Source organism: Vanessa cardui, chromosome 10 (genome assembly GCF_905220365.1).
Source record: "Vanessa cardui chromosome 10, ilVanCard2.1, whole genome shotgun sequence".
Lineage (NCBI taxonomy): Eukaryota > Metazoa > Arthropoda > Insecta > Lepidoptera > Nymphalidae > Vanessa > Vanessa cardui.
The window spans coordinates 4,505,039-4,577,127 of NC_061132.1; the positions used below are offsets into that span (position 1 = coordinate 4,505,039).

At 34.8% G+C, this 72,089-nt stretch overlaps 3 protein-coding genes across 4 annotated transcripts; 1 reads left to right on the top strand and 2 right to left on the bottom strand.

Moving 5' to 3' along the window:
- The first annotated feature begins 26,629 nt into the window (after positions 1–26,629).
- On the top strand, positions 26,630–27,403 carry LOC124533089. The gene has a single exon (XM_047108254.1). It carries the CDS (start codon positions 26,630–26,632, stop codon positions 27,401–27,403), a length of 774 nt encoding a protein of 257 aa, XP_046964210.1.
- Positions 27,404–31,230: 3,827 nt separating this feature from the next.
- On the bottom strand, positions 31,231–37,743 carry LOC124533090. Its single transcript, XM_047108255.1, has 6 exons — positions 37,602–37,743; positions 37,209–37,396; positions 36,366–36,565; positions 35,383–35,959; positions 34,682–34,899; positions 31,231–31,384 (listed from the first exon to the last, which is right to left on the bottom strand). Exons 1-6 carry the CDS (start codon positions 37,741–37,743, stop codon positions 31,231–31,233), a joined length of 1,479 nt encoding a protein of 492 aa, XP_046964211.1.
- A 31,500-nt stretch (positions 37,744–69,243) lies between these two features.
- On the bottom strand, positions 69,244–70,358 carry LOC124532691. Of its 2 annotated transcripts, XM_047107718.1 has the most exons (3): positions 70,300–70,358; positions 69,498–69,656; positions 69,244–69,329 (listed from the first exon to the last, which is right to left on the bottom strand). In XM_047107718.1, exons 1-3 carry the CDS (start codon positions 70,330–70,332, stop codon positions 69,255–69,257), a joined length of 267 nt encoding a protein of 88 aa, XP_046963674.1. In that variant the 5' UTR covers positions 70,333–70,358; the 3' UTR covers positions 69,244–69,254. The 2 variants fall into 2 exon arrangements, with proteins under 2 accessions (XP_046963674.1, XP_046963673.1); XM_047107717.1 differs by lacking the exon at positions 70,300–70,358 and having other exon boundaries at positions 69,498–69,760.
- Between the last annotated feature and the right edge of the window lie 1,731 nt (positions 70,359–72,089).

A 72,089-nucleotide genomic window follows, 5' to 3' on the forward strand; every position in this document is an offset into this window, starting at 1 on the left:
AGTAATGTATTATTTTTGTAAATGGTAATACCAAAGACAAACTTCCTGTTTCTTTATTAGCTATAACATATTCCCGCCACAGTCTGAACTGATTAAAGTGGGCCCCCATAGTTCAATGTTATTTCAATATTAAATGATGTAGTTTTAGTCCACAAGACTTCACTAATTTATCAGTTCAAATACGCATCAGTCGAAGTACAGATGAAGATAATTTAAGCGATTTTTCAAAACAAATATTTTTACTTTTAAATTTGCAGTTTTATTTACACATATTTCAAACTTTAAATATTGAAAAATGTTAATGTTTACAACTCATATTCATAATCTAAGCAAGATTATATTCTAGTTATATTGATTTTATTTAATTATTACAACATTAATGGATATGCTTATTAATGTAAAATATAAGATGAGGGTAGTTTCACAAACATTAATTTCCGGCATTCTCAATGGGTTACACCGATATTATCTGCATAACGAATCATTAGTAGCTATTTCTGATAAAAAGTCTGATGTTCAATCCATGCTAAGCTGATTATAAAAGGCTCCTTAAATAGGTATCCCTTAGTTCTGTCACTCCTACATCAAAAAAGGTCTAAGAATCAAACTGCACTCTCGTACTTCAAGCAACTTGCTGGGTTTTAGCTGATAATGTGTATTCAAAATTCTCTCCTTTGATATCGTTCAGAATTTCCAGAATATAGAACTTTCGTAAGGTATGTAAATTTAGCAAAATCTCCAAGTCGATATTTCAATGGACTAAATTATTTACCTATTAGTTCACGAGAGCACTCTATTTTCAATAGTAATTGATCACTTCTCCCATCTGTTTTGCACAGACTGTACTATTATAACAAAGTACGTAGTTATAAAGCTTATCGTCTGTAAAAAAACGTTATTAAAATAGAAAACAATTAAATATCATAGTCCGTCATTAAAAGTGGCTTCACTTGGTTCAGACAAATAAGCAAACCTATTTTGACATTTATGATGTTACAGGCTGTGGTTATTACGGGGTTAAATAAACAAGGTATTCTATTATAACAACCTTTGTGAGAAGTGATCTCTGAATGGTGACCAGGTCCAGCGGAGACATCGTCGGCTGGTTGAGAAGAAGCTGTTTGAACATCAGGTCCAGTTCTAAAGGGATCGTCTTGCCAACTGGCGTCACATTAAAATTCAGCTTAGTCAAAAGTACTCGTATCTCATTGACCTACAAAAAATATTTACCAAAAATTATATTCATATCATATCATTTAGGTACGTTTATTACTTATTATACTGGAATACGATGATTTCATCTTGATCAAATAACCTGTACTTTTGAATCATCATTCAACATATTACATTAAGCGAAGCCACGACCAGGGCGATAGTTAACCTATACGAGGCCCTAGGCATATTAGGCCTGATTCATTTTGACAGAACAATATTTTATTGGAGAAGACAAAGCAACTTTCATAGTTCTGTTTAATTTTGAAAATGTGCAGATGTTTTAATGATTTTAACATGACACTTGTTGACAAAGGTCTCGGGAATCTTGGAAAATAAATCTTTTAAAAAACCATTCACCTCCGAACTTATTTGATGCCATGGTTCAATGAATAAAACAGCCATAGAAAAATGATAAACACACCATAAGACCTGAACACATATGACTGCGGTGTGATTACTTCGTCCTGCTTTAGATAGGAGAAAAGAAGAATTAATATAATTTAATAATGAAGGGCAATAAAACCATTTTCAGTAATTATACATACAAGTCACAGGTAAAAAGTCAATAAAGTTGAACAAAGCCGTCGTAAATAACAGAGAGTTCGCTGAAAATAAAATAAACATGATAACGCCGCGGGTGGCGTTCAGTCTCTTCACCGCAACGCAAATGGATACATAAGCCTTCGTTAGGTCACGGAAACGCTTCAACGATAAATGGCATGCCGTCCCAGGAATATTGTCTGAAACAAAATTACAAAGTTAGTAATCCATTTTTGGAACCAAGTCAAAATTTAATCCGTGCAAAACTCAAGCGAGTTCAGCGCCAAGAGATTGACTTTCCGAAATATATCTGTACCCAACAGTATTGCGCTTCTTGAATTTAGATGTTAAAGAGTTACTTTAACATCCAAATTCAACTTTGGACACTGCACTGAATCAAAAGCTAATACTCCTGTAACCAATAAGGTAAAACTGTACGTCACAACGGAATAGCTTCTCAACTAATATCAAGCCCAAATTAGATCGTCCATTGAGTACTGCAGTCATTTATTTTGCCAGCTTTATGCTTTGGATTCTGTGTATCGTCGTACTAGAAGGGTCATTGGCAACTAGTCATTGGTAATTAAGAAACTCCAGAGCTTGTCACACCATCGTAAGGTTACCTGTCTGTCGGTAAGTGAGCTCAAGAACTATTGTATTTGGTTCCATCTTTACAATCTTATCACAGAACAGCTAGGCATCGGTAAGCATCTGTACCTAGTTGACGTACTTAAAACACATACGAAATGATTTGCTTCCTCATAGGAGTTTCACACTCTTCAGTTAGGGTCTGGAGCCCCCTTCCTATCTCCGTAGTTTCCACCACCAACAATATACGTACCAAAAGGATCCACGGAGAGTGGCTGACTTGTTCAAAATCGGTGGGAAGGACATCATCATTGATACTCACTTGAATTAGTCTTATTTACCCATTCTCCGAGCTTCAGACGCATTGTGTGCAGTATATAACAAACATCGAAATTTATAAACGCATTCTCCATATGCAGTAGACATATTTTATAATTCTCAATAAAAATTACGATTTCGAAAACTTCCATTGCCCCTAAAAATAGTCTCTCATGAGTTGGTAATCCTGACAACAAAATCAATAATAACAGTCATCGCGGGGCATAGACGTGTTGTCGAATACCAGTACTAATACGGAATGATGATGATTGCCAAATTTATCCGAAATATCCGACATAAAGCATGATGATTTATCAAGTAGCTTTGTCAGATTGATAAATGGGCCACCTGATTGTAAATAGTTAAAACCAAGATATTGACATTGTAAGAAATATCAACCATCACTTACAACGTCGTTGAACTTGGCAAATATGACGCTACTCTAAGCTAAGCTTGCTGGGTTAGAGACGCCTGCAGTTACACTTCTAACTGTAATACGCACGCTTTTGTCTGGAATGGACTGGATTAGGAAGATGAACTTTAGTTTAAATGCAGGTGTGACACTGAGCGACGACTCTCGGGAAATTGCATATGTGCCGATTGACGAACTTACATCTTGCTTTTTTAAAAGTGACGTATTTATAAGTCGCAGGTAATACTATCAATAAAAATGTAAGTAGAGTATTAATTATAAAAAATAGACTTTTGTTTCGTGTAACATCCTTTTTGCCATTTAAATCGTAGTTTATCTGAAATATATAATGATTAGTAGAAAAATATTCCCAAATTATTATTATTCAGTCATACAACTTGCAGTGAAAAAGAATCTCAACCCCATAGTCTTACTAAAAACAACTTTGCTTTTAATTTGAAATTAAAGATATTTTCTCTGATTTACTCTTATTTTATGATACACGACGCTGCTTTAGTTTATCGGGAATTTATAACATACAACAAAATAAATAAATAACTTCACAGTTATTATATTATAAATAAAATATTTATAGACTGTGTCGTTTCGGAAAAATATAATATTGTATACTTTATTTAGTAAATTCAAATGTTTCGCTATATTTTTCATGCGGTTGACGCTCCCATAGGATCCCACTCCGGTTACAAACAGTTTTGTGAACATCTTGAAAAAGCCTCCGAGAGGAAACGTCGAAGAGTCCGTGTTTAACTGAACAATATTTTTGTACATCCATATTGCTTCAGAAACATCTAAAATTAAGAATAGATCGAATGTAGTATATTTTATTAAATTTATAATTTTGTTGATTTTACAAGAATAAGTCTAATATATGAAAAATCACTGAACAGTCACAGAAACACTTATTTCCTGATAATACACATCTAGATAGATCAACTCTGAGAAAAAAACTTACGAGTGCAAAACGCAAGAATGTAACCGTATACAGCTGCTTGTCGGGAAACTGTCGCTATGTAGACTCCACGACTGCGAGCGAAGCGTAGAGGAGCAAGCCCCAGGGCTCGCGACAGGCGCAACACGGCTGCCAGCGAGCCCTGAACTTCACAGGCTTCGTCCTGCATCTGCACACTCGTCGCCGCGCCGGGACGGCGTTGTGCATTCGACGCCAAGTTCTTTATTCTTCTTTATTCCAACTGAAATATTTCTCATTCGAGATTCAAACTTCTCCCAAACCAAATGTTATCAAAATCGGTTCTTGTTTAGCGTATGACTCGTGTGATCCGTTGCTTATTGACGTCTGTTATTTTGTCATTATAAACTGACACGCTTCCAAAGGGTGATAAGAATCGAATCGATTGTATCAGAGTTAATGTTTCGTTACAATCAATATAAAAGTTATACTTTACGTTCTATTTCCACAAATAGGGTCTGTAACAGGATCAGACGAGGAGGTCCAGGGAGATCTAACGAGCGACTTGCGGTCGTTGCTGTAGTATGCAGTTCAGATGCCATACACGTGTTTGGGGTGCCAGGATATATCACGCTATTGGACGGATCGATTCGTCCGGCGGGACTCATTATTTGTTGTACTGGTACTGGTTATGCGTTAGTGGTGTTCCATGTGGCTAGGTCGTGGTAGAACAGCTGACCACAATAAAATATAAATAATCATGGAATGAGCTATTAAGTCGTAGATCTTTCTAATTTAAATGAAATTTATATTCCTAGAATGGTTGTTTCTCATTCATACGAGGAGTTGGAACTCTGTATATTTACCGATGCGTCTGAGCGCGCATATGGTGCGTGTTATGCCCGTAGCGTTAATGATGCAGGTGAGTGCAGTGTGCGGTTACTCATATATATACCCAAAAGTCGTGTTGCGCCTCTCAAGCCTACTTCCATTCCAAGGCTGGAATTAATGGGTGCTGTAGTTGGGATTCGTTTGTATGAGAAGGCGTTAAACTCACTTCGGTTTAAGTTTTCGCGTGTTTTTTGTTGGAATGATTCGACAATCGTGTAGAGGTGGCTTAAAATATTGCACTCGAAGCTTCAGACATTTGTACGCAATCACGTTGCTGAAATTTTAGATCATGGTGCATGTACCTAGAGGCATATCCCAACCCAATATATATATAGATATATATTGTCGCATTTATAATATACCATGTTCAACCGAGATCATATAATCTAAGAATGCACAAGCAAGTTACTGTACCAACAAAGAAATCAGAGCGTATTAATGAAAAACAACTATTCAACGATTTTTTTAATTCTCAAGAAACACATTTTTATTGTATTTTAAAAATTAAAACTTGTGGCCGCTCGTTATTACATTACAACAGATATCGCAACCTGTCGCTGTCTAAGAGGTGAAATTGTAGAACAATTGCTAAAAGGGTTGCGATGCCGCCAATTATCTGAAAGGAAATATTGTTTTAATTACTTTCATATTTTTACGTCAATTAATATAAGAATGTGAATTCTTCATAAATACAATGTTATCTGTATTTGACTACTGGAACCAAAAAAGTATTTAGAAATATTTTTTCCATTGAAAGAATTTATTACCCCGGCTAAGAGCTGCCTCGTGAGAACACATATCCCCAGTGGTGAGAATGCAGGTGTTTTGACGACGACCTGGTTGTAGAAGCGCCTCAGTTCATCCCGAAATTCCCTGTCTGCTGATGCACACATCAAGTGACTTACGTGGATTTGCGCAGTTTGAAACTGTGTGAAAAAATAAAGCATAAAGAACACAAATGCAAACCCTGTATCATATCACGGTGCACTTGCCCCAACAATCAAAAGAAAGAAGCGATACGAGCCCCTTGATTGATCCAGTATATTATTGTGTAAAAGGTAATTTGTAAAAAAACATATTTGTTAAAGTATTCTCGTATTGTTTTTTGATAGATATACTGTAGGGTTTTATTGGCTGACACCGACTCCAAATATAACAATAATTATAACTACATGATATAATCGTTAATCGACTTTTAAGTAGTCTAATATTTTTCATTTCATTTAACTTAGGAAGACTCCAAAAAATATGTTGAATACGCAATTATTTTTGTTACTTTTTCGTGCATATTCATTTGTTTTAAAATAGTGTTTTGTTTGAAGTCGGTTTTTCTTTTTCAACCGACTTCCAAAAGGAGGAGGTTATCAATTCGTCTGTATTTTTCAACCGACTTCCAAAAGGAGGAGGTTATCAATTCGTCTGTATTTTTTTTTTTTTTTTTTTTTTTATGTTTGTTACCTCATAACTTTTCACTGGGTGGACCGATTTTGATAATTTTTTTTTTGTTTGAAAGGTAGTGCTTCCCGTGGGGTCCCATTTTTTTTTTATTTTTTTCCGATCATGGTATCCATATGAAAACGACATAAGTCTTAAATTTGCATTATGTATATGCGCGACAAATAGGTGAATAACTGAAAATCACGTTAACCAATTTTGATAATTCTTTTTTTATTATAAAATATATACTTAAAGGGTAATTTGGTGAAAGTTTGGTAAGGTTCTGAGCACAGGATCAATGACAAAGTAACGGAACGGAAGGGAATGGAACAATTCTGAGGAGCACGTTAGCGATACTCGGTCGAATCTTTTATTTATAGGTTATTTGGATATTTGAGTCACCTTCCGTAATGTGGTTATGTTTATGTAATTATCATAGTCGAATATTATAATCAACTAGCTACCCACCCCGGCTTCGCACGGGTGCAATACTAATACTAAATATACTACAGAAATTGTGTATTTACGACATCACATCGCAAACTTCTAAAATTATCAGTGTTTCTTTACTATATTGTTCATGTATTATACACACAAACCTTCCCCTTGAATCACACTATCTTTTAAACAGTCAAAGAGTCAGAAACTACTTCGAGGACAATTGCAAAGGAAACTTGAGAATAGAGCAAAAATAGACTTTCGAAAATGCGGATTTAATACGTCACGCGGCGTAAACTACAAGGATCCCTCGAAAGAGCTGTAAACGACCTCAGTAAAAAAACTTTGAAAAAGACCAACTATATTTCGTACATCATATGACATCACATCACATACACAAAATTTGATTAAAGATAGTAAGAAATTCTGCCCCATATCGCACCCTAACTGCGAGCCGTATAGGAGTTCCATCACTACATAGTATAAAACAAAGTCGCTTTCTCTGTCCCTATATCTTTAAATCTACGCAACGGATTTTGATGCGGTTTTTTTTAAAAGATAGTGTGATTCAAGGGGAAGGTTTGTGTGTATAATACATGAACAATATAGTAAAGAAACACTGATAATTTTAGAAGTTTGCGATGTGATGTCGTAAATACACAATTTCTGTAGTATATTTAGTATCAGTATTGCACCCGTGCGAAGCCGGGGTGGGTAGCTAGTTGATGATAATATTCGACTATGATAATTACATAAACATAACCACATTACGGAAGGTCAAATATCCAAATAGCCTATAAATAAAAGATTCGACTGAGTATCGCTAACGTGCTCCTCAGAATTGTTCCGTTCCCTTCCGTTCCGTTACTTTGTCATGGATCCTGTGCTCAGAACCTTACTAAACTTTCACCAAATTACCCTTGAAGTATATATTTTATAATAAAAAAAGAATTATCAAAATTGGTTAACGTGATTTTCAGTTATTCACCTATTTGTCGCGCATATACATAATGCAAATTTAAGACTTATGTCGTTTTCATATGGATACCATCATCGGAAAAAAATAAAAAAAAAAGGGACCCCACGGGAATCACTACCTTTCAAACAAAAAAAAAATTATCAAAATCGGTCCATTCAGTGAAAAGTTATGAGGTAACAAACATAAAAAAAAAAAAAAAAATACAGACGAATTGATAACCTCCTCCTTTTGGAAGTCGGTTGAAAACACTATGAGCTGATTAAAAAAAATATAACCTTAAATATCAAATTAGGTATTTTATTGTAAATAAACTACCTAGTATATTATGATAATTTTACAAGGAGCCAGGTTCCATACAGAGACCTTTCCATCGCTAGATAACTGATAACTTCAAATTTAAGTTTTGGCGTTTATTTACAGTAATGCCGATCGTTATCAATCTGATTGTTGTTTTTGGTCTGCGATGTGTGGTTGATTTCTCAACGTATTTTTTTCTGCTTATTTTATTCAAAAGCAAATATTCAAGAGTTGGCACTAGTAATGACATGTCTTTTCCGCTTCTTTATTCTCCAAGTAATGGAATCCATTATAAACTGCCAGCTTCTGCAGTAGTAGAGGAGGACCAGGTATTTAGCCGCCAGAACAAAAGTGCGGTTTCCGTCGGGGTCGCTAAATCAGTCATCCTTCAGTTTACCTGACACATACATATATGGGTGTATGCTCTGATTTAAAATTCGTCAATTCTGGCGTTCCACAAGGCTGCATACTATGACCTATTTTCTTCTTTGTACATATCATTGCCTTGTTGTAAATCAGCAACATTCACTAATATATGAGTACAGTTCAATGGTTTTGTTTCCCTATTTTTATTGCTCCTTGATACCATTCGTCGCGTCGTCTGACGCTCGGCATGTCGTTCGGCAACAATCGCGATTTGTGCCATCGGTCGCCATTATAACTAAGTTATCGTTCCGGTAAAATTAAAAATAATAGAAACCAAATTTATTAATGAAACATTGCACTGATGTTACATACAAATGTTTGACAACAGTTTTAGTATCATAAAATGATTTTTGTCGGGGCGGCATAGAAATATCACACGGGGGTAGAAAAGAAGGACTAGAACGGATGTTACCCTATACTACAACAGGTGATCCACCTGACGGTAACTAGCTAGTCACTACTGCCCGTCCACCAATATAATACCATATAAAATATAAACTTAAAATGATTGTGTCGCTAATTAAATAAACGATAAAATAATAATGACTTGAATGAATTAACCTTGAAACTTTTGACAAGAAGAAGGTCCCGCGTTCTCAGGCTAAGAAATTGAAAATATCTAACACATCTAAAAGTTAGGGAGGCGAGATAGCAAAATGGCGTAATTCAACGGCGCCATCGAGACATATCAAAGTCGAAAGATAAAATAATTTCGAAAATAAAAGCTCGTATGGTAACAACCATTTTCGCGGTGAGTTTGACGTGTACGGTTTTTCAAAAATGTTAAAAAAACAGTTACTTGGGCGTTCTCGAGCGCGTCAGATATTCATACTACGTATGCCCCAAGTGCCTCTGAAAACAACGTTATACTAATCTGCCGGTTTGCGTGGTGGGGGTAGGCATATAAGGCAGGCAGGCAAAATGCAAAAAAAAAATTTATACGAGCACGTCAGATTTTCGGAAGGGGTGTTCACCTTTGGTGTGTGTACCTTTAAAAAAACTGACGATTTCTGCGTGACGATAAGTAGCGATGACTTTTGAAGATGCAAAAAAAAATGTTTTATTAAATACTCGAGCACGTCAGATTTTCATAGGGGACGTTTATCTCGGTATCCCTAAAGCATATTTTTTTTAATCTGACAAATATGTTGTCTCTTAATCTGACCGACAAAGGTTTTTTGGTTTCTTTTTTTCCTTTCTTTCTCTTTGATAAAACGGGGAATTTAAGAATGATACTAAAGCGATAGATACAACCAACGTAAATTTTGATGAAATGTAGTACGAATTGTATTATTTATTGCATAAAAAAATGAAATTATATAAAAATTGGTTTATAATTGTATTGTTATGTATGATTTTTGCTCAATACAATTCATCTTCTTCTTCTTCATCACTGGAACTGTGAATTGTGAACTACATATTGTGGCTCCTTGTAAAATGTACCATTCGGCTTTTTGTAAAATGTATCTTTCGCGACTTATATGCCGCAACGCGTTCTAAGAAGACAAAATGGCTCCTCCACACTACCAGTCATGCGGAAATCGGCAGATTTTGTATTTTTAGTAAATTTTGGATTATATTTTTCAAAAAAAAAAAGATCGCGCTCAAGAATGCCGGATTAACTTTTTTTTTACAAGTTCGCTACCCTAAAACTCGGCGGCGTCAAGAACTTTTCGTCACATTAGTTACATTTAGTCTTTAAACACTAAAATCAACCCCCAATATCTTAATCTGACGCGCTCGAGTATTTCAGACCATCGAGATTTTTTACTAATCTGATCGTCTATCTTAGGCGCGCGTCACTACATATAGAGCTAAATACTTTACAAGGTTGTTCTATTAGGTAGGTATCTCTCATATCTTAAACTGCCACGCTCGAGTATTGCCGAAAATTCCCCTATTCGCCTCCCTTACTATAATTTGTGACCTTGTTGTTTGTTTTAGACAAGATAATTTAGACTGATTTCAATCAAATCAAGTCCCTGCTAGACTTCGCATTTATTTAATAATTACTTTTAGGAATTTCCAATTCTATGATAGATTTTTTTGATTTAATTTCATTGGCAACGGAAAGTTACTCATCTACATTTGGTGTCAAAATGATGAAATCTTTTTTAAGCGGAATTTTTAATGTCAAATATATATTTTTAATGTCAAGTATACATTAGTTCACTTAGGATTTGAATTTATTGATAACAATTTGCTTTAATTTAATCAACATTCACAATTTATAGTTAATATATTGTTATTTGAATTGAATTTTTAATGTTCATCAATGGCCTTTCTCCATTAATGACACCAAACTGCTAGTGGTTGTCAGTTTGTATCTTGCGCGAGGTTTCCAGAACCGCAAATGAAGGCAGAGTTCATCCAAAGTTGGATCTTGGCTCTTCTCAATCGACATCTTCACTGGAAATTGACGATGATCTGATGATCAGAAGGCCAAACTTAACATCCAAGTTATGAAGCAGCATGACAATTGACACTATTTTTAATTGTAAGTTCTGTGCATGCAAATGTGAATTTGATGTGCATTGTATTCAAAACTGATTATATATTAAAGGCTTGTTAAATAGAGTTTACTTTCCTTTGTTCCGTTTTCAGTAAAAAGGTCTCAGAGTCAAACCATACTGTCGCACTTCAAGCCATCATCACCTTCTTTCAAATCTCAAAAGGAGATGGGAATTCCTTAAGTTTTGTTAATTTACCAAAATCCCGGAGTCGATGTTTCAATGGATAAAATTATTCTTCTAAGTCCACGTGAGCGCTTTTATACAATATTCTTCCATCTGCCTTGCACACACTGTACCATTATAACAAAATATGTAGTTATGAAGCTGAAAATCTGTAATAAACGTTATTCAAATAGAAAACGATTCAAAAGCAAAGTCTTTCACTGAAAGCGGGTCCACCCGGTTTAGACAAATAAGCAAATAAACTTTAGTATTTATGATATTGTTATTATTATAGCTAACAGCAATAATATGAATAAACAAAGGATTCAATTATAAAAACCTTTGTGAGAAGTGATCTCTGAATGGTGACAAGGCCCAGCAGAGACATCGTCGGCTGGTTGAGATGAAGTTGTTTGAACATCAGGTCCAGTTCTAAAGGGATCGACTTTCCAACTGACGTCACATTAAAATTCAGCTTAGTTAAAAGTACTCGTATCTCATTGACCTACAAAAAATATTTATTAGAAACTAACGGTTCGTCCCAGCTTCTCACGTGATATAAGATTTTTCACACCTTCGGTTACGTTACTTAAGTTTTAGTAAGGATTCCTTATCTTTTCTAATAATAAATATATGTTACTCGTAGATAATGTAGCTTTCGAATGGTGAAACGAAGTTTTCCTCTTTATAATATTAGTATAGATTGTATTACATTCTTATACCCCTATACTGTTGTATATTTAATCTTGATGACAGAGCTTTGTGCAAGACCATCTGGGTAAGTAAATATATGATGAGTGGACGGACTTATCATATATTCCACCGCCAAGCAACAGTACTTGTATTGTTGTGTTCCGGTGAGAATGACGAGTATGCCAGCCAAAGTTACTACAGATACAAGAGATACGATCTCTAAGTTCCTAAAGTTGGTGGCGTATTGGAAAGGTTATATATGTTTACGGTGCCAATGTCTATGATCAGAGTAGTGGTCACCGCCGCTTACCATCGGCTAACAAGGAAAAACTACAAAGACTTTGAAAAAATTTAAAACTCATGATTTTCGAATGATATTTTTAAAACCATCAGGAATCTTGGCAAATAATACTTTATAAAATCAATTTACCTCTGCATTTATTTGATGCCACGGTTCAATAAATATAAGGAGCATAGACAAATGATAAGCACACCAGAACACCTGACCACATACGACTGAAGTGCGATTACTTCGTCCTGCTTTAGAAATGAGGGAATATTAATTAATATCATTGAAAAATTAAGAGTAATCAAATCAGTTTCGGCGATGATACGTACAAGCCAAAATTAAATAGTCAATGACATTGAAAAAAGTCATCATCAAAAACAGAGAGCTCGACGAAAATAAAATAAACATGAGGCCCCCACTGGTCTCGCTCAGTCTATTCACCGCGTCGCAAACAGACACATAAGCTTTCATTAGGTCACGGACATGAGTCAATGACAAATGGTATGCCACCTCTGAAATATTATCTAAAACAAAATTATAATGTTAATAATTATTTATTTAATTTCATTTTTATGTTAGGTTTTTTCCTTAGTTCTTTTTGTGTCGTTTTGTGACTTTACTAGTAGTTATTATAAAGTTGGCTCGTTTATTTTAGTGCAACACTCTGCATATGTACCATATGCATGTCGAACTTTCGTGAGTTGCCCCACCTTAATTCAATATGATTTGAAAATTACTGCCCTGGCAAAACTCGGTCATCATTGATATAATTTTCGCTAAGCACTTGAAGTCGATACAGTGTGAAGTGTACTTACGTAATTTACTTTGGCTACACAGTTTTTATTATATTAATCTATATATTTTCGGGACTGCTAAAGTTACAAATTTATCTGTCGATAAATTCTAAAATAGACTACAGCGCTGCTACGGAGAGATATGTATCCGGTCCCTTGCTATAGCAACGGTAACTTTTGAACACAGGGAGGAAGTCAAATTTAATCTTTCCAAAGCTTAAGCACCATCAAGAGAAGTTCATTCCATCTGACTTTTTCAATATGTATCTGTAGCCATCATCGACAGAATAGAGTTTCGAAGAGTTACTTACAAACCTAACTATGGGCAGTGCACTGAATCCAAAGCTAAAATTCCAGTCCAAAATCATGGTATCTTCAGAAAGGTCAAATATTACTTTACAAAGGAACCGCTTTTAATATTAACAAGCTTTTGCTAACATCAAGCTAAGGTCAGATCATGCATAAACAATAGTAGAACATATAAACAACATATAAAAAATAGAATTCAGAGGGTTGACATTAAAGAAAAAAGGTCTCCTGGGGTCTCAGTTGCTATGGGGTCCCTCAGGTATCAATTCTTGGACCTTTTCTGTTTCCTTGCCCTTTCTTATTGGGAACAAACATGATATAGTATTGATTGCTGATACCTTCTAGTTTATAAAATTAATAGAAAACAGATAAAGTTTAAACAATACTAATAGCTGATATAGTATATTGGTTTAGCGTAAATAATCTTAGGCTAAATAATAATAAAACAAAAATTGTGAAATTTAGTATACCAAATGTACAAAATGTAAAAGCCGATGTAATCATCAATAGGGAATCGATGGATCCAATTAATTCTGCTGAGTTTTTGAGGATTAGTGAGTAGACCGAGTTCTGCAATCAAAAAAATTTTGACCGCACATACCGCAGATTATGTTGATACGGCTCGCCAAGTATATTTCAGTTACTTTCACTTGTGTGCAAAAGTTCATTATGCAATTAATGAGTTTATGATCGATAGCACACCTTGGGTATGAAACGACTGCCTCCTGGGTATTTCATTTCATATTAAATTGTTTATATAATATACGAGAGAGAAAAACACGGCTGAGTTTTGCTTCGCCGGTTCTTCTCAGGTCAGGGTGTTCTTTTCTTTTCCGAACCGTTGGTACTGTTTCAATTGACCAACAATAAGAAAATGTAATACTTCTACATCGAATAAAGTTATTTGAGTTTGAATTTGCATGAAATACTACAGCAATTTATTTTGCCAGATTTGTGCTATGGATTCAGTGGATCGTCGTGCTAGAAGCCTCATTAGCCACCAGACATTGGTCAATACAAAGTCTAGAGTTTGGCACCCTATGTGTGCTCAGAACTTATTTAATTTGGTTCCCCGTTTGGTGACGTACCTAAAACACATACGAAACGATTTGCTTCCACTTTAATTTCGTCCGTAATCCCCATCACCACATGAGGGGCTGTATCATTATTTTCCAAGAGGTGTGATAGCAATCAAGGGTTCAGTATTCAAAAAAGGGTTCCATTGAGACACAGCGGTTTGGCTGTAATCAATGAGAAAGACATCATCTTGATACTCACATGAATTTGTCTTGTGTATCCATTCTCTGAGCTTCAGACTCATTGTGTTCAGTATGTTACATACATCGAAAGTTATAAAGGCATTCTCCATATACAGTAAATATATTTTATAACTCTCAATATAAACCACGATGTCGAAAACTTCCATTATCCCTAGAAATAGTCTCTCGTGAGTTTGTAGTCCTGACAACAAAATCAATACTAACAGGTATCGCGGGGAAAAGGCGTGTAGCTAAATACCAGTACTCATGCGCAATGATGGTGATTTCTAAATGCATGCGACATATTCCCTCATGATGATTTATCAAGTAAGCTTAGCAGACTCATTAACAGTTTATCAGATCAAAAATTGTCAAAATCACGTACAAAACTTAACAGTGTAAGAAATATCAGCCATCACCTACAACTTCGCCGATCTTGGCAAATGATGCTGGGTTAATTACGCCTGTAGTTAGTTTTGCTCGCCTGGATCTGAACACCAAGCTTTAATTTAAATGCAGTTATGATACTGGGCAACGAAAGTACCCAGTCAAAAAACTTACATCTTGTTTTATCAAATCCGTCGTTGTATTTAAGAATTCCAATTACAGCGGTGAACAAAATTATAAGCGTTGTATTAATGCTAGCAAATCGATTTTGGTTTCGTGTGATATTCGATCTGCCATTTAAATCGTAATTTATCTGAAATATATAACGATTTGGACAAATATATATATAATTATTGTTATAAGAGCCGAGATGGCCCAGTGGTTACATATATATATATTATTTTATATATATATGTGTGCTTAATTTGTGTTTATAATTCATTTCGTGGTCGGCGGTGAAGGAAAACATCGTGAGGAGACCTGCATGTGTCTAATTTCATTGAAATTCTGCCACATGTGTATTCCACGAACCCGCATTGGAACAGCGTGGTGTAATATGTTCCACACCCTCTCCTTAATGAAAGAGAAAGCCTTATTCCAGCAGTGGGAAATTTACAGGCTGTTACTTTACTTTAATTATTGATATTCAGCCATACAACTTGCAATGAAAAATAATCTCTACCCTATAGTCTTGCTACAAAACTTAGCTTTTTTTATTATAGTGGACGCTTTAGCCAATCGGGAAATTCTAATATATAACATTTTCATTGATATCACAGTTATTAGGTAATACAAATATGTATAGCGTGATTGAGTTTCGCAAAATATAATATTATATACTTTATTGTGTAAATTTATATGTTTCACTATATTTTTCAAGCGGTTGATGCTCCCATAAGATCCCATTCCGGTTATAAACATTCTTGCTAACGTATTGCAAAAGCTCCCAAAGGAAAACGATGAATACAGCGCGTAAAACCGAAGCGTATTTTTGTACTCCCATATAACTTGGCAAATATCTAAAATGAAAAAAAAATTATATATATATATTTTTTAAAATTAATAAATTGTTTTTTTTTTTTTAGTATAAGCCGTATTAAGTCGATGTTGAGCTACCTCCAGTGTGTGGAATAAATCTAATAAGTGTAAAATCCAATAAATGGAAAATCACTGCACAGTCACAGAAACACTTATTTCTTCATAATATCATAGGTCAGGTTTGAGAACAAAACTTACGAATGCAAAATGCAAGGATGTAACCGTATATAGCGACTTTTCGGGAAACTGTCGCTATGTAGCCTCCACGACTGCGAGCGAAGCGTAGCGGGGCAAGCCCCAGGGCTCGCGACAGGCGCAACACGACCGCCAACGAGCCCTGAACTTCACAGGCCTCGTCCTGCATCTGCGCACTCGTCGCCGCGCCGGGACGGCGTTTGGCATTCGACCCCAAATTTTTTATTCTTCTTTATTCCAACTAAAATCTTTCAAATTACAATACAAATATGTATATTGACTGCGTCAGTTAACAAAATCCATCTGCCTATTTTATGTGTTTATAATTGGATGTCATGCAAACGAATGAAAATCACATTAGCGGTGGCCGATTTGTCCGCGCGTTACATACGACTTTGCATCGCTAGCGCCATATTTGTTTCTCAGTTTGTTATTTTTTGACTCGTTTTGACTCGTTACGGATTGTGGCATACAGAAAGAACGAGACTTTCTGAATTCGGTTGATAAACTCACGCCCACTGACTATATTACCCAATGGCAACTGTTATATCCTACTGAAAAATATTTTTAATCTAGCTGAACCTTACACGCGCGTGATTCATAAAACTTTACCGAGACCTCACAAAAAGTCACCCCACTGTCTCATTTATATTATTAGTAAAGATAAAAACAGTGTTTCACTCGTGTGTTCCGTTACTTAATGTCGTTTGTGATTTTATCATCAAAAATTGACATGAAGGTGAAATTATAAGAATCGATTGTAGTACAATTATTTGTTTTGTTACAATCCATATAAAAGTAATGTAAATCTATCAATGTTGCCTTTTACATTTAATGTGATTATTATTATGTTAAGTAAATTTCTGTGTGTTTAAACAAACTTTTATCTAAATATACATAACTCAAAGGTGACTGACTGACTGACATAGTGATATATCAACGCGCAGCCCAAACCACTGGACGGATCGGACTGAAGTTTGGCATGCAGGTAGATATTATGACGTAGGCATCCGCTAAGAAAGGATTTTGATAAATTCCACCACTAATGGGATAAAATTAGGGATGAAAGTTTGTATAAATCTTCTTAGATTTTCGACTGATTGAACTGAAATTAAAAATAAGAAAGGGCATAAGCTACTTTTTTACCTAAAACATGACAACCAACACTCGAAAACGCGTGCGAAGCCGCGGGCAACTACTAGTATTTTATAAAATAATATACACCTACTATTAGCGTTAAGATAGATATTCACTTAAATAATTGAACATTAAACTTAATTGTTATAGAAATTTTGCTTTAGAAGCTCATGAAATGTTGAATTACTGATTAATCATTTCGGCCCAAATTGCTTTTGATTACAAAAAACTAACTTTGCTTCTAATCATTGGGCATTTTAATAGGATATGAACATTTCTATGACTCTCTCACTCACTGAAAATGTTCACTTTAAATTATGAGATTATGTAGACATTTTCATATATACACTTTTGATAACCAGTGTATGTATATACAGGTTTATGCAGGCTTGTGGTATGTGTCATTCACTCATCGCAAATTCTGACGCCAAACAGCAAATTTTAGTTTTATCAACCGACTTCAAAACGGATGAGTTTATCAATTCGTCTGTATTTTTTTATGTTTGCATTTCATAACTTTTGTCTGATTGAACCGATTTTGAACCGATTTTTTTGTTTGAAAACTAGTCCTTCCCATGTGGTCCCTTTCTAAGTTAGTCCAGTTTTGATGATGGTATCCATATAAAAACTGTGTAAGTCTTAAATTTGCATTGTAACTACATTATACAATCGTAAATCGACTTTTAAGTACCTAGCCCAATATTGGTCATTTCATTTTACTTAGGAGAACTCTAAAAAATGTTTTAAATATGTAATTATTTTTATTAATTTTTAGTTTGTTTTGAAATAGTGTTTTGTTTCAAGTCGGTTTTTCTTTTCAACCGACATCAAAAAGGAGGAGGTTATCAATTCGTCTGTATTTTTTTTCATGTTTGTTACCTCATAACTATTCACTGGGTGGACCGATTTTGATTTTTTTTTGTTTGGGACCCCACGGGAAGTACTACCTACTTTCCGTGGGGTCCCATTTTAATTTTATTTTTTTCCGATGATGGTATCCGTATGAAAACGACATAAGTCTTAAATTTGCATTATGTATATGCGCGACAAATAGGTGAATAACTGAAAATCACGTCAACCAATTTTGATTATTCTTTTTTTAGTATAAAATATATATTTCAAGGATAGTTTGGTAAAAGTTTGGTAAAGTTCTGAGCATAGGATCCATGACGAAGTAACGGAACGGAAGGGAACGGAACAAATCTGAGGAGCACGTTAGCGATACTCGGTCGAAACTTTTATTTATAGGTTATTTGAATATTTGAGTCACCTTCCGTAATGTGGTTATATTTATGTAATTATCATTGTCGTATATTATAATCAACTAGCTACCCACCTCGGCTTCGCACGGGTGCAATACTGATACGAAATATACTAAAGAATTTGTTTATTTACGACATTACAACGCAAACTTCTAAAATTATCAGTGTATGTTTACTATATTGTTCATGTATTATATACACAAACCTTCCCCTTGAATCACACTATCTATTAAAAAACCCGCATCAAAATCTGATGCGTAGATTTAAAGATATAGGTACAGAAAAAGCGACTTTGTTTTATACCATGTAGTGATGGAACTCCTATACGGCTCACAGTTAGGGCGCGAATTTCTTATAGTTTATGCCGCATGACGTATTAAAGCCGCATTTTCGAAAGTCTATTTTTACTTTATTCGCAAGTTTCCTTTGAAATTGTCCTCGAAGTAGTTTCTGAATCATATAAACGGAACGCTTAATATATCCATATTAAGAAAAATTAGTTAGTCAACGCCAGCTTCACTTAAAATAAAAAAATAAATAAAAATTTTAACAAAAAGAAAAACCGACTTCAAACAAAACACTATTTTAAAACAAATGAATATGCACTAAAAAGTAACAAAAATAATTGCTTATTCAACATATTTTTTAGACTCATCCTAAGTAAAATGAAATGTAAAATATTAGACTACTTAAAAGTCGATTAAAGATTATATAACGTAGTTATAGTTATTAGTATATTTGGAGCCGGTGTCAGCCACGGTGCCCTTGCCCCAACAATCAAAAGAACGAAGCGATACGAGCCCCTTGATTGATCCAGTATATTATTCTCTAAAAGGTCATTTGTAAAAAACATATTTGTTAAAGTATTCTCGTATTGTTTTTTGTTAGATATACAGTAGGGTCTTCTTGGCTGACATATTATTAACATATTCATTTGTTTTAAAATAGTGTTTTGTTTGAAGTCGGTTTTTCTTTTTATTAAAATTTTTATTTATTGTTATAATTTTTATTTATATCCGGTTTGAAAGGTGAACGAGCAGGAACTACAGGAAAGAACTTCTGAGTTCTCGATGTTGGGGGCGTGTAGGCAATGTAAAGTAATAATTTCTTATAACGGTGACCGCTTTCCATCAGTTTACCGTTCTACGCACCCTGCCTACCTATTCCTACCTAGTTATATCATTAAAAAAAACCTAATCCTGTTCATTGGGTTATTTTAAATTAAATAAATATTTGTTAAAATACTAAATTAATGCATGTGACCTTATAATATGAAAATATACAAAATTTAATAATGATGACAATTTGAGTTAATCAGTGTAATAGACCGTTAAAGATAAAGATAGATAACTCTTTAACACGTATGATGTGAAGCCGATCCCTGTAAAGGATGTCAAATGAGAATTCCTCACCATCAAAAGCATCAAAGGTTCTTAGCGGTAGAATATTTGATGAGTGGGTGGTACCTACCCAGGCGGGCTTGCACATAGCCTTACCACCAAGAATCATTGAGTGAGTTATCAGTAATCATAATAATACTTTGACAAAATACTTGACATTCTTTTATCAAAATGAATCAATCATAAATCGAAAAAGTCTCCCTTGAAAATTCATTTACTTGCAACTGAAATGAAAAATGCCATTAATACAATTGTATTCACTAAAAAATTAATTTATTATAACTTTGATAAAAAGTACTTGAATAAACTCCGGCAGACTCCTTATCCACGAAATGAAAAACTTAGTACTGTATAAGCTTTCGTTTACTTCTTGAGACGATTCACACCAAACAATAATTTTTACAATGTCTTATATTTAAAGAATAACAAAATGATTGCGCGATTCAAAAACTTATAAAAATTGAACAATGCCATTTAGGCGTCAATTAAGAACTAAACATGACAACTTAAAGAATAATTTAAATATAAAGAAAACTTTAAGAAATACAAAGGAGGTATATAGGTGTGCATGTTTAATCCTGACATACCGCCCACCAAGGACATCATGAGAAATGTCCTTCAAACTGCCCACCATGCGACAATCCAAACTGTAATGAATTACTTAAGTAATTACTTATTTAGTTACAGGTAATATTGCTATCTCAGAATAGTCTTTTAATTAAAGTATCTTTGGAACGTATTGTGACTACTCGCGTTATTTTATCGGGTCCCGGATTTTTTTCTGTGTGTCTCCTTGACTAAAACAACATCCCCCACTGATGGTTCTGAACTCTGATATTCCCACTTATACCTTTGAAGGAACTGATGAAGATAATCCTGGGACCATCGACACCAAAAGTCCTGCATCATTCGCTGGTGGAGTTGCCATCTTCGCAAACTATACATATTTAACACAAGAACATATGGACTTCCGTGACTTCCGTGGTCGAGTAGTGTGTACATTGGTTTTCGTGGTTACGCCACTCCGAGGTCCCGGGTTAGATTCCCGGCCGACGTAGAAAAACTTTGTTAGTTGTCTATGTTGTCTTGGGTCTATGTATTTGTGGTCGTTGATTCTGATTTTCCATAACACAAGTGCTTTATTATTACTATCAGCTACTTAAATTGATCAGAGTAATATATTTGATGTTGTCCAATATTAATTATTATTATTTATATGCTTGTGTTACGGTTAGTGTTAGCGTTGAATGGTAGATGCACATCACATTAGCATATAGTACATCCTCGGTTTTCGCTTGCCCTGATCTGAAAAACGTGTTTTGATTTAAATGCTATGATTCCCATTCAAATAACTCACATTTTGTTTTATCAAATATGATGTATTTAAGAATTACAGTTAATGCGATGAATAAAATTGTAAGTGTCGCATTAATTGTAGCAAGTAGATTTTTGTTTCGATTTATTTCCGATTCGCCGTTTAGATCGTAATTTATCTGAAATATATAATGATTAGTACAAAATTAATTAAGGCTTTAGTTATTTTGTCCTACTACATACTATTTAGAGTACAAGTCTTTCTACAAAAGAAGTTTTTAGTGGAATCCGCTTTACTTTTGCACGAAAGTCTAGTATATAAAAAACTAAATAATTTTACAGTTTTTATACAATAAAAAAATATATAGCTTGTTGTTGTGGCGTAAAATTATAATATTATATACTTTGTTGAGAAAATTTGAATGTTTCGTTATATTTTTCATGCGGTTGATGCTCCCATAGGATCCCACTCCGGTCACAAATATTGTTGCCAGCACAGTGAAAAAGCTTCCAACAGGAAACGATGCATACGCCTCGTAAAACTCAAGGGTATATAAATACAATCGTGCTAATTCACAAGAATCTAAAATAACGAAAAAAAACCTTTAATAAATTTATGTCTCAAATCAAAAATAATCTTGATAGTATTTTATAAAACTTACGAGTGCAGAATGATAGGATGTAACTATATATAGCGACTGGTCGGGATACTGTAACTATGTAGCCTCCACGGTCGTGAGCGAAGCGTAGCGGAGCAAGCCCCAGGGCTCGCGACAGGCGCAACACGACGGCCAACGCACCCTGAACTTTACACGCTTCGTCCTGCATCTTCACACCTCGTTTCCTCGCTGAGGACGTTGGTCATCAAATTCTCTTATTGTACTTATTTCAACTTAAATCATTCAAATAACAAAATATATATAAAAAATATATACATAGGCTATTCTGCCCTTCCCCGAGATTCAATTTTCTCCCAAACCAAATTTTATCAATATCGGCTTTGTGGTTTATGCACAAAGAGCTCTCAGTAAGAGTCATATTATGTATATAAATATATTGTTACTTCTGTTGATCAATATTTTAATCTAGCGGAACCTGCTGCTTTACCTGCCCATAATTTATAAAACTTAACCTGTAGCACACAAACCACTTATTTTTCCCTTTTAAGGGATGATTTAAGGAAACTAACCTATTTGTTCTCCTGAGATTCAAACTAATTCCGTACAAAATTTTATCAAAATTGGTTTAACGGTTTAAGCGTCACCTTTGCATTTATACCATTAGTAGGTATCGACAAAACGCAGGTTCTCGTTCAGCGTATGACTCGTGTGTTCCGTGGCGTACTGATGTCTGTTGTTTTGTCATTATAAACTAACACGCTTCCAAAGGGTGATAAGAATCGAATCGATTGTAGTAGAATCAATAAATATTGGAGTAGAATAGAAATTCAGTTAAAAATATATATCATGATGAAAAAACTGGTTTTAAACCTTCTTCTGCAAAAGAGTTGATAAGGTCTAAATTAATGGTCGTGCAAGCTTGGAATAATTTTATCGCTGCATTTAATGGAAGTTGATTAAGCCAGACTTCATCGATATTATTGCCATACACTACCATTGATGATTGTAGTTAATATACATAGCAACATGTACATTAAATACAAAATGACTCTTATCTAGAACAATGTATACAAACAATACTTAACTTATACTACCTTTTAACTAATGCTCCATATCTTTCGATAAACGTTCTTTTGTAATAATGTTATTTGAATCGATACTCGTAAATTGAAAACTTGTAAATCAGTTTTTACATTTTTGACATTAGCTATTTTTTTTTCACTTTAACAATATAACATTCCAATTATTTTATTCTTACTTTTATTTTGATTTTATAACAAAATTTATTACCTTCTAGAAAATTCATGTAAATCATACTTACTTTGTGTAAGCCCGTCGGGATAGATACGATCCACTCGTCAGATAGCCAACCACCAAATAGCAATACTTAATATTTGTGCACCGATTTGAAGGGTAAGTGAGCTGGTGTAACAATAGTCACTGGGGACATAAAATCTTAATTTCCAAAGTTGGTGGTACATTGGCGATATAAGGAATGATTAATATTCCTTATAGTACCATTGTTTATGGTCAGGAGTCATCACTCACACAATCAGGTCACCTTTTTGCTTGCAACCTATGTACATGATATATGAGGAAATGTAAACCAAGAATTTAACCTTGAGGGACCCCTTAAACCGAATTTTATTATCCTTTCAAGATGCCTTACGGTCGAGTGCAAGTCCTTTATTTTAACAGTGGTATAATTTCCAGCTTCAATTCTATGATTTTACCTTTTTGTTCCAAAATTAATGTACATTCTACGTGCGAGCTCAATCTGGAAATATCCTAATCTTACCAATCAAATCGATGCCACGCTTAAAAAAGCTTTAGAAAAAATTCTAAATTTATCTCTTGATGAATACTCTTGGACTCAAGCTACACTTCCCTGTTACTGAGGCGATAGAGACCTGGAAGGTAAAGTGCCCTAATGATGATATCTCTAAGGAAGTTACAAAACAAAAACTTTGGGATTCTTCATTGGTTCACGCTACACTACACAGTTTGACACAAAATTTAACAAGTGCTCAAGACCGTGCCAGGCTTCTAGCGTTATCATCTAAAGAGTCTAGTCACTGGTTGAATTCATTACCCTCTAAAAATCTTGGGACATACAATACATAATATATTTCGCATATCGATTGGTCTCCGACTGGGAACACCTCTGTGTTCTGAGCACAGATGCCCGTGTGGAAAGGAGGTGGACTCTTTCGGTTTACATGGTCTGTCTTGCCCAAGGAGTTCAGGTAGGCTTTTCCGCCACGGTTCTCTTAATGACATAATAAAAAGGGCTCTTGCCACCATCGACGTTCCTGCTCTTACTGAGCCTCGTGGAATTAGTCGTGATGATCGTAAGAGACATGAAGGATTAACATTGGTTGACTACTTAAAAGTCGATTTACGATTATATAATGTAGTTATAATTATTGCTATACTTGGAGTCGGTGTCAGCCAACCCTATACTATACCTATCAAAAAACAATACGAGAATACTTTAAGAAATGTTTCTTACAAATTACCTTTTATACGATATTATACTGGGTCAATCAAGAGGCTCGTATCGCTTCTTTCTTTTGATTGTTGAAGCGTGTGCCTGTGGCTGACACCGGCTCCAAATATAACAATAACTATAACTACGTTATATAATCGTAAATCGACTTTTAAGTAGTCTAATATTTTTCATTTCATTTTACCTAGGAGGACTCTCAAAAATATCTTAAATATGCAATTATTTTTATTACTTTTTAGTGCATTTTAATTTGTTTTAAAATACTGCTTTGTTTGAAGTCGGTTTTTCTTTTTGTTAAAATTTTATTTATGAGATTTATGACTAAACTCATTGTGATTGACCGAGTTAACCAATAATTCTACTAAACCGACTTGACGATACTATTTTTATAGTAACTTTTTGATGCTGATTTGTTTTACTTAATTTTTTTTCTTTGTGTACCGATATTAGTAAAACGAACAAACACTACGCTTTCTGTCAGTGTACAAATTACGAAGAGTTCCAATTTTATTTAAGATCGATTCCAGATCGATTAACAAACTTATAAAATTTAAAAATAGGTACGATTTAATATTTAGTATAACTACTAATTGAGATACAGTAAAAATTAAAGAAAAAAATGTTTAAATTAACTATTTTTTGTACATAAAATAATAATAATTTAAGTTTAATTAATTCAGTTTAATTTTATCATAATTTTTTAAATGACACAAAGAAATTAATATAATTCTGTTGTCCTGTCTATTTTTATGAAATCTATGATTGATAGAATTGATAGAATTGACTTCGCTTCGCTTTCGCTCGGTACGGCGCGCGGCGGTTCGGCGCATTCTATTGGAATATTCAGGCGTAACCTCGCCGCCTCGCTTAGCGTAGTGGGAGGGGGGGCATGCCGTTTTTGTCGTTAGTGTAAGTTTGTGCGCGCGATTCTCAAGGGCAATTAGCTCCTGTAGTCCCCTTAACTGGATTGGACTGGACTGATTGTTAATAATTCTTATGTCAGAGATGATAGATTCACTCGAAATTTTTCGTATAATCAGCGAAAAGCTGTAAATTAAGCAAATGTAAAAAACGACAATTCAGAAAATATGGTCCTTATTTCTAATCTTACCGCAGCCGTAAACGATCTCGTGAAATCGCATACACCGTGAGGTTGGAACTTCGGCATTTGGAACTCATAGAAGTTAAACAGAACTGGTAGTTTCACTCGAGACGGTGTGCACATTAGTTTGCTAACTGTGTTCAAAATAGCCTGGAACTAAAGTGGTAAATGAGATCAAGAATCCTACTAAGGGAGAATAAAATTCTTTATGGTAGACCAAGTTGATATCATTATGATATTATATTGCTTTATGATATGAGAACAATCAGAAAATCTAACTAGTGGAATATTATTTTAGTAAATGATTGATATCGCATTACTAACACCATACTCATGTTTTGTTTTACAGCGGCACCAAACGCACTAGCACCAAGTATCGTCGAAGAATCAGCTACAGGCACACTCGAACCGCGCATTCTTGGAGGATCTGATGCTAACATAGAAGATTACCCTTTTATGGCTGTTATTTTAGCATCTAACGAAGACTACATTCAAATTCGTTTTCAAACCCTTCTGCGGTGGATCTTTAACAACTACCAGAGCTGTCCTTACCGCAGCCCACTGTTTCCTGTAAGTCAGAATGTAAATTTTTCTATGCCATATAGCTGTTTTAATTAGGAGGGAGGCGGAGGGCGCCACCAGTGCGAACGTTAAGAGTAGCTCCGTCAATTTTTGTTGTGATAAATAGTTTTAACCACCAAATGCAAGTGAGGATTAATAATCTAGCAAGACAAATGCATAGTACCTGCGAGTGAAATGAAGAACTAACTCATTCGAGACGTAAAAGTGCAAAAAAAAGTGTGAAACAATCGTGATCTAAATTGTGTTTATTTTCATGAAATTGATACCGCCCGTGAAGACAAAAGACTTAGACGTTGATGAAAGTAGCCAAAGTGAATAAATAAGCAATTTCCAAGACAAGAAAACCATGAAGACAAGTTTTTGTATTCTTACATAACATGTAAATTTGCAAATCATCACTCATTCTGCGGTACTATTTACTAAAAGCAGGAAAAGCGCCATCTATTGGTGAATAACGACTTCACAACAAGGTCCAAGTCGCAAGCGCATTCGGGACCTCGAGGTCATCGTGTTTCCACTACTACACGACAGGTGGAGCGATATTAAAATTGTGCATTAAACATTAAAACTTTTTATCAACCATCGAATATATACAATGGAAAATATTACAAAAATATTACAAAGCATTCAAAAAGACTTACAACAGCAGAAAACTGACATGAAGAATATGCAGGAAACTATCACAACATCAATAAATGAAAACATCAATTTACAGTTCCAAAAATTAGATAAAAGATTTGAGAATCTAGAAAAAAAAGTTGAAGAACAAGAGAAGTACATAGATATAATAGACAACAAACTAAGGAAGAAAAATTTAATATTTTTTGGTCTCGAAGAAAAAGAAAAATCATATCAAGAGTTGGAAGACGCTATTTTAGATGTTACAAACAACCTTTTAACAACTTCTTGTAAAAGATGGGAAATCGAAAGCGTAACACGCATAGGAAAGAAAGGACATAACCCCCGGCCAGTCATAGTTACGTTTAGCACGCTCGGGAAAAAAATTCAAGTTCTGAAGAGTAAAAAATATCTAAAAGAGCTCAACTGTGGATACTATATCAAGGAAGACTTTCCACCAAAATTAGTACAAAAAAGGAAAGAACTGCAAGAAATAGTCAACATAGAGAGAAAAAAAGGAATCAATGCTGTACTGCGCTTCGATAGAATCATTTATCCGAAACAGAAAGAGAATAAAGACCGCTCCAACTCGAATAACAAGAGAAACCAATCACAATCACCTGAGTACATAGCTGTTGGGTCTAAAAACGAAGACGAAATTTTAAACAAAACCCCCAAACACCCTCCTAAGAAAAATAAACATGACATAAGAAGCTTTGTAAATCGCAACAACAACAACAACAAGGAATAGCAATCAAAAAGGTCCCCTCTGATTCTCCCAAGCCGGTTGGTCACCGTGGGAGAAAATGACCGCAACCCTCCAGATATAACTAAGCAATTAAAAATCAACTCATATGAAAAACGCTGTCAAGATATTTATATTTGCTCATACAACGTGAGATCTCTCAGAGATGAGTCGCGTATGATTGAACTAGAGTCTGCTCTTAAAAAAGTAAAATGGGACGTAATTGGTATATCAGAAATAAGAAAGGAAGGATATGGAATTGAAGAGAGAGACTGGTGTATCTTTTACTATTTTGGTCAGACAAAAGGGCATAGAGGAGTTGGATTTTTAGTAAAAAAAGCACATAAAAGAAATATACAGAAATTCAGTGGATTTTCGGACAGAGTAGCTTTGCTCAATATTAGCATTCATAAAACAGAACTATCAGTAATACAAGTATACGCCCCTACTGAAAGTTCGTCTGAAGAAAACCTAGAACTTTTCTATTCTGATGTAAAAAAAGCAATGGAAAATTCAGGACAGAACATAATCATTATAGGCGACTTCAACGCCAAAATAGGTATCCCTAAAGTACCTATAGAACCTATAATCGGACCCTATGGCCTAGGTACCGGCAACGAACGAGGAGAAAGACTAACTGAATTCTGTTTAGAAGAGGAAATGGTCATACTGAACACTTTATACAAGAAAAAACTTAGCCAAAGATGGACATGGATGTCACCTAATAATACAACTAAAAACGAGATCGACTATCTGTTAACAAACTCAAGAGATTATTTTATTAATTTCGAGGTGCTAAGAAAAATTTCATTTCCTTCAGACCACAGATTAATAAGAGGTACATTAAGGATAAAAAACTACAAAAAATGTCGCAAAAAGTTCTCACAACATAACTCTTTGCTGAGAACAGAAAAAGAACAACTAAGATTTTTGGATACCTTGAAAAAAGCCCTTGAAGGCAAATCCTACAAAAATATGTCTACTCAGTGTTTGTATGACTACTTAGAAATAAGCATCATAGAGAGCCTGAAACAAGCAAGATCTAATGAGAAATTAAAAAAGTGCTTTAATTTATCAAAGGAAACTAGAGATTTAATTAAGAAAAGGCATACATTACAACTAAAAAATAATAAAAGCAAAGAAGAAAAAATTGAGCTAAAAAGTCTGTACAAAACTATCACTAAGGTTATTTATAAAGAATACGAAAATTACAAGCTAGATATCTATGAAAGTTGGTTACATAGAACAGGTAGTATAAAATCGGCGAATAAGTCACTACGTCAGTGTAAAATGTGGATACCAAAGATTAATACCTCGGAAGGCAGTTCGGAGAACAGAAATGACTTAGTTTTGTTGGCCACAAATTTTTACAGAGAACTCTATAGAAAGAGACCCTCTAAAGATGTATCAATAAACAGAATTTCTAAAGAACTGAATGTTGAAGCCGAAGTGAAAGACTTCTCCTTAACGGAAATTGTATGGGGTATCAGAAACCTAAATAATCGAAAAAGCCCAGGCCCGGATTCTATTATTAATGAAGCACTGAAAATAGGCGAAAAAATTATTTCCGCCTTAATTACCATACTATTCAACAGAATCCTGAAAGAACGGAAAGTGCCAGAGCAATGGACGGTATCTGAAATCATACTTATTTACAAGAAAGGAGATCCATCAGAAGTCTCCAATTACAGACCGATTAGTCTCATGGCTAGTTTGTATAAATTGTTCTCCCAATGTCTGCTGAAAAGAATTGGAACAAATATAGATGCGAAACAACCCATAGAGCAAGCCGGTTTTAGGACTAAATACTCTACAATAGACCACATTCACGTTCTCAGCCAAGTGATAGAAAAATTTAAAGAATTTAATTCCCCACTCTACATAGCCTTCGTGGACTACCGAAAAGCCTTTGACTCTATCTCACATGCGTCCATCAAAGAAGCTCTAGAATACCACGAAGTAGAGACAACGTACATAGACATCATTAGCAACATATACGAGAACTGCAAAAGTAAAGTCAGACTGGAGAGAACCGGACCAACTTTCAAAATAGAACGCGGCGTCCGCCAGGGAGATCCTTTGTCACCGAAAATTTTCATAGCTGTTTTAGAACTCATTCTTAAAGATTCAAGTTGGAGCAACAAAGGTATAAAAATAGACGACAAATACTTGAGCCATCTGCGATTTGCGGACGATATTGCATTACTAGCTAGCACCGCTGAAGAACTAAATGACATGCTAACAACCCTACATTTACAAAGCATTAAAGTCGGACTGGAAATAAATTTTGACAAAACAAAAATAATGACTAACAATACCTTAACACCTATTAAAATTAACGGCAAAAATGTAGATTATGTCAATGACTACATATACCTGGGCAAGCAACTGTCCTTTAGAGAGACAGACAAGGAAGAGGTGGAGAGAAGGATTGCATCAGCATGGAAACGTTACTGGTCCTTGAAACACATTCTGAAATCTAAGTTGCCCACCAAACTCAAAAAGAAAGTACTAGATTCTTGTGTACTACCCTGCCTCACATATGGCTGCCAAACATGGTGTCTAACAGAAAAAACGGCTAGCAAAATTTCAGTCTGTCAAAGAGCGATGGAAAGAAGTATACTGAACCTTAAGCTTTCGGATAAGGTAAAGAACACTGAAATTCGCAAACGAACACAGGTCTCAGACGCAATAACCCATGTTAGAAAGCTGAAATGGAAATGGGCGGGCCACCTGTCTCGTTATGAGGATGGCAGATGGACAAAGAGAATAACCAAGTGGAGAGGTCCCAGTACGGGCAAGCGACGTGTGGGCCGCCCGCTCAAGCGCTGGGCGGATGACATACGAGCTGTCGCTGGAGAGAGCTGGATGAAGGTAGCTCAAGAAAGAGAAAAATGGTCTAGTCTGGAGGAGGCCTTTACCCGCACGGGAGTTCCCTTTAAATGAGTGTAATTTAGTGTAATTTTATTATAAGTTAACTTAATATATAAATAAACATGAAACATTTTATTAACTTAAAATTGTGTAGTGCATGTTGGAATAAACTAAATAAATTTAATAGAATAATAATATAAACAATTAAATGTATTTTTTTAAATTAATCATTTTATAATTTACAACTGTGTAATGCATGTTTGAATATTTGAATATTATATTACACTAATTGATACAATAATAGTGCTATAATCAATTGAATTATATTATATTGTTAAATGAAATGTATTATTAACTAAGGGAATGAAATAAAAGGCTTATTATTATTATTATTATTATAGCTGTTTTAATTAACTAGTAAACGCAATTATGGACAATTATGCTGGGAATATACATACGCTTCATTCATTTATTATGAAAAGTATATCATGAGCAAAAGACTATATTACATAAGTCCTTCTTGAATCCCATTATTTCCTACTCTACGTTATAACGTAATAAGGTTTTGTTTTGAACATATAGAATTTTTTATTTCAGATATTAATCAAATACGGCATTAATACTTTAAATATTTGAATAACATTCAGACTTATTTCTCCTATTAAACATCCTTGCTAACTCTCGTTGGAAAACTTTTAAACGAGACTGACAAAATTGGCGTATATTGTAGCTGTGTTAAGGATCGTCACAAAAGATACCGGTTTGGTTGTCCTAAATATATTGATATGATTGAAATCCAAAAATATTTAATCGAGTGGGTGGGTAGTCGAATGTTTAAAGATTTTGATACAACTAATCTTTTATTTTACAACAACAACGTTCTTTCTACAAATCATTTCCGAGTGCGACTTGGCTCATCACTCAATCGGTTTGGCGGTCAACGTTACGCGTGGCCTGATCTATACCACGACATTGCTATACTGAAACTCGCCACCCCCGCTGTACTCTCCAACTGCGTTGCTCTTGCCCCAATCGCTGGACCCAACTACATCGTCCCAGATAACTCTTCCGTCACCGCTACTGGATGGGGCGTACTTGAGGTATATACGTAACCTATTTATTTTTATGCACAAGTAGTTTTTAGAACATAAAATTCCTATTATTTTTTTTATGTGTACAGACCACTAAGTTGTGTTCATTGTAACATACCCTTAAAATTGTCGGAAATAATTCAAATAAATGGTAGTACGATCGTAAAAGTCACTATCACTCATATACACTGGCCAAGTTAGATCACCGCATATACTTATACCTTATACGATTATACTATTATAGAATTGTTAAGTAATTTCTTACAGCGTATTCGTCATCAGTTTGAGCAATATAAACGTACTATATTTTAATATAATTTTAAAGCTATTTAATGATGATATACTCGTAATATTAAATCGATGAAACCTTCTTACACTAGTTGGATTGTTGATAATGTGTAAATACGTAAATATGATAATGAGTACAAAAAAAAATCAATGGCATATAACAAAATATTAGTAAAAAACAACAGTACTATTCGGAATTTTATTTTTAAAAATTTTCGTATGTACGTCTGAAAGTAAATGTAACAATTAAGCTATCGATAATGATGGTTAGTGGTCAGTACAGACCGTAGTCGCAGACTTTTGTAATCATTGTGTTCTTTTAACTCGATTAGAGTTAAAAACATGCAAACTTTAATAAAGTTAAACGAAACAATAGCACGCACAGTATTTATGTGAAAAGGTATAATGATAACAATATAAAAGCTATAAATATATTCTTCATAAAATTCAAAACGCACAGTCACTAATATTATTGAAGGGAATATCTAACAAAAACAATATTACAGTAAAGAAATAATTATATATATACATGATCAACACGATAGTTCCTTCTTCTCCGTTAAGCTCTTCCATATAGTAGTATACCATACCGTATTAGACCATAGGTATAGTAGTGGTTCGGGATAACACACCTCACCACTGAGGAGAACCGGCGAAATAAAATCAGCGGAACCTGCCTGAAGTTAGAGAATCTTTAAAATAAATTATATGTATAATCCTTATCTGTCTGTTATATTGCCGATAAATGGAGAAAAGATCACTCGAGGATTACACCAGTCGTTTCCATATTGATATGACTTGTCTGTTATTGTACTTTTTCTAATAAGTTTTTGTTTGTATGGCTCATGATCGGTGGTGAACATAAACATTGTGAGGAATGTCATGTCATGCTCGTCTCAGATAAATCTGCCTCATAAGGGCAATTGGAGCTACGTGGTGGTGTATGTTCAAAAAACCAGTTTTTCTTCAATGTAGCATTATATTAGCTATAGAATATTCATAGGTTACTTCTTGCTATATTCAGTAAGTGTATTTACACACTTGGAAGACTTTTTGCTTCGTTGTCTACCGCGTTGTTCTAGTGACTAGATATAAAAGCTACAGATCCTGAGCCCTTGGATTTAAGCTGTAATTGGATTGGATTGGATTTAATATAAAACATATCGGCTTTTTCTGTTGAAAACGTCTAAATAGCAACCCAAAGGCTGGAATTTAGAAGAGTGCACACTTCCAAGCCCCGCGCCTAAACTCTTTTCGGTCGTGTTGGATTTGCCGTCCCACCAGATTGTCAGAGTGAGGGAACAGAGACAGCATTTGTGTCTGTGTTCACACTTGGGCACTTTAATAGGGAGACTAGACTAGGCAGGATATCCTGCATAGTCTAGACTCCCTTGAGAATGTTTACCTTGGACATCATAAAAAATATATGATTAAAAATCACCATTTCTATGTTGTTTATCTATTTCATTAGCCTCTTCATTCTATTCAACAAATCGAAGGCTGCAGTGATCACTATCAAATTTGACATAAAAAATTCGAATATGAAGAATAAATCGGACAAGCCCAGTAGTATGCGGATCTTCCGTGATGGTTCAGCTATATAATATTCATGTCTGTATCTTAATACTGACACCAGTACTGAAAATAATGGCAAGTATCAGAAATAAAGAGTTAATTCTTAACCAATGATTTCGAGTTCCTTTATGAATTTAATTTGAATTTTAAATTCATATCGTACTGAAGGTGATGAAGGCTAACACCATGAGTAAACCTGTTTTTGCAAACACCAATCCGCATTGGAGCAGTATAGTCGTATAAACTCTAAAAACACATTCTCCTCAAGGAGAGAAATTGCCTTAGCCAAAAAGTGAAACATATATAGACTGTGAAAATATTAGAGAACTCTTAAAATAAAATCTTAATGATACAATAATGTACTTCGCAGAGTAATATTGAGAACTTACTTAATACAGCGTAAAATATATAAGAGTAAATTCTGAAATAGGGCCTGAAATTCTGAAATAAGCAAATTCGGTAGGCATTTCGATAGGGCGTGAAGCGTAAAGCAGCTACACCAACTAATCTTGATATTTGCAGAACAGCTGCTAGCGGACCGCTTACTTTACAACACAGGGATTCCGTGTCATGGAGCTCTAAAAATATTCAGAAACAATTGAATCCATGCTGTTACACTTTAATTATATTTTTATTTTTATGTGAAAGCGGCAGGTAAAAAGTGATCCATTTGATAGTAAATGGTCACCACCTTTCATCGCTGCCCGTCTAAGATGTTACATCCTCCATGTGCTACGTTACGTTGGCTCACACGTCAATTCGGAACACAAAAATATAAAGCATTGTTGTTTTGCGAGTTATAATGCGCGAGCCCGAAAGGCGCAAATAAAACGATCTATTTTTGTACCTATTTCTTAAGAACAAGAATTAAAGGTATTACTTTTATCCTATCAACAAGCCTTGTCTACTGCTCGAAGCTTGAGCCAGAAGTGAGAACTCCCTCGTAATCAGTACCGATGGTTGGCGACGATTCATTGGTGGTCTTGCAACTCATACGATTCCCACATTACAAGTTAAGAAAAAATATTGAATTCACGGCAATCACTTTGGTGGTCTTTGTGTTGTATTCAGCAGAATGTTCGAGTAAGGTGTTACGAGAATTCTTAAATGTGAAATTTCGATGGGAAATATATTGCGAAAAGTATAGATCGCTGACTTATCACTACTCTAGTCTAGTGCATTTATAACAGGCGAATGAGTCCGTGAACGTACCTTTTTCTTGTTCTATTCGATTTATTCTATTCCATATTGAAGTCATTTTTTATTCCAGACCTGATATTTTTATTAAGCTCACATAGGCAATGGCTCGTGGCAATACACAAATACTTTATTTTTTAAAGTCATTTTAAAAGTGCCTAGTGGTGATGATGTATGTCTTTGTATCTTTGAACGTTGACATTTTTCACAATTTTGAACCCAGGTACGGCAGTCTTTCCGTACAGAAGGCCAAACAAACCTCTCAGTAATCATTTTTGTGGTAGCTTTGACACCAGGATGACTAAGTCCATGCATACTGTGAAAAATATCTCGGCGGAATGCCTTTGAAACATAAGGACGGGGTTTCTGTTGAGACACATCACAGAACAGTAATAAATCTGTACCTGGAATAGGGACCTGCTCCAATTTTAGCGATGAATTTTCGTTGAGAAGTTGTTTTAACTCTGCGTCATCTTCCTGCGCCCGTGCAAGTGTTCATGTTCAGTTCACGATCGTATGCGCTATAAAGACATTGAGTTTCTGTAAGCTTACGTGAAAAGAAACCAAGAGGTTGCCAATGACGTTCAACTAGCTGTTGCAAAACTGCTCCAATAGCTATATTCGAAGCATCGGTGGCGAGAGCGAGCGGTGCATCTGGAATGGGGTGTGCTAACAAACTTACATTAGAGAGGTTCATTTTACATTTTTCAAAAACTTGCAACAGTGTCCGGTGTCCAGGTCAGGGCCGTTGAACCCTTGACTTTTGGACCTGCCAGCATAGCATGGAGTGGTGCTTGATCCTCTGCAGCATTGCGTAAAAATCTGCGGTAGAAATTTGTCATTCCCAGAAATCGTCTGAGGCCTTTAGCAGTAGCGGGAGGAGGGTACTCTTTTATTGCGGATATTCTGTCATCCAGGGGGCGGGTACCTTCTGAAGAAATAGTGTAACTAAGAAATTACAAAAAATAAAATGGGGAAATCGAAAAGTCCGAAAGGAGTCGTAATTGCTGTCTTCTGGACGTCTTCTTTATAAACCGGTATTTGGTTATAAGCCTTTACTAGGTCTAGCTTAGAGAAAACGTTACAACCTGCAAGCCTATTCGAATAATCCTCAATATGGCGGATTGGGTACCTGTCTGGTATAGTTCGGACGTTTAACGCCCGGTAATCGCCGCAGGGTCTCCAACCGTCCTGTTTTGGTGCAAGGTGTAATGCAGATGCCCACGGTGAGTCTGACCGACGAGCAGTACCATCACGTAGCATCTCCTCGAATTGCTCCTTGGCGATCTTCAGGCGTGCCGGTGCTAACCGTCGAGGTTTACAAAACACAGGTGGTCCAGGTGTTGTTCGGATATGATGCACTGTAGAATGTCTTACCTCTCGATCAATGCCGCATGGTCTCGTCAATGTGGGGTATTTCGATAAATGTGTGTGGTGCTCGCTGTGTCCCGATATGGCCTTGACGCTGTGGTGTTGGCATGCCTTCAGCTCTGCTGGACACGTAAGAGAAGTCACGCCATCGAGCAGGCGCTTATGTCTGCAATCGACTAAGAGGTTATAGTGAGAAATAAAATCAACACCTATAATAGGTCTGTCAACTTCAGCCACTACAAAATTCCAGACGAAATCACGCCTCAGTCCAAGGTTTAAATGCAATTTTAGAGTACCGTAGGTGCGTATTATTGATCCATTCGCTGCCGTAAGGAAATAATCTGTGGGATTCCTACGGTCTTTCAAAAATCTACGGGGCAGTACGCACAAATCGGATCCGGTATCAATTAAAAATTGCGTCTTGGTAACCCGTAACAAAGAGGCGGCGAGGTGAGGGTGAACAGACGGTTGTCGCCATTACTGACTGTCGCGGCAGTTTTCCGAGGCAAATTTACAAGGCCTTGTACACTTATTTGCCCTCTCGCCAAATCTCGAATGATACCAACAAATACCTGGATCTCGGTTTCTGCTTGCTGATCGTCGCCGATGCCTGGAACCACTGCGTTGCCTTCCGGACTGTCCATGTGGGTAGTTGGCGCGACCACGCCCTAAGTTCATTTGCGCCACCTGATGGTTGAGCTCCGTTCGAATGCGGGTAGAAATGAAATCTTCCATCTTCTTGAAGAGCGCATCGAAACCTGGAGTAGAAGCACTAGAAACTTGATTAGAAAATGGCGTTACTTCGATTATTTTATCTGCTAACTCAGCAACTTCATATAATCTTAGACTTGTTTGAGACGCTATAATTGCCTGAATATGCGTTGGTAGGCGGCTAGCCCATAGGCTTCTTAAAAAATCGTCGTTCACCTGGTCACCGGCTAACGAACGTAAGTGACGTAAAAATTGCGTTGGCTTTCGGTCGCCTAACTCCTCGTGGGTCGAAAGTTGTCGCATTCGGTGATCACGAGATGTGGACAGACGTTTAATCAGCTCGTTTTTCAGCTTATCGTACTTCCCAGTTGCGGGAGGGTTGGTTATTACATCCCTAACTTCACGGGCTATCCTCTAGTCTAGTTGTTGCACGACGGTATAAAATTTAGTAGAATCGATTTTCGTACGTAGCCATCTTAACGGTCGACGAACGTTACAACGCGATCACGTCGGGGTCACCAATATATAGCTTGCTACGTCGACTTTTTATTTAAATAAAATACGGCAAACTATATAACAATTTTTATTGTGTTTTGTTAAACTTTAATTTTACAATACTCTACGCGGATGGTAAGGCAGACAAGAAAGACGAAGAAATTTATATAAAGATCGAGAATAACGAAATTGGTAAGCGCGGCGAAAACTAGCATAGGTCCGGCGTGGAAAGCGGTTAGCGAGGCCCTGCGGCGGACGACGGTCGACTGATGCTCCTCGGCTCCTCGGCTCCGCCCACTTGTGACGTCACGCGCTAATGACCGTAGGCTGGATAACGTGCTGCGCTGCGCTAGCGCCGCTCGCGGCTTGCGGCCGCTAAGATGAAACTTCGTGTGCACTACAAGTGAGCCAATGTAACCAAAGGCACATGAGATATGACATCATAATTTTCAAGGTTGGCGGCGTCGTAAGGGATGGTTAAAGTTTATTTCAGCGCCATTGTCAATAAGGTGAACGCTTACCACCGTGTAGCCCATTTACTCGTTCGCGTATCTAAATATAAAAATACAAATGCTGATTTTATTTTAATTATTTCAACCAACCTTTATGTTTATCATTACTTTCGGCGTTGCCACCAGAATTGTTTGGCAGCGCCTCGACAGGAAGGTAATCTTTTAGGTTCTTAGAATCAGCTGTATGGACGTGTAACATGGCCATCAGCTCTTTCTTCATAAATGGTTTCATCTTCACCAGCAAGTTGTCGATAAAAGGCGGTGCGTTTAAAAATGCATTCCTTTAAGCCTCAGAAGTATTGCTTCCTAATCATGGAAAAGAGAAATAAATTTATGAACATCTTTTATTTATATTAAGGAGTAAGTATAGCACAGGAATTCGAAGGAGTGAATCTTGGACAAAAATTGTCTAGCAAAGGGTGTAATCTAGATGGAAAACCTGAGTATCTTTTAAGTATTATCATAATATACAGCACATTTTTTATGTTCAGTGTTTAAAAGCATACTTTTTTATATATTGATACAGAAACATTCTCCGAATATAATCTTTGTAATTTTCTTACCTGAAGGTAGTACAGAAAATGTTGTAAACTGAACAAATCGATTTTCGCGAAGTGAGCCAGACTCACGCCTTTAAAGTCAACCGTAAGAAGCATTCCTGGCCACGTGCCTTGTTCATACTGATACAATTCAATGACCATGAGCACCGCTCTGAAAATGTCATGTTTTACATTTTCAACACATTCTAGTACCACATAATAGTAGAAAAAACTCATTCAATTGAAATTTTAATTTTAAGGTTCTATATTTTTAAATAATTTTATAATGTTTTATTGCGCAAATTAAGCAACAGTTTACAGGCGACATAAGAAATATTTATATGTAAAAATAGCAGGCGATGTTTGCTCAACGTAAAATGAAGTTGTCATAAATCAAACGGTAATAACTCAATAAACATAATTAGATATTGTTTGAAGTAGATATGAGCAGTACCATTTTTAGTTTAGGTCTTATTGTTACTTAAGGTACAGATATGAGATATAACACATGTATCTACGACTTTAACCCTCTTTTATATTTCTGTAGGGTTAGTTGTGTAGTATGGATAGCCTTGGGCTCCCATTGATATTGTGTTCTGATAAATTTGTAAAAAATAGTTTTTGCATTTTGAACTTGCTGATTATAATAAGGACTATATATAAAGTAAACAGTGACTTTACTGAAACCTTGGGCTTCGGATCCCTTACGTATTGAAAGAGTTTGTTCTGCCATTCAATAAGGGTTTATGGATGCACGTATGGGAGATTTTGATCTCTAGCATGTGGTTTACTTTCCCCGTGTATCAGGAGATGAAGTGTTGTAAACACAAATTGAGCACATAAAAATTTAGTGATGCTTATCTGATATGAATATGCTATCATCGGTTCAGATTGACGCCTAATCATTTGAACATCTCGGGTTATGGAGCCTAATTCATTTTTATATCTAATAATTCGCTCTTATCTATATTGATCTTAATGTATACCGGTGTTTATGATTCCCATACAGTAATACTGTATTTAAAAACATCGGAAATAATGGTGAATTAAGCATATCCCCGATCCATCCATTGAGTAGATTATAGATAAATTGTCGGAAATATTCTATATGACGTGCGTATATTAAATATATACACACGTTATCAAATACACTGTGTTCAACACAACTGCCGCTTGTTGTGTGGCTCGTGGCACGATTCATGAGCGCGAACGAAACCCCCACTATAGCAGTTGCAAAAACCAGACGCTGTAGGTTTGCAACTATTATATAAAAATGAACGCGTCTCTTGAATAAATAGAAGAGTTTGAAGCTTGTTGTTACAGTTCCTTAGCTCGAAAGGAAACAAGGAACACATATAAGAACAATTCATTTTTTGTCTGGTCGTCAGTCCGTCTCTTTGCCTGTCTGTCTATATTGATGGACGAAAAGAATGAATATTGAAGTGTAAATTCTTTGTTACATCAGTGTATTGTGCGGTAATCCAGAAAGTTCAGTGCCGAAATTCGACTTGCAATTCTCCGTTTTTTAAGATGTTATGTTCTTGTTTCTGTAGTTACACTGATTCACTCACCCATCGAACTGCTGTAGGTAGAAAATGTGATGATGAGTGCTTTTCATCAAGTACAAAATCTAAGACCGTATAACTTGTATTACATTAGCTAAAACATGGATCGTACTGAGCAATGCCAGATCAGCGGTCCACTATCAAGAGTGCTTCGCATCTCCAGCCTGCTCTGTGTCGTACCGCTTCAGTTGGCGCCGCTTCGCAACGAGCCTCAACGCGTTTCAATTAGCGGCGCACGGAAATTCAAATCAGCGCGTCTCAGCTACATCGCCTCAATATCGCGCAAACGTCAAATTGGTGGCTATGTCGTGATATCTCTAATACGTAAGTATTAATTGAATGCAATGAACAAATATTGAATGTCCTTAGCAAATTCCAAACGCAGGTTCAAGTCTACTATTTAAGGTAGATCTAACACGTTCACATCATAGTTCAGACGCAATGTGATTACCATTAGATCATAATCTATTTCTCTTTTTTAAACTATTGGATTCCAAATTAATAATTTTATCTAGAAAAATCCGCGTTTTCGTGAGCTATGATGAAGAGGATGTCGCCAATGGAATGACATCTTTATTTCAATGTCAACGCTGGCGATTCGAGTTGATGGTCTAGACCGTGTAAGCCTTGCAAAGGTCTGTCGTCTATTGTGGTGTATCGTCCGTACTTGGACTGTTCCGAGTGGCAGGCTTGACAGTGATACCGATACAGTTTCGTCTTTATTCCTTTCAACACTAGAGCTAATTTCATCTACACTGCGCTTGTCATCCGACTAATGTATTTGAGTGAAATCATTCTTACATGTTCTTCCTCCTTAAGTTTTCTAGGAATTAAAAATGGAAGTTTTCAAATCTCAACTATAGCTGTTCCTACGAGGCCGGCAACGTTTTAGCAACCGTTGTGTTACAGATGTCCACAGGCGGTATACGTATGTATGTATAATTGCAATAAAAATATACTTTTTGTTTCAGTTGTAATGCAAATAATTGCACTTCTCAATGAATTCATATTTCAAATAGATTCATCACCGTATCGTATACGCACAGGATTGTCAACAGTATTTGCCATCGTAATCATGATATTATTATTGACATCAATACTCGTAACGGGGTCCGATGGCGTTAATAATATGAACCGATATATGTCATATGTAAATAAACTTGAAGAGGTAAGCGAGGCCCAGAGCTTTCTTCAATTGTTAGCGTTTAAGAGAACATTTTTAAGGAAAAAGTTGTGTATATAAATTAAATGTTCCTTTGCGACGAGACAAAATCTGTTGTCGTCAAGATATAAGTCATAGTTAAAGTTGACAGGTCAAATTATTAAATAAATATAGGAGCTTTATAATTACTTATTGATCGTTGAAAACTGGTTCAGATAGAAAAAACTCAGACCTGATAAAAACTTGCGAGAGAAAGGCAGCGGGACTTATTATTACTTTTTAAATGACACAGTGCGCTGTTTACATTTATTTGTGAAGAGGACAATAATAATTCTTTTGATAAATTGTCACTTCACCGCAGTCGAATCGAAACATAACAAATGATCAGGTCAAATCAGTTTTCCTAGTCTGCTATCAGAACAATGCAGATGCGATCGACGTTTTATAGAAATAAAAAAAAAAAAACTTTAGGTAAAATGTATAAAAAGTTGATATAATGAAAATAACATATTAAGCATTACTTCCTTCCAGATAAATCAAGAATTGGAGAGCAGCCACTTAGATATTAACATAAGGTACTCCGGTATTATAACGTGGGGATACTTGTCAATATTTGTGTTCTTTTTTGGCTGTCATGTATTTTTTAAAATGGATTTTGATTTGAAAGATAATGAGTATGCAATTTATAAGTGTAAGTAAACATTGTTTATTCCACAATTGTAATAATAATGACATTTCGAGACGACTTAGAAACCCACGTCTAGTGGATATTGAAAATAGCTACTCCACGTTTAATAATAAACATTAAACAAAATTTCTCCCAAAATAAATCTTTCTAAAACAATCTCTTTTTTGAGAAGCTGGACCTTAGTCAACTACTGCTGACCCAATGCGAGTTTGTGGTCATCTTCCACTGCTTAGTACAAGATTGACCATAATGACAAATACAATCGCCAGTTAAATTAACTTGTTTTAAATATTTCTACCTAATTAAAATCGTAATTAATAAATAAAAAATTAACAAAAAGAAAAGCCGACTTCAAACAAAACACTAGTAAGAAAAACTTAATATACATTAAAAAGTAGTAAAATTAATTGCGTATTCAAAATATTTTTATAGTCCTCCTAGGTAAAAGGAAATTAAAAATATAAATATATTTGGAGTCGGTGTCAGCCAAGAAAACCCTACAGTATATTAGTTATAAATATCAGTTATATTTAACTACGTTATCAAATCGTAAATCGACTTTTAAGTAGTCGAAAATTTTTCGATTCCTATTACTTAGAAGGGACTCGAAAAAAATATATATTTGAATATGCAATTATTACTTATTTTATTTTAGTGCTTATTAATTTCTTTTAAAATAGCGTTTTGTTTGAAGCCGCGTTTTGTTTTTGTTAATTTTTTTATATATATCAGATATAGATATAATAGATAGCTCATCCAAGCTTGGTACTTATTGAATACCGATCGTTGTTTTAGTAACATCATTAGCTATTTCGCTCGGATTTTTCTCCAAACACATCTTCAACGCGCTGCTGTGTTTGCAATTTATATTCATCGTGTGCACGGTGAACGATACACTTCGAACGCTGAATAAGCGACTTCGCAGCTTGATCTTCAAACTAAAACTTTACGGTCGTATTTTTAGTATTAACTTTTAATTTGTAAACAGTTTTTACTAATAGTGTGGATTAAAAGTCTCCAGCATTTTATTTAGAAATTACTTCTTGAGTTTAAGGTACATCGAAGCTTTGAAATGTGCCGATGAAATCGAGACCCAAACCTTTAGTAATATTGGATAATAGATTTAATTAACAAATTGTATATAATTAAGTGTAACATTGTACAGTCAGAGTAAAAAGAAAACCTTCGTCAGTTTTCAAATTCATTCCTTTGTCAATTATGACTAGTCTGGTGCAATGGCACCAGACTAATAATTTCGTCGCAATGTTACTGAAAGCAATGGTTTATGGAGGTCTTAAATCATTCAGTAACATTATAGGCACGACAGTCTTGTGTCTTAAAAATGACGGATCTCAAGATTAACCTATATACAAAATTTCAACTTCTATTTCAACTCTTTTATACAGTTGGTAGAATATCCAAAAACGCTAAAATAAATATCTACTCATTTCTACCCAACAAGAACAACAGCCTGTAAATTTCTCACTGCTGAGCTAAAGCCTCCTCAACCTTTAAGGTATGGAACATATTCCACCAAGCTGTTCCAATCCGGGTTGGTCGAATACACACGTGGCAGAATTTTTATGAAATGAGATACTAAGATGCACTTCCATACTAACCAATATAAGCTATAGCAACCCCTATTTGACCCTTTAGGGCGAGAATATCCGGATAGGCTGAAATACATATTTACTTATTTTTAATAGGTATCCAAAAACTAGAATTTCATATCCTTAACTTAAAAATATGACGCACGACCATACGAACTTTCAACTCTTATATCACCCCTTTAAGGATAGAATATCCAAAAACACTGAAATTGGTAGCAAATTATTTTTAATCAGTTTCCCAAAAATACAAACAATAAACATAAAAAATGACGGACTTCCATACCAAGTGTTACATTAAAAATTATTTTCATAATTTTAACTTTTTTTTTATAATTATATAAAACGTCAAAAAAGTGTCAATGCGCTAAATTCCGTGCCATTGACCCATTTCCCACTTAATTTATGTCGGTGTTGCTAGTATAACGCTTCGACTTGTAATTTTCTAAAATTTTAATTAATAAAATAAATTTCATTTATTTTAAAGGCACGTTAAAACAATTATTAAAATAAGATTTTAATCATCTAATTCGTTTGTTGAATTTTATTAGAGGTCATTTCACATCGTTTCAGATTAATTTAATAGCTGTCTTCCCGTTTAAAGGTTAGTTCTTTGATGTAGGAATCGGAGTCTAGTTATGATAAATTTACTTTGCCTCATATTTGGCTTTTCTTAATTTTAATAATTATTTCAAAATTATTTCCCTGATTTAATTATGGATATAATTCCTTTTTCATTAAGGGTATGTTGGTAGTGATACTGGTCACACTCGCTAACCTTTCAAAGGTTCGTGAACTTTCGATTTCGTTCTTTTTGAATTTTGGAACTATCGGCTTCACACCGAATCCAAACTTTTAATTCGATATAGTGAATATATCGGTGAGTTGTCTTAATAATTGAGTTTCTTAATTTGTGGTTGTTTAGTATTCAGTGCTTTAATAGCAGTTATCTTTTCAGAATTTATATTAACAATGAAGTTTTGAAGTTTGACAGAACTTTATATCATGTTTACCGACTCGTAAGAAATTGTAAGTCTTTAATTCTTGTTTTTGATTAAATGCATTGGTTTACAATTCGAAAAGTCGTAGTCATGTGTAAATTGTGGTTTTCAGTGACCCTTTGAAATGGTTCTCCGGAGTTGAGATCGTCAATTTGTGTAAGCAGGACTTTGAACCTCCAGAAGGTAAATTCGTGCTTACATCTCTCGTTAAAGGTATTTATCATTTGCTTATTTGCTTAACTTATTGAACCTGTATATTTCGTATTACAGGAGGTTTTTTTTTTTTTAATCGGATTTACCCACCACGTGGACTTCTTGAATGGAAATATTAAGAGTGAACGGCTCCAGGTTCCTGGTTGAGTGTGCTCAGATAGCGGCTGGTGCAACTCCAAGGACGGCAGGCCTGTTCCCTAAGCTGTTGTCGGTATCCACGTGTAGCTGGAAACTTTGGTGATGTACCCCCTTTTAATTATATCATAAATTTTGTTTACACCGGTCTGGCGAACGGTGTATTCTTTCAAACCACAACAACTAATTTAATCGTCAGTGGCGCCTAATTTTCAACCTTATATTGAATTGCATCGAATTACATTGAATTTTCAAGCTTGCCTTTTATCCCAAGTGACCCACGCTGAGTCTAGCTGGCATAATCTTTAAATAATAGTCATTAATTATAAGAAGTAACATAAGTAACTAGAAAATTAAGTAATTGGTTGTTTATAATACTATGTTACTGTGCATTAAAAATTTTATAACCTAATATTGTTTCTTTATACCCACCACCAGAAAGGTAACAGTGGCGCCCAACGTGGGGCGTGACTTGGGATAGTCAGTATGTCTGTATTTGCTATATTGAAATAAGGCGTTTGAAAATCAATGTTTAATATTGTTATTGTATAAAAACTATTATAAAGATTTAACAAGTACTATTTTAATAATTATGTCCTTTATTATGTGTTTCAAATTAACTTTACAACATTTCATATTGCATTGGTAGTAAATTTTAAGTAAATTATCATACTGTGATATTACTTTAATTATATAATAGTTATTACTTTAAGAAGATTAATTTAAATTATTGATGCAATTATATTTTAAACAGGTTTAGTATTAAGTGACTTACATATTATTATATTGTGAAGCCAGCTCGACTTAACTTTTTATTATCAGCATTTAATATGACAATTAATTTTACTTGCACTTTGGACTTTTGCACGTTTAATTTTATCTGAACTTTGATTCAAATTTATTTGTTTTTGAACCTTATTCATATTGTTTGTGTGGTTCTTTAGTATTACAACTTTTAGGGTTCTGCAAATTTTTATACTGGTTCAATACAATTTTTTTTACTGAACTTTTTTTTTAAATAGTTTTTTTTTTTAATTTAATTTTGTTTTATATCTATATAAAACCAGTTGTCACATTCATAGCTTACACTTAGAATATTTTTTTTTGGGAAATATTTTTTTTTACATCATGGAAAGGCCTATAGCTTATCACTTACTTAGGAAGGATGAACTTATTTATGAAGTTGAGATAAGGGATGCTAAACCTAAAGGTTCAGTGGAAGAGTTGAGGATTCAGATTCGGGACTTAGTGAATTCAATTCCTGCTGATGAGATTTTAGAAATATCTTTGGATCCAGCCAGCGAGTTTGAAATTATTGATTCTAAACTGGATGAAGTCTTACTCACCTTGTCATCTAAGCCTCAATTTAAAAGTTTTAATCGGTTAAGAGCTATAGCACATCACCTTTTCCATCGATTTAGTAGGATTGAAGTGGATGTTAATTTATTTTATAAAAAGGAAGAATTGAATGTGAAACTTAAGGATTGTCTTTCGAAAGTGGATAGTTTGTTTCAATCTTTTAGGAAAACTTTTGAAGAAGCTGCTAACGATCAATCTACTGATCATTCACCTGCTTTGGTGAATCCTTTACCTATTTCTAAAATTTCTTGTTCGTCTGATAAGTCTATTACTCGTTTAAATTTAAAATTTAACGGCAAATCATGTGTCCGTTTCTTTATTCTTAGGCTTGAAGAACTTTGTCTAGCTCGAGGTATTTCTGATGACATTTTATTTCAGTCAGCTGTTAAATTTTTTTCGGATGAAGTTTTAACATGGTACCGGAGTGTTCGTTCGGAAGTCGCAGACTGGCAGAGTTTAAAGGAGAGGCTGATTGAAGATTTTTCACCTTTGGACTATGATGAGCAGCTGTTATCTGAGATTCGTCGTCGAACGCAGGGTCAGTCAGAATCTTGTTTAATTTTTATTGCGGTTATGATTAATTATTTTTCGAGACTTTCATATTCACTGCCAGAAAGGGATAAATTGAAGATTATACGTAAAAACCTACGTCCGTGTTTTACGCAAGCGCTAGCGCTGGAGAATATTGATAACTTGCAGCAACTCCGGGATAAATGTAAAATTTTAGAATTTACTTTTAAACAAGTGAAAGATTTTAGGGATCCACCAAAGATTGATGCTGATACTTTAGCTCCTGATTTAGGTTTCAAATATAGTAAATCTTTTAAAGTCGAGTTGATACGCGGCAAGAGTAAACCTGGTTTGTTTTGTTTTCGTTGTAGGGTTAAGGGACATGATTTGGGTACTTGTAAGTCTAAGGATATTGTCTGTTTTCGTTGTGGTACTAAGGGCATCACCGTTAAGTCCTGTCTTAATTGTAAATCTGCTGATCCGAAAAAACGGATAAGCCTTCTGTCAAACTTTGATCCTGACGATTGGCGGAAGTATTTAAAACGAATCTCACTTTTCTTTACTCATAGTGTAGCGGCTATGCAGCGTCCTCCGGATGACATTCGTCCTTATTTGTCGGTTTCTATTTTTGATGAACAGTTTTGTGGTTTATTAGATTCCGGTTCATCTATATCTATATTAGGGTCAAATTTAGGTCAATATTTTGTCGGTCAGGGTGTTCAGATGTATGACACATCTGATATTTCTTATATAGCTACGGCTAATGATGCACGATCCCGTGTGTCAGGTTATTTATTTTTACCGGTTACGCTGAAGTCTAAGACTAAAGTAATCAAATTTTATGTTGTCCCTAGTGTGACAACACCCTTAATTTTTGGGGTTAATTTTTGGCGTAGGTTTGGTTTAGCACCAAACTTATTTTTTGATGTAAGCTTTGATTCATCCGAAACGAATGTAGTTTCGGGAGTGAAGTTCTTACATCCCCTTGAGGATTTATCTTCTTCGCAAAGCGTAATTGCGAAGGAGGTGATTGGTAAGTTTGAGGAGGTTTCCTTCGAAAGGAAGGGCTTAGGTCGAACGGATGTTATAACACATTCGATCGATACGGGTGATACGGCACCCATTAAGCAACGTTATTATTGCTTATCTCCCGAACGTTTAAAAGAATTAAATCGTCAGCTTGACGAAATGTTAGAATTAGGTGTGGTGGAACCTAGTACAAGCGCTTGGAATAATCCAGTGCTATTGGCTCCTAAATCTAATGGAGAGTTTCGATTCTGCCTTGATAGTCGCAAACTCAACGCCATTAGCAAAGGAGATGCATATCCACTTCCCTATATTTCACAGATTTTAGATCAGCTTAAGGAAGCTAAGTATTTGTCTTCTATTGATCTTAAAGCTGCGTTTTGGCAAATTCCCCTAGATCCAAAATCTCGGGAAAAAACTGCGTTCACTGTCCCTGGACGAGGTCTTTTCCAGTTTGCTGTTATGTGCTTTGGTCTGAAAGGTGCACCAGCTACCCAACAACGTTTGATGGATAAGTTATTTGGCCCAGAATTTGGTAATCGAGTTTTTGTATATCTTGATGATATAATTATTGTTAGTTCTACCTTTGAAGAACATATTTCTTTACTTGATAAGGTCCTGGATCGGCTTAAGTCAGCTAGTCTGACTATTAATTTGGATAAATCTCACTTCTTTAGAAAAGAACTTAAATATCTTGGCTACATTGTAGATCAAAGGGGCTTACATACAGATCCCGCTAAAATTAAAGCTATAGTAGAATATCCTACTCCCACTAATCGCAAGGAAGTTAAAATGTTTTTAGGTACTGCATCCTACTATCGTAGGTTCATTAAAGACTTTAGTTCAATCGCAGCTCCTTTAAATGCTTTGACTAGTACCCGTAAAGATGCTCCTGCGTTTTCCTGGTCGGAGGAAGCTGAAAAAGCTTTTTTAGAACTTAAATCCTGTTTGGTGTCGGCTCCTGTTTTGGCATGCCCCGACTTTTCAAAGCCGTTCTCTGTCCATTGCGATGCTTCTAGCTATGGGATTGCTGGAACTCTTACCCAATTAAATGATGACGGTCAAGAGCATCCCGTTGCTTTTGCTAGCCGTTCGCTTATCAGAGCTGAACGAAATTATTCCGCTACGGAACGAGAAGCCCTCGCTGTCGTTTTCGCGGTTGAACACTTTCGTGCTTATCTGGAGGGGGGCCCGCAATTCAAGATCATAACTGATCATTCTAGTTTGAAGTGGTTTTTTAATTTGTCCAATCCTACCGGTCGTTTAGCACGATGGGGGTGCAGGTTATCTCCGTTTGATTTTATCATCGAACACCGTAAGGGTAAAGACAACGTAGTTCCGGATGCTTTGTCACGCTCGGTTCCGGTGGTTTCTGAAATAAAGTCTGACTTATCAGATCCCTGGTTTAACAGACTTTATACTAAGTGTAACCAATTTCCTCGTTCTTGCCCTAACTACGTCGTTGAGGGAGATAAGCTCTTTAAATATTCCAAAAACAAATTCGGGTTTACAAGTGAATTTGATTGGAAGGAAGTTGTACCTTTGAAGCAACGTGAACATCTGCTAAAGTCCAATCATTGTAGTGAGACTTCCCCCCACTTCGGTATTTTTAAAACGTATAAACGTTTATCTCTTCGGTACTATTGGCCGAATATGTATCAGGACGTTATTAAATTTGTTAGTAATTGTGATGTTTGTTCTGCACACAAGCATCCACAGACCTCGGTTCCTGGGTTAATGGGTAGTGAAAAGAATTGTTCCCGTCCTTTTGAAACCATCAGCATAGATCTAGTTGGTCCACTACCACGTTCCAGAGCTGGTTATACATTTTTACTGGTGATAGTTTGCTGTTTCAGTAAGTATTGTCTTGCTTTTCCTTTGCGTAGGGCTGTCGCTAAGTCTATTGTGTCTTGACTGGAGGAAGGTGTATTTTTGGTACATGGTATCCCGCGTACAGTGATTGTAGATAACGGTACTCAATTCACGGGTAGCGAGATGAAATCCTTGTTCAAAAAATATCAGATTCCAGAAATTCACTTTACACCTAAATATTGCCCCCAAGTAAATACTGTGGAGCGGTATAACCGTACTATCATTACGGCCATTTCTACGCTTGTTAAAGAGGATCATCGCTCTTGGGATTCTTTCGTGCCTAAGGTAGTGTTTGCAATGAATTCTGCGGTCAACGAAGCCACCCGCTTTTCTCCGTTTTTCTTGGTACACGGTAGGGAACCCGTCTCTTGCGGAAGCCTTTATAACAGAGGTTGTCCTTCTAAACAGGGTACTCCTTCTTTGGAGGCTTATGGTAGTGGATTAGGTGCGTTAGAAGGTATTTTTTCTAAGGTTAAGACAGCACTCTCTAAGGCCCATCATAGAAGCAGAATTTATTACAATAAATCTCGGCGACATTTAGAGTTCAACGTGGGAGACATTGTTTGGAAGAAAACCTTTCCTCTTAGTGACGCTACAAAATTTTTTACAGCTAAGCTGGCTCCGAAATTCGAAAAGTGTCGGGTGGTACGTAAACTAAGCCCATTGGTTTACGAATTAGAAGATTTTAATAGTGGCAAACATTTAGGTAGTTGGCATATTAGAAACCTTAAAAAGTAAACTTATTTATTAATGAACGTCCGGACAGCAGAGAGGAGAGGGGTGAAACATCAGTCCTGACAGTTGGTTTATTAAGGTATGATAGTGTCGTTAGGTATTGCAAAGTGGGAACGTCCGGACAGCAGAGAGGAGAGAGGTATGAAACATCAGTCCTGACAGTTGGTTTATTAAGGTATGATAGTGTCGTTAGGTATTGCAAAGTGAACGTCCGGACAGCAGAGAGGAGAGGTATGAAACACCAGTCCTGACAGTTGGTTTATTATGGTATGGAAAGCAGTGTCTTTAGGTTTCGTTTGCGTTCGTTAGGCATCCTTTTATCCCTTTTCCTCATCCTATTATCCTTATGGAGCGGTTGGTAACTCCTTAAATAAGCCTAAATACTCAGAGCGGATTGTAACTCTGTAAAAATAAGCCTCACGACTCAGAGCGGATTGTAACTCTGTAAAAATAAGCCTTAAAACTATTCCTTCACGTTTGGTGACCGTCCAGTATCAACTTTGTGATGATGTTGTATCTGTTTGGCATCCTTTTATTCCTTTTCCTCACCCTAAAATCCTTATGGAGCGGTTGGTAACTCCTTAAATAAGCCTTAATACTCAGAGCGGATTGTAACTCTGTAAAAATAAGCCTTACGACTCAGAGCGGATTGTAACTCTGTCAAAATAAGCCTTACGACTCAGAGCGGATTGTAACTCTGTAAAAATAAGCCTTAAAACTATTCCTTCACGTTTGGTGTCCGTCCAGTATCAACTTTAATATGGTGTTGTATCTGTTTGGCATCCTTTTATTCCTTTTCCTCACCCTAAAATCCTTATGGAGCGGTTGGTAACTCCTTAAATAAGCCTTACGACTCAGAGCGGATTGTAACTCTGTAAAAATAAGCCTTACGACTCAGAGCGGTTTGTGACTCTGTAAAAATAAGCCTTAATACTATTCCTTGACATTTTGTCACCTTCCAGTGTCCACTTATGTGTTGGCGTGGTATCTGTTTGGTTTCCTAATATTCCTTTCCCATCCCATATTACCTAACAAGTGTTGTTGTTCGTCTGGTCAGTGGAGAGTCTTATGTGTGAGTACCATCAGTCCTGACGGTTGGTTTTATTAAGGTTTGTTATGTCTGTTGGTTGGTATATTTTTTTGTATAGTGTGTTAAGGTTAAGACTGTTAACTTCTCGTGGGTTCGAATAGTTAATTAGTCATATTATTTTCGCGAATTTTGGTGTCGTGATACTATTTTATAGAGGTTAATTATATTCTCTATTTAGTGGCATAGACTACTAGTATTTTTTTTTAAGATTGCTTATGAGAAGCATTATTTTTATCTTATCTGTGTTAGGGCAGATATTAGTTTTGTTCATGCGTCTGGTTATGCATGCAGCGAAGCTTTTGTTGAGCTTAAGCTTTGGTGGAGCTTGTCCGGCTCATATCGTGGGAGCTCTGTTTGTTTTATTTGGTTGTATCCGAATAAATGAGTTGTGGTGTAGTAGTAGTTTTCTTAAGTTGGATTTTCCACTTTTTTTGTCATTTTATATTTCACATTTGAAATGTTATTCAAATTAATTATTTGTGTTGTTCGAGGTTCTGAGCTGGAGGGCCAGCTCGAATTTTTCTCGTTTATCCTCGCAAAATTCTTCCGGGAGGGGAGGTACTGTTACATTAAAAATTATTTTCATAATTTTAACTTTTTTTTTATAATTATATAAAACGTCAAAAAAGTGTCAATGCGCTAAATTCCGTGCCATTGACCCATTTCCCACTTAATTTATGTCGGTGTTGCTAGTATAACGCTTCGACTTGTAATTTTCTAAAATTTTAATTAATAAAATAAATTTCATTTATTTTAAAGGCACGTTAAAACAATTATTAAAATAAGATTTTAATCATCTAATTCGTTTGTTGAATTTTATTAGAGGTCATTTCACATCGTTTCAGATTAATTTAATAGCTGTCTTCCCGTTTAAAGGTTAGTTCTTTGATGTAGGAATCGGAGTCTAGTTATGATAAATTTACTTTGCCTCATATTTGGCTTTTCTTAATTTTAATAATTATTTCAAAATTATTTCCCTGATTTAATTATGGATATAATTCCTTTTTCATTAAGGGTATGTTGGTAGTGATACTGGTCACACTCGCTAACCTTTCAAAGGTTCGTGAACTTTCGATTTCGTTCTTTTTGAATTTTGGAACTATCGGCTTCACACCGAATCCAAACTTTTAATTCGATATAGTGAATATATCGGTGAGTTGTCTTAATAATTGAGTTTCTTAATTTGTGGTTGTTTAGTATTCAGTGCTTTAATAGCAGTTATCTTTTCAGAATTTATATTAACAATGAAGTTTTGAAGTTTGACAGAACTTTATATCATGTTTACCGACTCGTAAGAAATTGTAAGTCTTTAATTCTTGTTTTTGATTAAATGCATTGGTTTACAATTCGAAAAGTCGTAGTCATGTGTAAATTGTGGTTTTCAGTGACCCTTTGAAATGGTTCTCCGGAGTTGAGATCGTCAATTTGTGTAAGCAGGACTTTGAACCTCCAGAAGGTAAATTCGTGCTTACATCTCTCGTTAAAGGTATTTATCATTTGCTTATTTGCTTAACTTATTGAACCTGTATATTTCGTATTACAGGAGGTTTTTTTTTTTTTAATCGGATTTACCCACCACGTGGACTTCTTGAATGGAAATATTAAGAGTGAACGGCTCCAGGTTCCTGGTTGAGTGTGCTCAGATAGCGGCTGGTGCAACTCCAAGGACGGCAGGCCTGTTCCCTAAGCTGTTGTCGGTATCCACGTGTAGCTGGAAACTTTGGTGATGTACCCCCTTTTAATTATATCATAAATTTTGTTTACACCGGTCTGGCGAACGGTGTATTCTTTCAAACCACAACAACTAATTTAATCGTCAGTGGCGCCTAATTTTCAACCTTATATTGAATTGCATCGAATTACATTGAATTTTCAAGCTTGCCTTTTATCCCAAGTGACCCACGCTGAGTCTAGCTGGCATAATCTTTAAATAATAGTCATTAATTATAAGAAGTAACATAAGTAACTAGAAAATTAAGTAATTGGTTGTTTATAATACTATGTTACTGTGCATTAAAAATTTTATAACCTAATATTGTTTCTTTATACCCACCACCAGAAAGGTAACACAAGGTTTAACCCTCATTTCACGCCTTTAGGGATAGAACATCCAAAATTACTTTCCTACTCACGAAATTTCAAGTCCCTTTATAGTTTTTGCTCGGCGATGATGAATCAGCCAGTCAGTGTTTTTATATATATAGCTCAAACTGACCACACGAAAATAGAACTTAAGGAGTCAAAACTTTTTTACCCTGACTGTACATACTTCAAAGTGATAACTAAAAAGTAATAAAATAATTTGATTTAAACAAGTATTATTGAAATCGGCCGATCGTATGTAAAAAATTCTACATTTAGTTTTTCACTCCAAATCGTCCGACTTCAATAATACGTGTTTAAATATTATTATTTTATTACTTTTTTGTTATCACTTTGAAGTCGGTGTTATTTTTTTGAAAAAAAAATTTATTATACTCTATTTAGTGTTATTTTCTCAAAATAGAAATTAAAAGTCCTAATGTAACAAATGGTTATTTGTTGATTTTTTCAAAAAGCGTTGAACCTATTTCAATAAAACTTATATGGGTCCACTTCTGGAGCATGATATACCAAACACTAACATAAGAAAAGAAATGTTTAGTGAACCTGTACTTCTCTTCATAAAAGCTACGAAGAGGAGTATAGATCCATATATTAACATTGAAAGAACTATTTCCTAACTCCTAGTAATTGCGCACTTACACCTTCCATCATCAGCTCAGCAGTATAACATTATGATTGCCAGAAGCAATGCCAATATAACTTCAGAAATTATGTAAAACACGGTACATATGCCTATAAAATTTGAAGGTTTCCCTCGATTTCTCCAGGAACACATCATCAGACTTTGATATTCTCATCATGGAACCATTCTAGGAGTATCTTCTTTCTAACTAAAAAAAAATCATCAAAATCGGTTCATAAATGGCGACGTAATCAGCGAACAAACATAAAAAAATATACCGGTCGAATTGAGAACACTCCAATTTTTGAAGTAGCTTAAAAAAACGCCATCAAAATCCGTTGCGTAATTTTTAAGATTTAGAGCATACAAAGGGATATAGGGACAGAGAAAGCGTCTTTGTTTTATACTATGTTGTGATTTCCCTGCTATATCTCTGTATCGTGGTGTAATAATTTCGTTATATCAATAGGTACTTACAAATTTTTTTAATTTAACCTTTTTTTTAAGTGGTCATTATTTTCTTTATTTATATATCCACTAGCTGACCCGGCAAACTTCGTACTGCCACAATCAATATTATTAAATTAGTCCAAATGTGATGTGCATAGAAACCATTGCACGCAGCGAAACCGATGAAATAACTGATACTTACATTAAAATCGACGCTGTCAATATTTTTTTCCTTATATTAATGACACAAGAATTATAAGGTTGCGTGATAAATTGCCATGTCGTTTATATTGCCATGTCATTAAGTCCTTATAACATAAAGTTTGAAAACCATTTAGTGTAAACTGGCTATACCATACGTTTTAATTTGAAACTCATTTACAATACAAATCAATTAAATATCACCAAATACAACACAGCTAAAATATAGGGGGTCCAGTTTAACTATGATGATGTTGCTTATAATATTTTAAAAATATTGTGTACTTTATATTGCTCAAGATAGTCACGTCAGAACAATTAGATACTTACAAAACAAAGTTTGTCTAAAATACTAACAATTTAAAAGTTTTCAATTTGATATTGACACACACACGGTAACGATACACTCTGTTAATCAATTTAAAGCTTTCTGATAAACTATATATTTTTGTTTTGTTTTGTGGTGACCACGCGACGTATTTAATTGTCCATGCGCGAAACAGGGAAACTCCAAGTTGATTCCGCAAATTTCCAACGATTGGTCTTGCGGTTTATTTATTGTCATCGCAAAGGCCAGGCGCATGAATTTTGTAGACGATTAAAATCGAATGGTAAATCCTTTGGGATCATTGGTATACGCGAGATCAAGACATCCTTTCCTTTGTATTTACCCTTTATGGTTGTTGCCTCAATGACGTTTTTCATTATCTTATTTGGAGTGTCTTTACGTGCCGCCACAATTTTGATGATTTGAGGCATGTGTTTAGTTCATTAGCGACTATTGATCGGGGAATAACTGGAAGAGTCTAACGAAAATCACCGGACAACAGAATCATGGCCCCACCAGAAATATTTTGGTTGTTACGAAGATCTTTCAACGCACTCTCCAGTGCTTCCACTGATCTTTTAAGGGCCATTGTACATTCGTCCCAAACAATAAATTTGCATACCTGTAGGATCTTGGCCATTGCGCTATTTTTGGCAATAAATAAACAAAAATAAAAGATAGGAATGATCTGATAGACAGAAATTAAGTTAGTTAAAATTAAGGGTATTGTTGTACTTCTTGTGAACTAATATGTAGTTACAAAGATATAACGATTCTTTTAATTTGATTTCTGAATAACGGGGGCAACATCAAATGTTTGACAAAGTAGGGCTTAGCCATGTTACAAAAACATGATGGCGTTGACAATGAAATAAATACCGAACACTGATACTTGATGTTTATGGAGCTCTAAACATCGATGTTAATTGATAACATCGGTGTTTTTTTGCGACTGGAAGAAATTATTAAATTCGAGAAATAGATGTAACGAACTTATATGTAGCTCACCGCGTGGACCATGTCTCATATTTTTATCGACAACGTAAAATAACTCTGGATCATGAGTTTGATCGGGAATTTCAGCTGATATAACGTTATCGATTGGATTCGGAGTTATTTTATGTAGCAGCCAAATTAATACGTGTGCATGCGGAAATCCCTTTTTTTGACATTCAATGGTGTAAATATAATTAAATTAAATCCATAAGTGCTTTCAATTTTTGCCGAAAAACACGTGCTGTAATGTCATGACGGTCAGTTGTCGACTGTTCTTCAAATAAATTGTTTTTAATATCATCCCACTGCGGATTACATTTAAATGTAATGAACAGATCCGGTCAACCATTTTTCGTACATAAGAAATTGCGTCTTGTGCATATTCGTTCATATGCCGTGGGCAACCAATAAACGAAGATGGCAATATAGTCAATCGCCCGATGTCATTTACATTAGCATCATTCGCTATCGCATCTTGCAAATGAATATATTCTTCGGATCTTAATTTTGCTTGGTTGAAACGATTATAATTAACACGTTCGGTTTCTATATTGGCATACATGTCAACGATGTACTGATGATATAGTTTAGCACATCTCGAGGTATATAATTTTATGCTTGTGGTCGAACCATCAATGGATACGAATAAAAATTCATGGCACTAACGTTTTTCCATATATTTAGACATGAAAATAAATGCAAACACTGTACTTTTAAATAATAAATTGAATTAAGACGTATTACCTATTGAAAGTGGTAGATGAGTGTACTCATTTTTTAATTAATACTTACTTTTATTTTAACAGCACAATTCTTCGTCTGAAAAATCTCCATTAACAAAATGACCCCCATTTATTGAATTCATTTGTTACAAAAATGTGATTAATGAAGAATCACTCGATCGATTTTGAGCAAACTTCACATAAACCATCTACTAAATATTCCAAACAAACCCTGAAAATTTAGTTTGGATAGGTGAGCCCGTTCTTGAGTTATAAAGTAACATCGAAATTGCCACTTATTTTTATATTTATAGATTCGAAAAATAGACGTTGCGATATTTTAAATAATGCAAAATCAATTTTAAAACATCAACGTTTTATTGTCTAACATCGATAATCATAGGAAATCAATGATATTTACTCTAATAAATCTATTTCTAAGGAAAAACAAAGTTATTTTTTTTTATTATATTCCTAGCATTTTTATCATACTTTTTTCAATATTTACATTTTCTATTGTGATTTTGCGTCTCAATTGGATAGAATTTTGGTTTACATCTTATTCATTGACAATCCTACTTTTTGACCTTCTATCGCAAGTTCACTGACTACCGTTGAGAATATCTTTGGAGAGAGTAGATCTCCTGTCTTACCTCTCAATGGGATATCGATATATGAACACATGGATTCAGTTTAGTCTGTTGAATTTTAGGCCTTACTCTAGATCCCAATGGTTCCCGTATATTATGATATTAGACTGACCTCTGCGGCGTTTGCGGTCAAAAATAAATATTCACCGACGCCGATACCATTCGCTTAATACATTTAGGTAACGCAGACGCCATCTACTTTGATATGAAGACTCACAAACTAATTACTGAAATAAAAAGGAAATATATTAAGAATATGACATAAGAAAAACAAATTTTTAAAACACATGGTTTTATTCACGAAAAGCAATATTCATTATTTCATAAAGAAATGACATTTCTCCGCCTTTTGAAGATTAAAGTAATTTAACTCTGTCTATAACGTGGAATTGTAGAACAATTGCTAAAAAGGTTGCAATACCACCGATTATCTGAAAGGATTATTAATTTTAATTAATGCTTGTATATATAGGAAGTATTTTATATAAATAATCTCTTCTTCCACATCCATAAATACATATATTCTTAGTCTTTTATCTGTCCACCGGACTATATTAAAACAATAAGAGAAATAAATTTTTATTGAATGAATCATTTACCCCAACTAAGAGCTGCCTCGTTATAACACATATCCCCAGTGGTGAGAATGCAGGCGTGTCATCAACAACTTGGTCGTAGAAGCGCGACAGTTCATGTTTAAATTCCCTGTCTGCTGATGCGCACATCAAGTGACTTACGTGGTTTTGTGTTGTTTGAAACTGCGTAAGAAAAAATGCATAAACATCACAAACGACATCAATGTGTCTTTCCGCGAAGCGAGACTGGGATAGCAGAGCCGCATGTGATAACTCCATCGCCTCGATGCGAACTGCGCAAAATACTAACGTAACTCTGTCTGTCTGTCGCTCTTTCACTACGAAACCACTGAACCGAATTTGTATGAAGCAAATTTCTACTCCAAGGAAGGCTAGGCTGGCTCCATAGGCTACTTTTTTGCATAACACATGCCTATCAAAACGCGAGCAAAGCCGCGGGCGAAAACTAGTATTTTATCAGATTCAAAGTATGGTTGGGGTATACAGTTAAATTTCTATGGACTGTTTATTCCACAAGCTTTAATTTGTGTATTTTTCAAATAGTTAGACTATCTTTCTGTCTGTATGTGGTCAACACTATGGACACGTGCACGTGATACAGACGGCGGATCGTTGTGTGGGCGTTTGCTATATTCTTTGTTTTCATTGCATCTGCTCAAAAGTAATTATATTTACAATCTCATAATTAATGTTTACAATAGTAGCTATGCATGTATGTGTTTAGAATGTTTATTCTAAACACATACATGCATAGCTACTATTGTAAACATTAATTATGAGATTGTAAATATAATTGTAAAAATATAATTGTAAAATTGTAAAGTCAGGAAAAAAAAGGTTATATTTTCGTGTGCTCAGTTTGAACTATAATCTGCTTTACCGATTGAGAATGACATATTGCGTCGCAGTCTATATACGTATATAAAATAACAAGTCCTTATTGAATGATTCATCATCGCCGAGAGAAATATATTAGTTTCATTTTATTTAATTCAACAGTGCTGTAAATGCCTGTAGTGGTGTATCACACTGCACTGCTCCGTGTCCTTTTATTACATAAGTGTTTTTGTGAATATGCCGATGGTGTTTCAAATAAATAAATAAATAGTTAGGGACTCGAAATTTGGTAAGTAGGATTAATTTATTGAGTAGACACCCGCTTAGAAAGGAATTTTGGAAATTCTACCTCTAAGGGGGTGAAACGTTCGTATGGATGTCCTTCGTTTTTTAAGTTGGAAACATAAAATTTTATTTTTGGGATATTGATTAAAAATGAGTCGATACCTATTTCAGCGTTTTTGGATATTCTATCCCAAAAGGGGTGAAATAAGAGGGTGATATAACATGAAAATTACGGACGTACCGAACTTTTCAAGTTGGAAATATGAAATTTTATTTATGGGAAACTGATTAAAAATAATTTGCTACCTATTTCAGTGTTTTTGGATATTCTATCCCTAAAGGGGTGATATCAGGGTTGAAAGTTTGTGAGAGGCCCGTTTTTTCATTTCTGGATATTCCAGCCATAAAAGATGTCATAGCGATTGCCAGTTCGTATATATGTCAGTCTGGAATCCGACTTTTTTAAATCAGAACAAAAATAAAGTGTCATAACACATAACAGAAATAAAGTGTCATAACACTTCGTTTTTGGATCTCTGGATATTTTAGCCCTAATGGGTGAAATGAGGGTTTTGTATATAGGTTAATCTGAAAGTCCGTTTGAAGTTACAAACATTAAACTACATATATTTTTGGGAAACTGGTTAGAAATAATAAAAGCTGGATGGCCCTGTGGTTAGAACACGTGCATCTTAACCGATGATTGCGGGTTCGAATCCAGGCAAGTACCACTGAAAAATCATTTACTTAATTTGTGTTTACAATTCATCTCGAGCTCGGCGGTGAAGGAAAACATCGTGAGGAAATCTGCTTGTATCTCATTTCATAAAAATTCTGCCACATGTGTATTCCGCCAAGGCGGATTGGAACAGCGTGGCGGAATATGTTCCAAACCGCAGAAGGTTAAAGGGTGAGGAGACTTTAGCTCAGCAGTGAGAAATTTACAGGTTGTTGTTGTTGTTGCTGTTATTGGTTAGAAATGAATAGATATTTATTTAAGTGTTTTTGGATCTTATACCCCTAAGGGTTGAAATAGAAGTTAAAATTTTTTATATAGTTTAGTCTTGGGGTCCGTCATTTTAAATTAGAAGAATTAACCACCAGTGTTCTTTACAAAGAGGTCTTAAACTAACGTAATATTTTAAATTAGTCTCTTAAGTTATTTATAACCATATTTCACGAGCAAAGCCGCGGGCAACAGCTAGTGTCATTATAAGTCTCGTCGAGCAAAGCGTACCTACTGTAAGTTTAATTTTGTTTTAGTTTCAAAAAGAAACTAAGAGTTTACGAATTGACAAAGGAATTAATTTGAAAACTGACGAAGGTTTTCTTACTCTGACTGTACAATGTTACACTTATATAATTATATACAATTTGTTAATTATATCTATTATCCGATGTTAATAGAGATTTGGGTCTCGATTTCGTCGGCACATTTCAAAGATTCGATTTACCTAAACTTAAGAAATAATTTCTAAATAAAATGCTGGAGACTTTAAATCCACACTATTAGTAAAAAGTGTTTACAAATTAAAAATTAATACTAAAAATACGACCGTAAAGTTTTAATTTGAAGATCAAACTGTATAGTCGCTTATTCAGCGTTCGAAGTGTATCGTTCACCGAGCACACGATGAATATAAATTGCAAACACAGCAGCACGTTGAAGAGGTGTTTGAAGAAAAATCCGAGCGCAATAGCTACTGATGTTACTAAAACAACGACCGGTATTCAATAAAAACCAAGCTCGGCTGTGCTATCTATTATATCCATATCTAATAACAATAAACTGATTCCAAATATAACAATATTTGTACCTAAATTATATAATCATAAAGCGACTTTTAAGTAGTCTAATATTTTTCATTTCATTTTTGGCTGACACCAGCTCCAAATATAACAATAACTATAACTACGTTATATAATCACAAATCGACTTTTAAGTAGTCTAATATTTTTCATTTCATTTACAAGAAGTACAACTATAAAAATATATTGAATACGCAATCATTTTTATTACTTCTTAATGCATATTACATTTGTTTTAAAATAGCGTTTTGTTTTATGTCGGTTTTTCTTTTCTGTAGTATTTTCAATATCAACTAGACGTGGGTTTCTACGTCGTCTCAAAATGTCATTATTATTATAATTGTGGAATAAACAATGTTTACTTACACTTATGAATTGCATAATCATTATCTTTCAAACTAAAATCCATTTTAAAAAATACATGACTGCCAAAAAAGAACACAAATATTGACAAGTATCCCCACGTTATAATACCGGAGTACCTTATGTTAATATCTAAGTGGCTTCTCTCCAATTCTTGATTAATCTGGAAGGAAATAATGTTTAGTATGTTATTTTCATTGAATCAATTTTTATACATCTTTACCTCAAATTTTTCTTATTTATATCTTAATGAAACGTCATATGATTACGACACGATACTGTATACCGGATCGCATCTGCATTGTTCTGACAGCAGATTAGGAAAACTGATTCGAGCTGATCTTTTGTTATGTTTCTATTTCACTGCGGTGAAGTGACAATTTATTACTAGATTTATTAGTGTCCTCGTCACATTGAAAAGTAAACAATTGCGCACTGAACAATTAAAAAACAAAATACTAAAGGCCCGCTGCCTTTTTCTCGTAGGTTCTTCTCAGGTTTGAGATATTAGTACCTAAACCAGTTTTCTACGATCAATAAGTATAAGTATAAAGCTTGTATATTTATTTAATATTTTGACCTGTCAAATTGAATAAGGACTTTTCGGCGCATCGGCCATAACGAACAACGAGAACTGAACGGACGGCCATCGGGTGCAAAGGGACAGTCAGTTTTGTATAGTCGTAGTGGACGTTACGTTCTAATTTTATGTTAGCTTTAATTATCATATGATCGTAGGAATTAAACTATGTAAAAGACTATTGCATGAAATCCAAAAGCACTATTGTTAATAAATTGTGAATTATAAGGTGAAGTGATTATTGTAATAGACATTTTTATTGTGTGTCTCCTAACCCGATAATCTACGCCTACCCGAAAATGACTGATAATTAAGTTAATGCTAAAAAGCATTTAGACTTATATTTTGACTTCAACAGATTTTGTCTTGTCGCAAAGGAATATTTAATTTATAAACACAACTTTTTTCCTCAAAAATGTTCTCTTAAACGCTAACAATTGAAGCAAGCTCTACGCCTCGCTTACCACTTCAAGTTTATTTACATATGACATATATCGGTTCATATTATTAACGCCATCGAACCCCGTCACGAGTATTGATGTCAATAATAATATCGTCGTTACGATGGCGAATACTGTTGACAATCCTGTGCGTATACGAGGTGATGAATCTATTTGAAATGTGAATTCATTGAGAAGTGTAATTATTTGCATTACAACTGAAACAAAAAGTATATTTTTATTGCAATTATACATTCATACGTATATCGTCTATGGACACCTGGAACAAAACGGTGGCTAAAGCGTTGCCGGCCTCGTAGGAACAGGTGTAGTTCAGTTTTGAAAACTTCCATTTTTAATTCCTAGAAAACTTAAGGAGGAAGAACATGTAAGAATTATTTCACTCGCATTCATTAGCGGGATGACAAGCGCAGTGTAGATGAAATTAGCTCTAGTGTTGAAAGGAATAAAGACGAAACTGTATCGGTATCACTGTCAAGCCCTCGGAACAGTCCCCGTACGGACGATACACCACAATAGGCGACAGGACATGTAACTAGTCGGACCATCAACTCGAATCGCCAGACATTGAAATAAAGATGTCATTCCAGTTCTTCATCATAGCTCACGAAAACGCTGATTTTTCTAGATCACATTGAGTATTTTGAATCAATTAGTTTAAACAAGAGAAATCTAACGGTAATCACATTGCGTCTGAACTATGAGGTGAAGGTGTTAGATCTACCTTACATAGTAGACTTGAACCTGCGTTTGGAATTTGCTAAAGACATTTAATATTTGTTTATTCCATTCAATTAACACTTACCTATTGCAAATATCACGAAATAGCCACCAATCTGACGTTTGCGCGATATTGAGGCGATGTAACTGAGGCGCGCTGATTTGACTTTCCGCGCAATGCTAATTGAAACGCGTTGAGGCTCGTTGCGAAGCGGCGTCAACTGAAGCGGTACGACGCAGAGCAGGCTGGAGATGCGAAGCACTCTTGCTAGTGGACCACTGATCTGGCATCGCGCAGTACGATCCATGTTTTAACTGTGGTAATAAATACAAATATAATACAAGTTAAATATTCATAGATATTGTACTTGATGAAACGCACTCATCACATTTTCTACCTACAGCAGTTCGACGAGGGATTGAATCAGTGTAACTACAGAAACAAAAACATAACACCTAAGTAGCCAAGGTTGGATGCTTTTCATTGTCGACGTAAGGGAAGGTTGATTTTTATGACGGTTTCTATACCGTTATGCGGTAGTAACCACTGACCTTCAGATGTACAGTTGCTTGGTTAGACTATTGATAAATATTTTTATTTTTTCTTTTTATTTAATATATTACAAATAAAAAGAAAAACCGACTTCCAACAAAACACTATTTTAAAACAAGTGAATATGCATTGAAAAGGATATTTTTTTTCTTTATGGTATAGATTGGCGGACGAGCATATGGGCCACCTGATGGTAAGTGGTCACCATCACCCATAGACAATGACGCTGTAAGAAATATTAACTATTCCTTACATCGTCAATGTGCCACCAACCTTGGGAACTAAGATGTTACGTCCCGTGTGCCTGTAGTTACACTGGCTCACTCACCCTTCAAACCGGAACACAACAATACTGAGTACTGTTATTTGGCGGTAGAATAACTGATGAGTGGGTGGTACCTACCCAGACGGGCTTGCACAAAGCCCTACCACCAAGAATTAAGGATTAAGAATAATTGTGTATTCAACATATTTTTTAGAGTCCTAAGTAAAATGAAATGAAAAATATTAGACTACTTAAAAGTCGATTTACGATATAGGCACATGTACCGCGTTTTACAAATTTCCTGAAGATACAATACCTATTTGCATTTGCTTCTGGCAATCAGTATTTGGTGCTGCTGCACTGATGATGGAAGGTGTCCGTGGCTGACACCGGCTCCAAATATCACAATAACTATATCTACTTACTTACTTATGTAATCGTAACTCAACTTTTAAGTAGTCTAATATTTTTAATTTCATTTTGTTTAGGAGGACTCTAAAAAATATGTTGAATACGCAACTATTTTATTACTTTTCAGTGCATATTTATTTGTTTTAAAAAATTTAATTTTGTTTGTAGTCGCTTTTTCTTTTTAGAAAAAAAATTATGTTTAATATTATAGTTGCAAACCTACAGCGTTCTCTCTCTTTAGTTGAGTCTGCTCTCTTGAATCGTGCAACATGCCACACTACGTGCGGCAGTTATGTTAAACACAGTGTTTTTGTTAAAGCGTGTATTTATTTAATATACGCACGTCATATAGAATATTTCAACAATTTATCTATAATCTACTCGATGGATGGGTCGGGGATATGTTTTTTTTAACTATTAATTCTGATTTTTTTAAATATAGCGTTGGTATATCTATTTGGGAATCATAAAACACTGGTACACATTAAGATCAATATAGATAAGAGCGAATTATTAGAATTAAAACGAATTAGGGCCCATAATCCGAGATGTTCACATGATTAGGCGTCAATCTGAACCGATGATAGCATCTTCATATCAGAATAGCATCTCCAAATTTTTATGTGCGTTTACAATACTCCATCTTATGATACACAAGAAAACCGAAAGTAAACCGCAAGGTAGGGACGAAAATCTCCCATATTTATATATTCACCAACCCTCACTGAATGGCAGAACAAACCCCTTCGATGAGCCCGAGGTTACAGAAATATTTCAGGTTATTAAAATCTGAAAAAACTGAAAAACTATATATTTTAACAAAATTTATAAGAGCACAATATACGTATAAACTGCAACCAACCGTCATAAATATAATTCGAAGTCGTAGATATATTGAGTGTTACTATACTATATCTCGTATCTGTAACGTAAGTAACAATAAGACTATGAAATAGTTATGCTCATTTCGGCCTCAAACAATGTCCAAATTTGTTTATTGAGTTATTACCGTTTGATTTATGATAAATACATTTTACGTTGAGCCAACATCGCCTACTAATCTTACTTATAAATATATATGTCAATCTGTTTTATGTATATCCTGCCTGGAAGTCAACAAGTGAAATTAAAATAATATATAGTCGGCACAAATAATAAAACGTCTATCGAACGTACTATCGAACTATCCTGCGTGGAATTTCCACAGTACATTATAGTCTGCGTGTACCGGCCCCCATCGGGAGATTTTTATTTGTTTGAAACCACTATTGAGGACATTCTTAAAAAGTTATGTAAAACTAATAAATATATAATTGTATGTGGGGACTTTAACGTCGACTTACTTAAATAGACTACGTTAAGTGTTCGGTTGGTCGCTTTGTTTATGTCATTTAATTTAACTCATAGAGTTAATGAACCGACGTGAATAACCGACGATACTTCTACGTGTATTGATAATCTGTTTTGTGACTGTGAAAAAAAATACTTCATAGTATCAATTAAAATAATTCAATATAAATAATTTAACTTCAGACCATTGTGGTCAGAAATTTTCATTAAAACACAAAGAAATAAATCATTTAAAATAAAAACATACAGACCAATAACGGCTAACAAATTACATTGTTTTAAAAATATTGTGGCGTATAAATTGTCTAATCTAGATCTTACGATACAGGATCCAAATGAGCTTTATAATTCATTTTTTGAAGTAATATTAAAAGAATTTAACAATATATTTAAAATGAAATCATGTTATAGTAACACAAAATTAAAGTTTAGTGACTGGGCTACTGTTGGTATCTATAAAAGTAGAAATAAATTATACGACTTATATGATATGAGGCGATGGAATCGAAGCGTAGCCTTTTTAGAATACGTCAAGAAATATTCCAAAATTTTTAAAACAGTATTCATTTCTGCTAAGTCCTTATATTTAAAGAAAAACTTCTGAATTCTGATTATAGAATTAAAGCCACATGGGATGGTTTTAGTAGTGTTAGTGGAGAACCAAAAAAGGAAATGATACCAATAGAATTGAATACAGGTAAGTAGATACACGAGTTCTGAATTAGAGGTTGCTAATTTATTTGAAACATTTTTTGATAAAGTACCCCATAAAATAACATTTCATTTAAAATCATCTACATGAAATGCTAGGCTAGCTAGGTTATTAAATAATAGTGTTTCTAAATGCGTTATTGATTTTACATTTGAAACGGTTTCTGCAATAAAGGTCATAAAAGTACTTGAAACTTTAAATATTAAAAAAACGAAGGACATATGGGGCATTTCGGTAAAATTTATTAATAACAACATATACGACATTGCTCCGTATATAGCAGGAATTTTTAACAAGAGTTTGGACACGTGTTCATGTCCTAACTTGTTAAAATGTAGTAAAGTTTTACCACTTTTTAAGATTGGAAACAGAAGCGATCCCGGTAATTACAGGCCTATATCAATACTCCCATCCTTAAGTAAAATTTTCGAAAACAATATTTTGAATCAACTTCTCATCCATTTCGGTACAAATGCTATTTTTCATGGTGAGCAATTCGGTTTTAGAAGAGGTGCTCGACAGCTGATGCGGGGATTGCGCTTCTCAAACATATTTACGATACTTGGGAAAAATCACAGAACGCTATTGGAGTACTCTGTGATTTATCGAATTATAAAGCATTCGATTGTGTAGAACACGAAACGCTTCTTTATAAGCTCAAATATTACGGTGTTAAGGGTAAAGCTCTTGATCTCATTGCTTCATATTTAAGTCAAAGAATCCAGCAAGTTTTCATTAATGGAATAAAGTCTTCTGGATCTACGTTAAAATGGGAGTTCCACAAGGTTCAATTTTGGGTCCCTTTCTATTTCTAGTATAAATGATCTTCCTTTCTATGTTAAGGGTATTTGGGTTATAGTGTTGTTTGCTGACGATACTTCGCTGATTTTTAAGGTTGACAGGAAAAAAAGTGACTATGATGTTGTGAACGGTACATTATCACAGATACACCATTGGTTTACAGTAAATAATTTAGTTTTGAATGCTCAAAAAACAAAATGTGTAGTTTTTACCCTACCTAATGTTAGCAAGCAAAATTATAATATATCTTTAAATGGTGACCGTCTTGAAGTAGTTGATACTACGGTGTTTTTAGGAATAGAATTGGATTCCAGACTTCAGTGGACTTCTCATTTATCAACCCCAACAGGAAAACTAAGCTCCGCAACATACGCGGTTAGAAAAGTTAGACAACTAACTGATATTGATACCGCTCGTTTAGTTTTTTTGGTTATTTTCACAGAATTATGTCATATGGCATATTACTTTGGGGTAACGCTGCAGATATTGAATCTGTCTTTATTTTACAAAGGAGAGCAATCCGGTTTATTTATAATCTTGGAGCTAGAGACTCCCTTCAGGATGTTTTTAACAAAGTGGGAATATTCACTGTTGCGTCGCAATATATTTACAACAATATTATGTAAATTCACAGTAACATTGATCACTTTGATAAAATCAGTGATAATCATTGTATATGCACTAGGAGTAAGGATAAGCTTATAACGCCAAGTTTTCGACTCCGCAAAGTCAATAAATCCTTCTTGGGGCAAGGTATCCGTTTCTATAATAAAATTTTTAACTTTGTCGTTTAGTAAATTCAAATTGTTTATAAAAAATACATTGGTAGAAAAAGCATATTTTTCGATACAAGATTTTATAGGTGATAAAAAAGCGTGGAGTTAATACCTGTTGACTTCCAAGCAGGACACGTATAATTGTATTTAATTAACATGACTTCGTATTTTTTAAATTTTAAAAAAGAGTAACTACTGAGTTTCTTGCCGGTTCTTCTCGGTATAATCTACTTTCCGAACCGGTGGTAGCTTCACTTAATTGTAAAATGACGATTCAAAAGTGCTTGTAAAAGCCTACTTGAATAAAGTTTATCTTGAAAAAAAAAAAAGAAAAAAGCGCTGATTTGACCTTTAAACAAGCAAAGTGACGTGGAGCGCTAGTTCGAAAACCTTTAATTATTATATTTATCTTTATGTCTTTGAATCCCCAATATTTTTCCCAGGCTAAAGTTTGATATATTCTCTTGTCTATATTATTTTTAAATGAAATTAACTGTTCTACATATACATATTCGTTGACATATTCAATATTTACATTTTCTATTGTGATTTTGCGTCTCAATTGGATAGAATTTTGGTTTACATCTTATTCATTGACAATCCTACTTTTTGACCTTCTATCGCAAGTTCACTGACTACCGTTGAGAATATCTTTGGAGAGAGTAGATCTCCTGTCTTACCTCTCAATGGGATATCGATATATGAACACATGGATTCAGTTGAGTCTGTTGAATTTTAGGCCTTACTCGAGACGGCGAGTCCCAATGGTTCCCGTATATTATGATATTAGACTGACCTCTGCGGCGTTTGCGGTCGAAAATAAATATTCACCGACGCCGATACCACTTGCTTAATACATTTCAGTTACTTTCATAGAATAATATCTTTCGTTGTTATACTTTTACGTAACGCAGACGCCATCCATACGTCATTTGTACTGCAGAAAGGACTATTAGGGCTATTCGGGTAATATAGTATCGAAGCGTCAGGCATAAATTTAAACAAAGCTTGTAATTAACAATTGACTTATACGGGAAAATATTACTAATTTTACGTAAAAATGACATGATACTGGTAGCGTTGGTATAAAGAACAAACACAAACTTGTTACTCCTGTTACTCGACTACATAAGAGTCAGTAACTCTTTGTGGGCCAATGTACACGTTTTTACAACAGGATCCCAGAAAGCGTTCAATAATACTTCTGTTGCCATATTAAAAAAAAAATGTTAAATAATGCTTGTGTGCGAAGGGTTATTATTTATTTATTTATTTTTATATTATATATTACACAATTCTTAAGTTTATGCTTGATAGCGCACCTTAGGAATGAAATGATCACTGCTAGGCTATATCTTATAGAAAAAAAACTTTCGGCGTTTCTTTTCAGGTCAGGGCATTTCCTCTTCGGAACCTATGGTAATGATTAATTTGACAAACAAGAAGTGTAATGTGTATTAAATAAAATTATTTTATTTAATTTAGAGGCACTTTGATATGAAGACTCGCAAACTAATTACTGAACCAAAAAGGAAATATATTAAGAATATAATATAACAAAAACAAATATTAAAACACATGTTTTTATTCACTAAAAGCAATATTCATTATTTCATAAAGAAATGACATTTCTCCGCCTTTTGAAGATTAAAGTAATTCAACTCTGTCTATAACGTGGAATTGTAGAACAATTGCTAAAAAGGTTGCAATGCCACCGATTATCTGAAAGGATTATTTATTTTAATTAATGCTTGTTTATAAATGAAGTATTTTATATAAATAATCATTTCTTCAACATTCATAAATACATACATTCTTTGTCTTTTATCTGACTACCGGACTATATTACAACAATAAGAGAAATATATTTTTATTGAATGAATCATTTACCCCAACTAAGAGCTGCCTCGTTAAAACACATATCCCCAGTGGTGAGAATGCAGGCGTGTCGTCAACAACTTGGTCGTAGAAGCGCGACAGTTCATGTTTAAATTCCCTGTCTGCTGATGCGCACATCAAGTGACTTACGTGGTTTTGTGTTGTTTGAAACTGCGTAAGAAAAAATGCATAAACATCACAAACGACATCAATGTGTCTTTCCGCTAAGCGAGACTGGGATAGCAGAGCCGCATGTGATAACTCCATCGCCTCGATGCGAACTGCGCAAAATAATGTTATTTACAATAAGTTTAGAAACAATCTAAATTAATGTTGTCTTAAATTTTCGCGATTATTACACATTTAAATAAAACTAATTATAACGGATGAATCGCGTATATTAATTATTTTTAAACATCCCGACGTTTCGAGCACTTTGCAGTGTTCGTGGTCACGGGTAGACTGATAATTAAAATAATTAGTTTTAATCTAAATTAATTTTATAAATATGATAGTACCCTGTCTGTCTTTCGCTCTTTCACTACCAAACTACTGAACCGAATTTGAAAAAAAATTGTATGAAGCAAATTTCAACTCCAAGGAAGGCTGGGCTGGCTCCATAGGCTACATTTTTTGCCTAACACATGCCTATCAAAACGCGAGCAAAGCCGCGGGCGCGAAGTTAATTACATTCTATGGACTGTTTGTTACACAAGGTTTCATTTATGTGTTATTAAAATCGTTAGGCTATTTTTTTTATCTGTATGTGGTACTTAATTTAAATAAATATTCATATATATAGTGAGATAAATACTTCTTCTTGTGTCTTATGACAGTGTTCCACCATTAGAACTATCAAAACTCCCTTAATAAAGGCCCAAATTAAAGTCACTCCTAAATTTTCAAATTTTCCGTACGTCCAGTCACCTACAACAAATAAAATGTATTAATACACTTGAAACTAGTTTAACTTGATATAAGTTCAGATAACATTTACATATTATACATGAAAATTTTATTTACATAGTCGCCTACCTAAGAACGAATAAGACATTGACGTGAAATGATAAAAAGTGTCCGTGCATTCCAATATCTTGGAGAGCAGTAAGATCGCCACCAAGGCCCCCTCGCCCTCGTCGATACTCCTCACCAACTCGCATATGGACACGTGCGCGCGATACAGACGACGGATCGTTGTGTGGGCGTTTGCTATATTCTTTGTTTTCATTGCATCTGTTCAAAAGTAATTATATTTACAATCTCATTATTAATATTTACATTAGTACCTATGCATGTATGTGTTTAGTATGGACAGTCAGGGTAAAAAAGGTTCGTCACCTTAAGATCTATTTTCGTGTGCTCAGTTTGAGCGATAATCTGCTTTACCGATTGAGAACGACATATTGCGTCGCAATGCCATTGTAAGTCACGTCTAGCAATGAGTACCTACTGTACCTACTGTTTAATTTTATAAGCAGCTGTCTGTTTAGTGTTTTAGTTTCAAAAGGTACTAGAAGTTTACGAAATGACAAAGGAATGAATTTGAAATCTGACGAAGGTTTTCGAACTCTAGCTGTACAATGTTACACCTAATTATATATATATTTTTAATTAAATCTATTATCCGATGTTACTAGAGGTTTGGGTCTCGATTTCGTCGGCACATTTCAAAGATTCGATTTAACTAAACTCAAGAAATAATTTCTAAATAAAATGCTGGAGACTTTTAATCTACACTATTCATTATTCCTTAAAGAGTACTTTTTAGGAAGAAACGCCTGGAGTTAGGCTCGGGTTCCATCATAGGACACCAATTACTGTAAATACCAGCATTGTAAATTAGTTTATTTGAAAAGAGCAACTATGCGAGTTTCTTGCCGTTTCATCTAGCTAGAAGCTACTTTCCGAAACGGTGTTAGTATTTAATTATTGACGATTAATTAACGCTTCATTGTGAAGTTTACTTGATTAAAATTGATTTGAAATTGATTAGATTTGAATATTAGTAAAAACTATTTACAAAAAATAATAATACTAAAAATACGACCGTAAAGCTGTAGTTTGAAGATCAGACTGCGTAGTCGCTTATTCAGCGTTCGAAGTGTATCATTCACCGAGCACACGATGAATACAAATTGCAAACACAGCAGCACGTTGAAGAGGTGTTTGAAGAAAAATCCGAGCGAAATAGCTAATGATGTTACTAAAACAACGATCGGTATTCAATAAAAACCAAGCTCGGCTGAGCTATCTATTATTATGTCTATATCTAATAAAAATAAACTGAATCCAAATATAACAATAATTGTAACTAAATTATATAATCGTTAATCGAATTTTAAGTAGTCTAATATTTTTCATTTAATTTACAAGAAGTACAACTTAGAAGGACTCTAAAAATATATTAAATACGCAATCATTTTTATTACTTCTGAATGTATATTACATTTTTTTTAAAATAGTGTTTTTTTTTAAGTCGGTTTTTCTTTTTGTTATTTTTTTTATTTATTAATTATGATATTAATTACGTGAGCTAGCGATAGAAACATTTAAAACAAGTGAATTTAACTGGCGATTATATTTATCATTGTGATCAATCTCATA

Excerpts from the sequence above, each read along its gene's own strand:
- LOC124533090 (XM_047108255.1), bottom strand. The coding sequence starts at position 37,743 with ATGAAACCATTTATGAAGAAAGAGCTGATGGCCATGTTACACGTCCAT. Across the intron at positions 37,397-37,601 it reads AAGTAATGATAAACATAAAG|TGCACACGAAGTTTCATCTT; the intron begins GTTGGTTGAAAT and ends GCTCACTTGTAG. Across the intron at positions 31,385-34,681 it reads ACAAAAATGATTACTGAGAG|GTTACGTATATACCTCAAGT; the intron begins GTTTGTTTGGCC and ends AAAAATAAATAG.
- LOC124533089 (XM_047108254.1), top strand. The coding sequence starts at position 26,630 with ATGGAAAATATTACAAAAATATTACAAAGCATTCAAAAAGACTTACAA.
- LOC124532691 (XM_047107717.1), bottom strand. The coding sequence starts at position 69,752 with ATGGAGTTATCACATGCGGCTCTGCTATCCCAGTCTCGCTTAGCGGAA. Across the intron at positions 69,330-69,497 it reads CGAGGCAGCTCTTAGTTGGG|ATAATCGGTGGCATTGCAAC; the intron begins GTAAATGATTCA and ends TAATCCTTTCAG.